The following is a 72,089-nucleotide window of genomic DNA, read 5'->3' on the forward strand; positions in this document are numbered from 1 at the left end:
GAATGATTAAAATCACCACCCTGGGGTCACTTAGCCCCTGTGAATCTCTGTTGGCCCATCTGTAGAATAGGATCAATAATACTAAACTTACAGGGTTGTGGTGAGGAAGGAATGAAGATGATGTATCCCAATGCTTAGCTAGTTTCTTTAGATTGGGGGGGGGGGGTGTCTCACTCTGTTGCCTAGGATGGCCTCAAACTCCTGGCCTCAAGTGATCCTCCCACTTCCACTTCCCAAACTGCAGAGATTACAGGTGTGCACCACCATGCCCAGCCCCCATTTTGTTATTTCAAATGGATCAGGTTCTCGTCACTGTCCTTTTTTACGTTTTTTACTTTTTTTTTTTTTTTTTGAGGCAGAGTCTTGCTCTGTCACCCAGGCTGGAGTGCAGTGGTGCGATCTTGGCTCACTGAAACCTCTGCCTCCTGGGTTCAAGTGATTCTCCTGTCTCAGCCTCCAGAGTGGCTGGGATTACAGGTGCACGCTGACACGCACAGCTAATTTTTTGTATTTTAGTGGAGACGGGGTTTCACTGTTTTGCCCAGGCTAGTCTCGAGCTCCTGAGCTCAGGCAATCCACCCGCCTCAGCCTTCCAAAGTGCTAGGATTACAGACGTGAACCACCGCTCCTGGCCTTATTTACTTTTTCAAAGTCTGTTTCCTCATCTCTCGGGAGACAGAAGACCTGACTTAGAAGATGGTTGTGTGGGCCGGGTGCGGTGGCTCACGCCTGTAATCCCAGCACTTTGGGAGGCCAAGGCGGGCAGATTGCCTGAGGTTGGGAGTTCGAGACTAGCCTGCCCTTCTCTACTAAAAATACAAAAATTAGCTGGGCGTGGTGGCAGGCGCCTGTAATCCCAGCTACTCAGGAAGCTGAGGCAGGAGAATCGGTTAAACCCAGGAGGTGGAGGTTGCAGTGAGCCGAGATTGCGCCATTGCACTCCAGCCTGGGCAACAGAGTGAGACTCCGTCTCAAAAAAAAAAAAAAAAAAAAGAAAGTGGTTGTGTGAATTAACTGTGATAAGGTGCATGAAGGCACCCTGAACAGAGCTTCACAGTTGCACTAGGCAAGTGAGGGTTCCTGCGCTCTCCTCAGCTTCATTGTGTATTATCTACTTACCCACCCAAGATCAGCTTTAGGAGCCTGCAGGAGCAGCCACCCACCTAGGAAGTTAGGGAGATACTCAGAGGACGCCCTTGGTTGGCTTGAATCCTTATGAAAGGAAGATTCCAGATGACCGGACTTCAGATAATTCAGTCAGGTTTTGGGACGGTGGGGGCAGATGTTTCTTGGCACAGAAAAGACACCTCTAAGCTTCCATGAGTGGGCCTTAGTAGAGCTGGATCTTAGAAAACCCCCTTAGCAAACACCCATAGCATGGTGTCTGGGCCAACCCATACCCAACTCAACAGCTGCCAAAGCTGTTAGGAGCACAGACTTAAGTGTACCTTACATGGGTGAAAATTTCCTTTATAAATTTCCTTTAATTCAGTTTTTTTAAATAAGTGAAAAAAAATTAACAACCAAAAAGGCATATAGAGGTCAGCCGAGGAGATGGCCTCCTTCAGCCTGTGGCTTATTTCCCGGTCATCCTGGCTGTTGGATGCCAGACTACGCAGAGTGTCGGTTACCCTGTGGCCTGGAGTTGCCCAAGGCTGTCTGTGGGGCTGCTGTTCCGGGTCTGCTTGGCAGGCTTTGCTGTCCCTTTCCCTTAGGACATCATTCCTCCCCTCCTTGAGGGTGACAATGAGAGCGCCCTGCCCTGCTTTGCACTCCCACCCCTCCAGGTCTAGCTCCCTTGACCCTGACCTTTTCCTTGCCTAAGCTCATGGCCATCAAGGCCATTCTAGAGATCTTTCAATTTTTATTTATTCCACATTTCCCATGGCAGAAACAATTATTACTAGAGTCTTCGGCCAAGATCAACTTGGAGGTCTGTGAGCCCTCCTTGGACCCATTGTGGAGCAAGAGTGCTTCCTCATGGATTTTTTACCCCCCGAGATGGAGTTATGCTCTTGTTCCCCAGGCTGGGGTGCAATGGCACGATGTTGGCTCACCGCAACCTCTGCCTCCCAGGTTCAACCAATTCTCCTGCCTCAGCTTCCGAGTAGCTGTTTGAGACGGAGTCTTGCTCTGTGGCCCAGGCTGCAGTGCAGTGGCACCATCTCGGCTCACTACAACCTCCACATCCCGGGTTCAAGCGATTCTCCTGCCTCAGCCTCCTGAGTAGCTGAGACCACAGGCGTGTGCCACCACACCCCGCTAATTTCTGTACTTTAGTAGAGATGGGGTTTTGCCATGTTGACCAGGCCGGCCTCGAGCCCCTGATCTCAGGTGATAAGCCCGCCTTGGCCTCCCAAAGTGCTGGGATTAGGCCAGGCACGGTGGCTCATGCCTGTAATCCCAGTACTTTGGGAGGCCGAGGCGGGCAGATCACCTAAGGTCAGGAGTTCGAGACCAGCCTGACCAACATGGCAAAACCCCGTCTCTACTAAAAATACAAAAAAATTAGCTGGGCGTGGTGGTGGGCGCCTGTAATTCCAAATACTCGGGAGACAAAGGCAGAAGAATCACTTGAACCCAGGAGGCGGAGGTTGCAGTGAGCCGAGATCGCGCCATTGCACTCCAGCCTGGGCGACAGAGCGAGGCTCTGTTTAAAAACAAAAACAAAAACAAAAAAAGGGCTGGGATTACGGGTATGAGCTACAGTGCCCGGCCACAGGACTAACTTTGAATCAAACTCTGCCATAAATCCCATGTCAGACTTTCTCCAGTTTGGGCTAAACAACTTCCCTAGAATTTATGGATCTTATTTTTTGCAGCTGATTGCACATTGAGTAAGTATATGGACTGGCAATTGGTTACATTCTTAACTCAGCTTGTTCTTCTTTAGAAACTTAAATTTATTGTGCTCCCACTGTGTACTAGACCCACATAAAGGTTCTCACACTAACACTGCAAACCTAGGAGTGTCTGCATTTTGGAAATAAGGAAACTGAGGTTTAGTGGTCCAATTCTTATCTAAGGCCCCAGCCAGCAGGTAGTGTAGCTGAGTGGGATCCCATCTGAGACCCATCTGACTCCAAAAGCCACGACCTTTCTGCCATGACTCGGTTGGATTCTTTGGTCCGTTTCCACCTCAGTCTTCAACGTGTACAGCCTACTCCCCTGCCGGTCGGTTTAGGGACGAAAAGTCCCCAAGGACTTAGGTTTCCTCACGTTCAAGTGACAATCTGGGGTTACTCCCCGCACCTGGGGAACCCAGAAGTTCCAGATGGCCGAGGAAGGGCGGAAGAAAAGGCCTGCGCTGGCTACTCCCATCTGCTAAAGGCCAGGCGGATCCCCCAACGACAGCTCCACGCCGAGTGGCCGCGGGCGAGCAGGGGGAGAAGGGCCCTGGTGCGGAAGGAGCCCCGGGGCGCCACAGCCCGGCAGCTCCGCCAGCGGGCGGGTGGCGCATGCGCGGCGTGGGCCGCGGAGTTGTGAATGGTGCGTCTTGTTTGCCGGAGTTGGAGGCGGGAGGGCGCGCGAGGAGGAGGGGTGGGGCCGGCGGGGGCGGGGTGGGCGGTGAGAGGAAGTGGCGGCGGCAGCGGCGGCCGGGGGCGGCGAGCGCTGGGGCTGCGCGGGCGGCAGGCAACGGCTGAGGGGGCGGCGGCGGCGAGGGTTGGGCTCGAGCGGGCGGCGGCGCCTCAGACTGCCCGGAACGGGAGCCCACACGGGCGGGCGCCTGAAACAAAGGGAAGCGGGCGTCCGGGAGCCGCGGGTGGGCGGTCAGTCGGTCAGCGCGGAGCCAGCCAGCGGGTGCCCGCGCAAGCCCCGAGCGCGGCCGGCCGGCGCGGCCTCAGGGCGGGAAGATGCCGCGCGTCGTGCCCGACCAGAGAAGCAAGTTCGAGAACGAGGAGTTTTTTAGGAAGCAGAGCCGCGAGTGTGAGGTGAGGCGGGCGGGCGGCTAGGAGGCCGCAGCGCGCCCCGAGTGGGCCCGGGCGGAGAAAAGTTTGGGCGGCGCGGTCCCGGGAGTCCCGGTCGGTGCGCCCGCGGAGAGGCAATCTCGCCGGGGCGGCCATCGCCCACAGCCTCTGCTTGCCCTTATCGGAGCCGCGCTGGGAGGGCGGGCGCGCGGGCGGCGCCGCGGATTTGGCTCCTAATTTCGGGCCGTCTTGCCTTGCAGATTAAGTACACGGGCTTCAGGGACCGGCCCCACGAAGAACCCCAGGCGCGCTTCCAGAACGCCTGCCGCGACGGCCGCTCGGAAATCGTTAAGTCGGCTGGCCCGGGGCACGCGTGGGTCACTTGTTGCGCGGGGCCACGGTGGCCCAGGCCGGTTCCGGACGGCGGCGCGGCTGCTGCGGCTCCCGGAACTGAGTGGGCGCCATCTCACTTCCTACTCGGGATTCAAAATGCGAAACCAGATGCCGCAGGCCGGTGCTCGCAGGGAGACGCTTTTCCTGGGGCTCGCCGCGGTGGCGCGTGTCGGCCAACGGAGCACCGCGAGTGGAGCTCGAACCCGAGCCAGACTAAACAAGCGAAGGGCATTGTTTAGGCGGCGACACCGAAGAAGGGTTCAGGGTATTTGTAGCAAGCAAACCCCCATTTGGAAAAAGAAGTGGAGCTTCATTCAAGGTCGGTGATAGTTTGTTTCTTAGAAGGTAGATCTGTCGGTAATTCTCTGTGTCAAGCGGTCTCACTACCAGATCACCGAGTGGAAATCTTTCCTCCAGTTATTTATTCTAATAGAGAGAGGAGTGGGGAAAAAGGCCCTAAAAATGTCATTTTCTTAGAATGTTAAGCTTCAGGAGAATCAGAAAGGAACCATTATCCCCATGTCCTGAGTAGGGCTGCCGTTCCTAAAAACTGCACAGATGGGCAAAACCCACGGTTGATCTCGAAGTCCTTGTTTTAGGAGGCAGATTTAGTGCGTCTTCACCAGACCTTGGGTTGAAAAAAAAAATCCAAGGGTCCTAGTTCCTCTCATCTTTTTGGTTTGCCTTGTTGGAGGTGCTGATGAAGAGGGAGTGGTAGGAAGAAGCCAAGGAAAGAGGTTGATTATTACTATTTTTTTGAGGTAGAGTCTTGCTCTGTTGCCCAGGCTGGAGTATAGTGGCTCAATCTCGGCTCACTGTAACCTTCGCCTCCTGGGTTCAAGCGATTTTTCTGCCTCAGCCTCCTTAGTAGCTAGGATTACAGGTGCCTGCCACCACGCCCGGCTAATTTTTGCATTTTTAGTAGAGACGGGGTTTCACGTTGTTGGCCAAGCTGGCCTCCTGACCTCAAGTGATCTGCCCTCCTCGACCTCCCAGAGTGCTTGGATTACAGGCGTGAGCCACTGCGTCTGGCCTGATTATTTTTTAAAAAGTTGAAGCACTGTCTAATGGAATGCTGTTACTCTCTGCTCGGTGACTTGGACTCACTGCATTGTTAGAGGCTTGAAGCTAGGTGCGATTTGAATTTGGGTTAACAGTAAGAAGACGTTGGAAATTTACTTCTCCCACCCCCTTTATAAAACCAGTTTATTTTTATTCAGATATAATTCATATGCCATAAAATTCTCCCTTTACATCACTGAACTCAAATTTATTTTTAAAGAATATTTTGATATTTTAAGTGAAGGCTTTTTAGAGTTGTAATAGTGAGAAGATATTGGTTAAATTTATCAGGAGCTCCTGAATATTTGGTCATTAGTGCATGTTATGAAAGAGAGTCTCAAGCTTTTAGCCCACTTGCAAATTTCTTGAGTAATTGTAGTATTTATATGATTGAAGTGCATAAGACATACTTTTAGGTTTTGGCAGTGAGTGGTATAAGAAAAGAATTCATTAGCTGGTGCGATGATCGTGTCATCCTTTGCCTGGGTTACCTTTTGCAAAGGGAAGGTGGTACACCTGACGATAGAATTTCCTGGAGGTGAAGGATGCAAGTATAAAAGATAAGTTACAAAGTACTTGTACTCTCACTGTTTGCTTTTTTGTTTTGAGATGGAGTCTCGCTCTGTTACCCAGGCTGGAAGCACAGCAGCATGATCTTGGCTCGCTGCAACCTTCGCCTCCCGGGTTAAAGCGATTCTCCTGCCTCAGCCTCCTGAGTAGCTGGGATTACAGGCACATACCACCACGCCCGGCTAATTTTTTTGTATTTTTAGTAGAGACAGGGTTTCACCATGTTGGCCAGGCTGGTTTTGAACTCCTGACCTTAAGTAATCCTCCCACCTCGGCCTTCCAAAATGCTGGGATTACAGGTGTGAGCCACCGCGTCTGGTCTTGTTTCGTTTTTTTTTTTTTTTTTTTTTAAGAGAGAGGTCTTGCTGTGTGGCCTAGGCTGGGGTGCAGTGGCTGTTCACAGGCACAATCATGAGGCACTACAGCCTCAAACTTCTGGGCTCAAGCGATCCTCCTGCCTCAGCCTCCCAATAGCTGGGACTACAAGCTCAGTGTCACCATACGCAGCCCCATGTGTTGTATTATCATCACTAACTTTGAAAGCTGAATTTTTTTGGAAATTTGGTGAATCATAGCTAGTAGGGTGTTTTCTGTCATCTCAGACTTTGCTGAATGGAATTATGAATTCAACCCATAGGATATCTGAAATGCTGTAATATTATAGTAGTATTATAGGTGGTTAGTGTTTGTCATGAATTTATTTCCAGGATGAATTAGACATTCTAGACCTTCCCCGCTTCCAAATAATCTGATCCTCACCTGAGCCCGGGAGGTCGAGGCTGCAGTTAGCTATGATCGTACCACTGCACTCCAGCCTGGGTGACAGAGTGAGACCCTGTCTCCAAAAATAAAACAAGTATCTGATCCGACACATTTTACAAGTTTTAAATTTCTGAGAAGTATTAAAGGTTAAAGAAGGTAGATTGAATGCTGTGTAAGGTTTGCACTTAAGACGGCTCATGTCTTATTTTGTTAAATAATGTAACTATTGGTATTTGGAGAGGAATTTCACATTTCCTAGTTTTCTCTCTTTCTAGTTTCCCTCCTTTAATTCAGTGTTAACCCACATTTAATTACAGGATCCTTAGCTCCTAGAGGGTAGAGACCTCATTAATTTTGTATAAACCCCTCTGGATACAGTTATTTTTCACAATACCTTTTATATCAGAGGTACTTGATTATTTGAATTTAGAGGCTGCTTAATTTAATGCCTGAAATTTGTCTTATGACTTATGAACAGGCTGGGTTTCTTCCTATTTGGCTGTGGAAAAAGGCATTATTTTGCCTGTTTTGACAGCAGCCATAAATGGCAAGGATATCCATAGTTCTCAAAACTATTCCCAACCTTTCTCCTGCCCCAGTTGTCCTCTTCTTATTTGGAACATCTCCTTGATGTATCAGTGAGGTTAATGAAGAATTCATTTTGCTGTTGCCCAGGCTGGAGTGCAGTGGCATGATCTTAGCTCAGTGCAACCTCCGCCCCCCAGGTTCAAGTGATTGTCTTGACCCAGCCTCCTGAGTAGCTGGGATTACAGGCGTATCCCACCACGCCCAGCTAATTTTTGTATTTTTAGTAGAGACGGAGTTTCACCACGTTTGCCAGGCTGGTCTCAAACTCCTGACCTCAGGTGATCCACCGATCTCGGCCTCCCAAAGTGCTGGGATTACAGGCGTGAGCCACCACTCCCAGCCTCATTTTGCATTTAGATGTGAAATAATTTAAAGGCTGTGTTGATCATCTCTCTTTAACTATAAAACTCAATCAGCCTCCTTATTTTATGCCAATTGAGTTTTTAACTGTAAAACCCAATCAGCATTAAATAAAAGCGAACACAGGTTGAAGAATCTGTAGTAGAATCTGATTTATTCTTTTTTGAGACTGGATCTTACTCTGTCAGTCTGGCTGGAGTGCAGTGGTGCCATCTCGGTTCACTGCAACCTCCACTTCCTGCTTCAGCCTCCTGACTTGCTGGGATTACAGGTGCCTGCCACCACGCCTGGCTGGTTTTTGTATTTTTAGTAGAGATGGGTTTCACCATGTTGGCCAGGCTGGTCTCCAACTCCTGGCCTCAAGTGATGTGCCCGCCTGAGTGAGACACTGCACCCGACCTTGATTTATTCTTATCAATTCTTTTTTTTTTTTTTTTGAGACGGAGTCTTGCTCTGTCGCCCAGGCTGGAGTGCAGTGGCACGATCTCGGCTCACTGCAAGCTCCGCCTCCTGAGTTCACGCCATTCTCCCGCCTCAGCCTCCCGAGTAACTGGGACTACAGTCACCTGCCACCACGCCCGGCTAATTTTGTTTTTGTATTTTTAGTAGAGACAGAGTTTCACCGTTTTTTTTTTTTTTTTTTTTTTTGAGACGGCATCTTCCACTGTTGGCTAGGCTAGAGTGCAATGGCATGATCTTGGCTCTCGGCTCACTGCAACCTCTGCCTCCTGGGTTCACATAATTCTCCTGCCTCAGCCTCCCATGTAGCTAGGATTACAGGCGCACGCCACCACACCCGGCTAATTTTTTGTATTTTTAGTAGAGATGGGGTTTCACTATATTGGCCAGACTGGTGTTAAACTTCTGACCTCGTGATCTGCCCGTGTTGGCCTCCCAAAGTGCTGGGATTACAGGCTTGAGCCACTGCACCCGGCCTATTCTTACCAGTTCTTCTGTAGTTAAGAATGTTGGAGACGTCTTCAACACTAATAATCAAATAAAGAAAAAATATTTATAAGAAGTATGGTTACTCTGTGGTGAGAAGAGTAAAAACTAATACATATTTCTAATTCTGAAGATTGAATGGTAAAAAGTATGTTGGATTGGCACAAGTTGTGCTATTTTATACTTTGTGAAACCTATAAAGCATAAGACAACCTGGAAATCTTAAATATACGCATCATACTAGTGTAGCATTTTAATGTTTTCATTTTGTTTATTTTTATCTTTATTTTCCTATGACGATGTTGACACCACATTAATATTTTGGAACAGACTTTTTCCAACTCTTACCTATATGTAGGTATTTCATTAAAAGAATTCCATGGTCACATAAGTTTGGAAAATGTTATTCTAGAATGATCTGTGTTTACCACTTCTGTCTCAGAGAGGGATCTTTATGAGATAATGGACATATAGTGATGAAGCAGGAAATCTCTTCTGAGGTTGGCATCAAGACAGGAGATGAGGTAATACGATCTGCAGAGTGTCTTAGCACAGAACTGATTTGGGGTACACTGGAGGTGGAAGGATTTGCTACTAGGTGAATACTGAAGAAACAAGCCACAGGGATTTTGACACGGGGCAGTCGTTCATGGGCTGTGTCTTTTCTGCCACCACTCTGCTCTGAGAATTTCATTATCTGAAGCTGAAAAAGTTGGCTTTCTTGTTGAGCTTAAAGTTATTTATCATATTATTCAGCAGACACTTTCATAGCATTTACTTGGTACTGTTTTAAGTACTTTACAAATAATTAGTGAGGAAACTGAGTTATGCTTCAGGTCATACAGCCTGGGCAGTTTCCCTCCCAGAAACTTTTTTTTTTTTAACTAGTGTTGGGGGGTTTTTTGTTAAGATTTATGCTCGTAGTACATGGGAAGTTTTTTTTGTTTTTTGTTTTTGTGATGGAGTCTCGCCTTGTTGTCCAGGCTGGAGCACAGTGGTGCAATCTCAGCTGACTGCATGCAACCTCTGCCTCCCAGGTTCAGGTGATTCTCCTGCCTCATCCTCCCAAGTAGCTGGGATTACAGGCGTCTGCCACCATGCCCAGCTAATTTTTTGTATTTTTAGTAGAGACAGGGTTTCACCATGTTGGCCAGGCTGGTCTTGTACTCCTGACCTCAGATGGTCCACCTGCCTCACCTCCCAAAGGGCTGGGATTACGAGTGTGAACCACTGCTCCTTGCCTGAAAGATTTTTTAAAATGATGTTGTAATATTGATGTTAGCTCAGTTTCTATGGATATAAAACATTTACCACATGAAAATGGTACCCCAGTTGATTAGGGAAATGCCATCAAAGAGGTTTAGAGATTTAGCATTTAGGTTGACAAGTGTACCAACAGTGCCAGTAATAGAAATAGGAAGTATAATTTTTACCTCTAAAGAATCTAAGCTGTTAACCGTCAGGGGAACTATTGGATAGCTAACTTGGTTGATGGCTTTAAACAAATTGCCCCAAATGTGAACCTCTTGATTTGAGATGAAGACTCTATGCATGGAAACCAGTTATGCTTCAGAACTTAATTAGTAGAATAAACCAAATAAAAAACTTTTTCTGGTTTCAGCAAACAAGAGTTTACATTTAGATGATGAAAAATGTATTTTTTCAAAAATGCTTTTACTTCTTTTTTTCTTAATTTCCTTTGGGAAAGGGGTAATGTCTTTGTTTTTTGCATGAGGGAAATATAGAGGTAACTTGCTCAAGGCCTACATAAAATGACACTTTATTGAAGTGGTTTTAGGTTGTTGCATCTGTTGAGCTCTAACATCCAAATCTTTTATAAATATTAGATGAATACTTTTCTCTTTGTTGTAGTCAGACCAAGTTATCCTAAAGTCAAATGTGAGAAAAGACATATTTTTAAAAATCATCTAGGGTTTTAGAGAGTACTGTCACATCCCATGCCGATGTATGGTTTATCAGAGGAGAGACAATTCCAAGTGCATTTTTTATGTACTGCCTGCTATGCAGTGTTTCAGCAAGGGAAATCAAGGAAAATTAAATTGTCTCATTTATACAATTTTAAATTGTGGTGTTCTTTAAAATTCAAAATCTTTAGATTTTCAGTGATTTTTACATTTAAAAATAGAAATTTTTACATTTAAAAATATAAGTTTTTAAATGCAAAGATGGATGGTGGCTTCTGGTTAGACATTAGCAGTGTGAGATCCTAACGTCAGCAAAAAATGACCTGAAAGAAAGTATTGATTCCATGTCTGATTTTATATTTAAGCAGCCAATGGCAAATGTCCTCAAAATGGAATCAGATGTTTGTAACTTAATACTTAAGAAAAATGATGAGTGCATTTTTTTTTCACTTTTAAGTATTCTCTGTGCTGCCTTGCTTAAGACATAAACTGATGTAAAAATAAATGACTGCTTGCATAATTTATGTAATGTCCTGCTCCTGATCCTGTTTGTATTGATTTTTCTAAAAGGCTTTTGTGGCCACAGGAACCAATCTGTCTCTCCAGTTTTTTCCGGCCAGCTGGCAGGGAGAACAGTGACAAACACCTAGCCGAGAGTATGTCGACTTAGAAAGAGAAGCAGGCAAGGTAAGAAACATTTCTTTGCAATTTAAAATACTGTGGGTTGTTTTGTTAGAGATTATCTGGTAATTTACATTTTAATAAAGATCACAGATCTGATTATACCAGCATATGCTCAGATTTGTTTTCATTCCATGTTATAAGGATGTAATATAATTTTTTTTTTTTGATGGCGTTTCGCTCTTGTTGCCCAAGCTGGAGTGCAGTGGCGTGATGTTGGTTCACTGCAATCTCCGCCTTCCAGTTTCAAGCGATTCTCCTGCCTCAGCCTCCTGAGTAGCTGGGATTACAGGTACCCGCCACCACATCTGGCTAATTTTTGTATTTTTAGTAGAGATGGGGTTTCACCATGTTGGCCAGGCTGGTCTTGTACTCCTGACCTTGTGATCCGCCCACCTCTTCCTCCCAAAGCGTTGGGATTACAGGCATGAGCCACTGTGCCCAGCCAATATAATTTTTTAAAACCACTGTTAAACTTTTGTATCACTCCATTCCTAATTTCATGTACATAATATTTGTCATAGAACATTCTAACCCTTAAGGAAAGTAACAGAACAATTTCTTTAAAAGTTTGAGGAGATATATTTTGTTTACAAAAATATATGTAAGTATAGTGCTATAAAAATAAAACTAAGAGGAAAACGGAAAAAAAAAAGATTGCAGCAATTCACTCACATCTTCAGGCTCCACTTGTAATTCTAGTTTTCTTGCTATCTTCACCACAACTGTGGTTACTTCCTCTGCTAAGGTCTTGAACCCCGCAAAGTCATTTATGAGGGTTGGAATCAACTTCTTCCAAACTCCTATTAATGCTATTTTTACCTCCTTTGGTGAATCATGAATGTTCTTAGTGGCATCTATCATAGTGAATCCTTTCCAGAAGGTTTTGAATTGTCTTTGCCCAGATCCATCAAAGGAATCATGACCTATGGCAGTAACAGCCTTATGAAATATATTTCTCAAGTAATAAGACTTGAAAGTCAAAATGATGCCTCAATCCATGGACTACAGAATAGATGTTGTGTTGGCAGGCATGAGACCAGCATGCGTTTCCCTGTGCATCTCCATTAGAGCTCTTTAGTCACCAGGTACATTGTCAAAAAGCTGAAGTATTTGAAATGAATCTTTTTTTCTGAGCTGTAGGTCTCAACAGTGGGATTAAAATACTCAGTAACCCATGCGGTAAACAGCTCTGATATCATCCAAGTGTTGTTGTTCCATTTATAGAGCACGGGTAGTGTAGATTTAGCATAATTCTTAAGAGGTGCCCTAGGATTTATGGAATAGCAAATGAGCATTGTCTTGTAACAAGAAAGTCAGTCTGTCCTTTAAATATTTTTCTTTTTCTTGATATAAGGTCTCACTCCATTACCCAGGCTGGATTGCAGTGGCATGATCTTGGCCCACTCCATACTTGACCTCCTTGGCCCCACAATCCTCCTGCCTCAGCCTCCTGAGTAGCTGGGACTAGTAGCATGCACCACCATACATGGCTTATTTTTATTTATTTATTTATTTTTTGTTAGAGACAGGATTTCACCATGTTGCCCAGGCTGGTCTGAAGCTCCTAAGCTTAAGCCATTCCCCCACTTCAGCCTCACAGAGTGCTGGGATTACAGGCGTGATCCACCCTGTCTGGCCTCTAAATTCCTGTTATGGAGACTCATTTTCATGGTTAAAATGTCCTGAATTGACTGTGGCCTGTTGGGAGGTGGGATGGAGGAAACTACTTATGGAAAATGAAGAAATGGAAGCACACCAGAAGCAAGAAAGTGTCATCGATTTTTACATCAAGGACTCCATGATAAAGAGAAAGAACAGGTGGCCTGTTATCAAGGCTGACCATTGGACTGTGGACTGCACCTGCATCTACCAGGTTCTTCTGGATAGGCCCAGTTTTAAATTTTTGACCTGACATTCACGAACACAGTGCTACTGGGCAGACCTTTGTCCGGGTTTAAGCTTCAGAACGTAATGTCTTCATGCAGTGGGAGGCCTGATTATGGTTATGATTCTGCCCTGGGGCATCTGCCCCTACTGACCTGGAGGTAAACTTGGCATCTACTACTTACCTGTACACTTGAACAGCCAAGGATGGACTGAGCACAGAGGCTCACATCTGTAACTCCAGCACTTTGGGAGGCCAAGGCAGGAGGATCGCCTAAGGCCAGGAGTTCAAGTCCAGCCTGGGCAATATAGTGAGACCTTGTCTCTGTAAAAACAAACAAACAAAACGGAGGATGTGTGGGTGACATGGAGCAGTTCAACATGGGAAACCATTAATCTGAGAGCTGGAAGACCCTTAGACCAACCCCCCATTAACAGATGAGACTCTGCCCTGAGATTATAGCCTAAGGTAATGCATTGAGCTTTTCTAGAGATTCGAAAATAATCAATCCTAAAACCCCCAAGCATATTGCTACTGTTTGCTATTGAATAATGTTTTCTAGTCTGGGTGTGGTGGCTCCTGCCTGTAATCCCAACGCTTTGGAAGGTTGAGGCAAGTGGATCACCTGAGGTCAGGAGTTCGAGACCAGCCTGGCCAACATGGTGAATCCCCGTCTCTACAAAAATACAAAAAATGAGCAGGCCATCGTGGTGCACGCCGGTAATCCCAGCTGCTTCGGAGGCTGAGGCAGGAGAATCCTTCGAACCTGGGAGGCAGAGGTTGCAGTGAGCCGAGATCACACCATTGCACTCCAGCCTGGGCTACAAGAGTCAAATTCCATCTCAAAAATAATGATGATAATAATGTTTTCTACAAGCAAGGAGTTACTTTGTACTGTGAACTGGTGTGAAGGTATCCACCATGTGTAAGCTTTTGGATTGATGACAGTTATTTCTAATTTTAAAAATAGCAACCCAACAGAAAATTGGGAAAACGCATTAATAGGGATTTCACAAAAGAGAAAGCCTGCAAAACATAAAAATCTTCTCAACCTCATTCGTAATCAGGGAAATGCACAAGATACTACACATCTATTCTCTCCACAAGTATTAAGAAGTTTGACAATACGAAATGTATTAGTCCGTATTCACACTGCTGATAAAGACATACCCGAGACAAGGAAGAAAAAGAGGCTTAATTGCATTAAGGGCTCCACATGGCTGAGGAGGCCTCAGAGTTATGGCCGTGGATGAACAGCACTTCTTACATGGCAGTGGCAAGAGAATACGAGAAGGAGGCAAAAGAAGCAAAAGACGAAACAACTGATAAACCCATCAGATCTTGTGAGACTTATTCACTATCACAAGAATAGCATGGGAAAGACCAGCCATAAAGATTCAACTACCTCCCCCTTGTTCCCTCCCCGAACACATGGGAATCCTAAGCAATACAATTCAAGTTGAGATGTGGGTAGGGACATAGTCAAACCATATTATTCTGCTCCTGGCCCCTCCAAATCTCATGTCCTCACACTTCAAAACTGATCATGCCTTCCCAACAGTCCCCCAAAGTCTTAACTCATTTCAGTATTAACCCAAATGTCCACTGTCCAAAGTCTCATCTGAGACAAGGCAAGTCTCTTCTGCCTATGACCCTGTAAAATCCAAATCAAGCTAGTTACCTCCTAGATACAATGGGGGTACAGGTAATTAAGTAAATACAGCTGTTCCAAATGGGAGAAATTTGCCAAAACAAAGGGGTTACAGGCCCCATGCAAGTCCAAAATCCAGCAAGGTAGTCAAATTTTAAAGCTCCAAAATGATCTCCTTTGACTCCATGTTTCACATCAAGGTCATGCTGATGCAAGAGGTGGGCTCCCACAGCCTTGGGTAGTTCTGCCCCTGTGGCTTCGCAGGGTATAGCCCACCTCCTGGCTGTTTTCATGGGCTGATGTTGAGTGTCCGCAGCTTTTCCAGGCTCATGGTGCAAGCTGTCAGTGAATCTACCATTCTGGGGTCTGGAGGAGAGTGGCCCTCTCCTCACAGCTCCACTAGGAAGTGCCCCAGTAGGGACTCTGTATAGGGGCTCTGACCCCACATTTCTCTTCTGCACAGCCCTAGCAGAGGTTCTCCATCAGAGCACCACCCCTGCAGCAAACTTCTGCTTGGACATCCAGGTGTTTTCAAACACCCTCTGAAATCTAGGTGGAGGTTTCCAAACCTCAATTCTTGACTTCTATGCATGTGCACGCTGAACACAACATGGAAGCTGCCAAGGCTTGGTGCTTGCACTCTCAGAGCCATGGCCTGAGTTCTATGTTGTCCCCTTTCAGCCATGGCTGGAGGAGCTGAAACGCAGAGAAACAAGGCCCTAGACTACACACAGCACAGTGAAACTGGCCCAGCACAGAAATCCATTTTGTCCTCCTAGGACCCTGGCTTGTGATGGGAGGGGCTGCTGTGATGACCTATGACATGTCATGTAGACATATTCCCCATTGTTTCTGGGATTAACATTCAGCTTCTTGTTACTTACACAAATTTCTGCAGACAGCTTGAATTTATCCTCAGAAAATGGGATTTTCTTCCCTATCACATTGTCAGGCTGCAAATTTTCCAAAACTGTATGCTCTGCTTCCTTTATAAAACCGAAGGCCTTTAGCATCACCCAAGTCACCTCTTGAATGCTTTACTGCTTAGAAATTTCTTCCAGCAGATACCCTAAATTATCACTCTCAAGTTCAAAGTTCTACAAATCTCTAGGACAGGGGCAAAATGCTGCCATTCTCTTTGCTAAAACATGAGGATTACCTTTGCTCCAATTCAGAACAAGTTCCTCATCTCCATCTGAGACCACCTCGGCCTGGACCTTATTGTTCAAAACACTATCAGCATTTTTGTCAAAGTCATTCAGCAAGTCTCTAGGAGGTTCCAAATTTTCCCACATTTTCCAGTGTTCTTCTGAGCCCTCCAAACTGTTCCAACCTCTGCCTGTTACCAAGTTTCAAAGTCGCTTGCACATTTTTGGGTGTCTTTTCAGGAGCACCCCTCTCCACTGGTATCAGTTTACTGTATTAGTCTGTTTTCACACTGCTGATAAAGACATACTCAAGTCTGAGAAGAAAAAGAGGTGTAAAGAAAAAGAACTGTAATTGGATTTACAGTCCCCCATGGTGGGGGAGGCCTCAGAGTCATGGCAGGAGGTAAAAGGCACTTCTTACATGGCAGCAGCAAGAGAAAATGAGGACGAAGCCAAAGCAGAAACTCCTGATAAACCCATCAGATCTCAAGAGACTTATTCACTATCATGAGAACAGCACAGGAAAGACTGGCCTCCGTGATTCAATTACCTCACCCTGGGTCCCTCCCACAACATGTGGGAATTGTAGGAGATAGAATTCAAGCTGGATTTGGGTGTGGACACAGCCAAACCATATCACCACATGTGGAGAGACTGTGGATCAACAAGATCATCTCAAACTAATACAGGAGGTGAGAGTTTAAATTAGAACAACCACTTTGGAAAGCAATTTGGATTATCTTATAAATTTGAGCATTCTCATATGTTATGGCAAAGCAATTCCTCTACCATAGGCCCTGGAGAAACTCTTGCCCATATGTACCAGAAGTAGTTTTAAAAAAATGCTCATGTAATGCCATTCATAATAACAAAAATCTGGAAATAAGCCAAATGTTCATTAATAGGAGAATGGGTAAATTAATAGGAGAATGGGTAAATAAATTATACCCTTAAAAACTAAATAACATGTCATTTAGGGTAATCATATGTATGCAATAAAATAATGTGTTTTTTTTAAAGGAAGAGAATCCTAAACATAAATTCAGGTTAGTAGTTACCCTCGGGCTGAAGGGTGAAAATCAGGAAAAAGGACAGAGGAGGAGCAGATGTTAGGGTCAGAACCCTAGTTCTTTGGTTGTGTTGTAAGTTCACAAGTGATTACCATATTGTTCAAATAGATTTACACAGAGGCCCAGGCACAGACAAGGGTGAAATAGGAGCCAAGGTGTGTGCTATGAGCCAAGGATTATGATTAATCCAATTTTGTGCACTTTTAGCCATTTGAAAAACAGAAAAGTGAAACAACAAAATAATTTTTAAGAAATTGAATATAGGGAGCTATGATCTGAATGTGTCCTGCTAAAATTAATCACCAATGTCATAGGATTAGGAAGTAGGGCTTTTAGGTAGTGATTCAGTCATGAAGGGAGAGTCTTCACAAATGGGTGTAGGATCCTTACACAAGGACTGGAGGGAGTGGGCTTCCCCTGTTTTGCCCTTCCGCCTTCTGCCATGTGAGGACACATTGCATCTCCTCCTGAAGACACAGTGCACAAGGTACCATCTTGAATGCAGAGACCAGGCCCTCACCAGACACCAATCCTTCTGGCACCTTGATATTGGACTTCTAGCCTATGGAACTGTGAGAAATACATTTCTGTTCTTCAGAAATTACCCAGCCTAGTGTATTTTCTTATATAGTAGCACAAACTCATTAAGGCACAATGCCTCTTATCATTTTCTTCTACACTTTTCTTTGTTGCCTCTTGAGCACTGGGTCATTTTATATTTGATACTTCATAATATCTCTTACTTTTGGTTTTTCACATTTCTGTTCCAAGTGTATTCTTAGATACATATTTTCCACTGTTAGCCTCAGGGGTTGTCTGGGAGTGTGTGTTTCTGTGCCACGGCTGTAGGACTGTGTGTGTGTGTGTGTCTCCCATTCTCTCTTCTCTCTCTGTCTCTCACCCTCTGTGTGTTTCTTTCCCTCTCTCTGTCAGTCTGTGTGTGTGTGTTTGTGTGTGTATGCCCGTGTGCATGTGTGTCTTTGGACGAATGTGCTCTGTTCGCCAAAATGGGATTTTTTGCATGTCGGCCAGTCTTTGGTGAGCCTCTTTCTGCGTCTCTGCCTGAGTCCTGTGGCTGGTTGTCCATCGTTTTCAGGGCGGTTCCACTTTGGGTTTGTGTAGTCCTCGATCACGTGAGGAGATGCGTCGGTCCCGGAGCAATCGAAGTCTCATCCCCATCCTGAGCGGCCTCTTTTCTAGGATCAAGAGGACCATACTCCAGCCCAGGACAAAACCCCACAGCAGCTCATTGTCCAGCAGGAGAGGAGCAGACCCACCTCCAAGAAGGTGGTTGTACCCCTGCACGGCTCTTCTCTGAGCAATGAAGCCACACCACGATACAGTTCTGAAGAGGAAGCCAGGAATGGGAGATGGCAACAATTCCTGTCCCTGGAATGCTGGCCTCTCTGGACAAGTCACGCGTTTCGCACCCCTCCCCTTATGCCCGTGGCGGTGGCAAGGTTCTGTAACTTACCTGGGCTCTGGCCTGTGCTCTGTCCTCCCTCTTGCTCTGTCTCCCCTGTTTCTGAGGGGCCTAGTTGCCTCTTGGTCTGGCTGAATAAATTCTACAAAGATCGCTTCCCAGTCCATCAGGGGGACACTTTCTGGAGATCCGCGACATGACTCTTTCTCTCTCCAAACCTGTTTCTGCTGGATTGGGCAGGTCTGATAAGCCTGGAACACTTGGCTTCCATGCGTGTCTCAGAGAAGTTTCTTTGGTCTCCTTGTTTCACCTCATCAGTGGGTGGATTGCGTAGAATGAGCGCTAGGTGATCATGACTGGCCTTGTCTTCTAGGACAGGTGGTGTCCCATTTCCTTTGCACGTCCTGTCTCACAAATGAGGGATATCCTCTCCTCTGCTCATAGGTGGACTGATTCCCTGAATCTTTTGGCTGTAATGAATGTCAGGAAACCAAAGTAACTGGGCTGGGCCTGGGGATGGGGTTGGGGCTGGGTGCAGGGAAGGTTGTGTCAGGGCTACCTGGGCAGTGGAGGCTTTGGGGTGGGGTGAATGTTGCAGAAACCTCTGTGCTCCTCTGGCAGGCATTTCAAAATGTGGCTTGGACTGAGGCACAGGCCCCGTCCAGGTTCCCAGGTCTTCTTTGGGTTTCCTTGGCACTCAGGGAAAGGCCACTTGTTCCCCCTTTCCACTGGGCACATGCCTGGACACCATTGTTGGTTTTGCCATCACCCCATATGCCTCCAGTGACACACATTCACCTCATCTTCTGTGGGATACGCCAGTGCCACGCGAGATTGCATTGTCTCCACCTCGGCTTCACACCGTCCCTGTTTGCACCTGTCCTGGAAAGTGGTGTCCGCTTGCAGGAGCCCCAGGGCTTTTAGAAGCGGGGCACACCCTGCTCTTTCAAGGGAGGAGGGAGGCAGAGGGCTCACGGATCAGTGAACTTTCAGCTGACACCACGCCTTGAGGGCCATGGGATCATTCTGTGCTGCAGCGAGGACCTGCCTGCCTCACCAGATGTGCTGAGCCCATCCTTTCTAACCCGGAGGAGTCCAAACTAGGATCTGAAGAGGAGTCCTGAGAACCCAGCAGGCGCCCTGAAGATTCCCCTCCATCGGTGGAAGTCGGCTCAAGGAGGTCCTGAAGACTGGACTTCTGAGGGTTTGGCCCGGGGACAGGATACTCAAGGACTCCTCTCCCACCCCACCCCAAACTGGACCTCAGCCCCCACGCCACAGCCCCCACTTTCTCCCCAGAGCTGAGGGATAGACCGAGAATTGCGACTAGAAATTCGATCGATTGGTATGAGGGATCACGTGGCCAGGGGCTGGCCAATGACCAGGCCGCCCGGGATGAGCTAATAATGGAAGCAATTTGTAACTTTCAGTAGCTCTCTAGGCCTGGGTACCAGAGGGAGGGAGGCGGGCAGAGGAGGGGAGATGGGCACCCCCAGTCTTTCCATCCTCCTCATTCGTCTAGGGGCACCCGAGTCCCCTATTCCTTATTTCTCCTATCACTCAGGCACTGGCAGGGTCCTTTGCCACTCCTGTTGGCCGCTGCGGCTCCAAAGCGAGGTAAGCTGGTCCTCTACCCCTCAAACTCTTCACCCCGTTTACTAGCACCTGCAAACCACAGCCTCCCTTCCTGTCCCATTAGTGAATTTAAATCGGATTTTGTTTTTCTTCTTAGTTGAAAGAAAAAAAATCTTGTTGTATTCTTTTGTGTAACCTATCTCGGATTTGGAGAAAATTTTAATTCAAATTCATACACTCATATTGGGGGGGGGGGGTGAGTGGTACTTTCCTCCTTTTCAATAAATTTCTATACTTGCTACTTTATGGAGAGTTTTCTTTGGGGGTGAGTTACACCTTATGTTTTCACATGTGTTACTTCTTTAATGATAAGTTCAACTCCTTTCTCCATTCCATCCTCCAATTTTGCTATTTATAAATATCACCTAATGGATTTAGAGTTTATTCATTTTTCTCCTCCCTCACTAGTTTTTCAGCTGTTACAGAATCACCACAATTTATTTTTCTCTGTATGTGGATGAGGTTTTGTGTTGATTCCTCTTTTTGTTTTGTAAATGAATTTATTGTTTGGGAAACACTTGGGGGGTGGTGTGTAAAAAGGTCTTTTGATTAATTCCAACCTCTCCTCTTCTGAAGAACAATTTGCTTGAAATGTTTTGTGTATTTTCCTCATTTTTATTATGTTTAAATTTGAGATATTTTACCTTCTTTAAAACCTGACCTCTTTTTAAAATTTAACCTTTTGCATGTTAAACCATTTTTAAGGTTTTTATTTTATAAACTGCAATGTTTAGTAGATTTACTTGCCTTTCCCTGACCTCCTTCACGCTCCTGCCTCCTCGATCTCAAAACTCCCATCCCCAGCTTCCACAATTCTCAGCTTCCAACGGACTCATCCTCCCCTCTCCTCCCAGCCAAGGAGGGATGCCTGGGAAGTAGACAGTGTCCTTCTTGGGTCAGAGCCTATGCTCTGGTTCTAGTTCAGGACACCTCCAGTCTGACCTCCAAGCCGGCAAAACGAGTGAGAGCAGAATTTCTGTTCAACTTTTTCATTTGGGACTAAGTTCTTTCCACTTGGCTGTATTCTGGAGAACTCTGATACATGAAATTGAATTTTAAGTTCTCATTTTTTCCCTAAATTCTCAGAAAAGTGAAGGCAGATTGTTTTTCTTCCTTAAATGTAAGCTGTTAGCTTAAGGGTCAGCCCTTTGGGTCTTTTACCTCCTGGGGGAGACTTCTCAGAGAGACACACAGTGTTGATTCTTCCCTTTAGTTTTGGGTAAGGTAGAAGGGGCAGGGATTGGGGAAGCCCATATTGATCTCTCGCTCTAGCTCTGAACAAAGAAGGGTAGAGAGCTGGCCCGGGGACTTGTCCCTTTGATCAGTAAGGTTTGGCTTAGGAGAGGGTTTGAAGTAAATCCCAGCTCTGAGGAAATTCTTCTTTTTAGCATTACTGTGAAAATAAACTCTTAAAATGGTGTGACATGGCTTCAAACTATTCAGATTCCTTGAAGTAACAAAAATAAACTTACAAAAGTAATTTGTGTTTCCCAAAGATCCGCCTCCAGTGACTATTTCTCTCAGGGAAACAGAACCCAACTGGGCAGAAGTAAAACTGCCGCCCCTCCCCTTTCAGTTCCCCAGTCACATTGACATTCTGGGCACATTTGGCCCAGCCCCTGTCCCTGCGTCTCCCAAGTATGAATCTAAATTACTATTAATAAGGGGCTGCTCCAAGTTAACTGGCATTCAAAGAATTCATTTCAATTTGTTAATATTAAATGAATGCTCTGCACTTTAGCTCCCTTCTTCACCCTGGATTCCCAGATGAGTGATGGGAAGAGGGGGCAGGGAAGTAGAATGAGGATTTTATTTCCGGCTCTCCAGCTTAGCCACTGTGGTGCCTCCCCTGGGGGTGTGCGATCAGGCACAGTGGGGCCTGCTTGGGGAAAGTCTGATGGTCTTTTTTTGGTGAAATTCATCTGTTTCAGCAGGAGTTGTGGGGGAGGGTGGGTGGGGAGCAGAGGGAGAGAGACAGAATGGTTTGGGGGACCTTGTGGGGAGCAGAGGGACTAGGGAGAAAGTGGGAAGGGAAAGGGACAGAGGTCAACAGGAGTTTTGGAGAACAAGGGTTGTTGTAGGCTGTGGGGGGTAAAGCCGATTTGTGAAGAACTGGTGATAGGAACTAAACAACCCACCTAGAAGGGGAGGGGCTTTGAGCAGGGATGGGGAGGTGGGATTTGAGGCAAAACAACTAGGAGTTCTGAAACTATTAATATCTAGCTGTGTGACTCAGGGCAAGTTGCTTAACTTTTCTCTCTGCCTTAGTTTCTTGACCTGTAAAACAGGGATACTAATAATAGAAGTTATCTCAGGGGGTTATTTGGAATTAGAAGAAATACATGCCATGTGTTTTCCACAGTGCTTGGCACATAGAAACTGCCAGTAAATGTTAGCTCTTTTTATGGCAGAGTGGTTAACAGGATGGATTCTGGAGCTAGACGGCCTGGTTTTGAATCTCGGTCATGCCTTATGTGAGTTGTATGACCTAGGCAAGTTACTTAACCCCTTGTGCTTTAGTTTCCTTGTCTGTAAAACGGGGTTAATAGTACCTAGCTCAAAGACTGGTGTCAGGATTAAACGAGTTATATGTACGAAGAGCCTGGAACAATGCCTATCCCATAGGAAACACTATGTAAGCATTAGTTGTCATTGATATTGTTGCTCTTCTGATCTAGGAAGGTTGAAAATAGAGGCACAGGTGAGCTACTACTTACAGGCTAAGATTGGAATCAGATCAACTCTTTCACTCCTATCCCTGAAGCTAGTCCTGCAACTGGGGCTGCATATGAGGGCTTGGGGAGAGATCCTATGACCCTGGAAGCTGGGATATCCAAGTCCTTCCTCTGCTCTAGATCTTGGGTTGGTGGTCCCTCCAAGACCCATAGACTCGAAGTCACTTCTTTTTGCCTGTGCAGGGTTGGAGTGGGGCTGGTAATGGGAGAATTACTTTCTTGGTCTAATAACTCCCTTTAGTAGAGAGTTAGTCCTGGAAGTGTGAGTTGGGGGAGGTTGGGTAGAGCAGAGGAGATTAAATATCGTTTATGTACCAGCCCACACACTTGACCTCACCAGAGGGTTGGGAAGACAGCGATTCAAAGAGGGGAAGTGATCTGACAAAGTCCTAAAGCTAGAACTTAGCAGAGTTGGCATCTGAACTCTGATCTGCTTGATGACAAACTTAAAGCCCTTCCATTGCTGCATGCTTTTTGAAGGGAGAGATGGGACACGTGTAAACTTGGGCCAGGACCATGGGGTAGATGGAAGATGGGCGAAGATAGAGTATTGGAGTGAGAAGGGGCCAAGCAGGAATTTTTCAATCATGGAAGATTTCCTGAGAAAAGAGATTCCAGATCAGGGTTCAGAAGGTAGGGGAATGAGGATAGGAAGTAAAGAAGAGGGAGGGAGCCATGCATTGACAAGGAAGGAGAAGAAAAAAGAATTTATGCAAAGGCTGGGTCAGAGTAATGGACATGAATTGAATTTGCCTTGGGTTTGCCTTACCATTTATTGAAGGCATACTATGTACTAGGTACATACATGATCACATTTGATGTTCACAACAGCCCTGACAAGTGGGTTTCTTATCCTTATTTCCAAAAGAGTTCATTGAAGTTCTGAGAGCTTAATCCCCACTTTAGGTTACACAGTAGTAGCTGGATTTCCTGGCATCAGAACCCTCACCTAGGCTGTCTCTGAGCATGGCTTCTGTGTCCCAGTCTCAATTTCCATGACTGTTTCAGGTCCTCCTGTTCCCCCGCATTTGTAGTCACTCTTGGTGACTGGGAACAAAGGGCTAGAGCGTGAGCTGAAACTGAGACAGGAAGTGGCAGGCAGGCAGTGGGGACAGAAACTTCTCACATCCACCCATGTGAAGAAGATGGACAGAAGGGTGGTCTTTCTGGAGGGAGGCTTCCAAGCCACTTTCCCAAGACAGCTGATCTTGGGATGAATGGCAGGGACCTGATTGGGTAGGGGATGGGTGGTCACATTGTTTTCTGGGCTGTAGACTTTATTTCCCTTCCTTTAGGAAGAGAAGAGGAAGAGGACAGCTCAGGTGTGGGTTTGAGCCCTGGATTAAGACTGCCCATTGTCCACTAAAATCTCTTCTTTCCTTGCTGCATGAGGGTGGAGGGACACCCAGCTGGACACTCCATTTCCCAGCTGCTCTTGTTGCCAGGTGTAGACACAGGGGAATGTGAGGTGAGCATGTCCTCAAAGCCTGACGGCATTGAGTAAATTCTCCTTTGTTTTCTCTCTTTCATGAGCTGGGCAGATGTGCCTGAGACAGCTTTGACAAGGCAACTGAAAAGATATCCCTAAGAGAAGACAAAGCAAAGGTATGAAAGGAACACACATCCCTGACTGACTAGGAGGAAGAGAGCTGCCTGCTGTCTGGAACCGCTTCCTCCCAGACTAAGTGAGAAATAAACTTCTGTTTTCTATATGCTACTGTGTTTTGGGGCCTTTGTGTTATAGCAGTTTTGCCGTCATCCTTTCTAATTCACCTTCTCACACCAGATATTTCAAATTAAAAAGATTATATCAGGCTAGGTGCGATGGCTCGCGCCTGTAATCCCAGCACTGTGTGGGGCTGAGGCAGGCAGATCACTTGAGGCCAGGAGTTTGAAACCAGTCTGGCCAACATGGTAAAATCCCATCTCTACTAAAAAATACAAAAATTAGCTGGACACAGTGGCACACTCCTGTAATCCCAGCTACTTGGGAGGCTGAGACAGGAGAATTGCTTGAACCCCGGAGGTGGAGGTTGCAGTGAACTGAGATCATGCCACGGTGCACCGGTCTGGGCTACAAAATGAGATTCTGTCTCAAAAAACTGATTACATCAGATCACGGAATAACTATAATGATATTTATTGGGCCAGATAGTATGCGAAGGACTCTACGCACATTATTTAGTGTAATCTATGTGACAATCCTCTGAGATATGTGTTACTATTATTCCAGTTTGCACACGAGGAAACAGGTTCAAGGAAGGTAAGTTATGTGCTGAGGGACACACAGGAGGGGGTGGAACTGGATTTCAAGCCCACTGGGTGTGCAGAACTGAGCCTCTTCACCATGGGGGCAAATCCCTCCTGAGGACAGGGCTGGAAAAGCCATGGAGATCATCTTGTGCTTGGACAAGCCTCTCGCCATTCACCACAGGGCCCTGAGACTCCCATTCCTACCTTCCAGAAGCTCAGCAGGCTCGTGTTCATGTTGGGTCACTACATACAGTTTTATTTGAAGGAACGACCCCAGAGTTTAACTCATTTGAAAACCCCTGATAAATTCAGTCCCCTCTCTCTTTTTACAAGTGAGGCCCGGAGAGAAGACATGACTTGCTTAAGGTCACACACTTACTTTCTCTATCAATCTTTGTAAATCTAGGACGAGTTCTTTTCCCACTGTATCAGGCTGCCTCAACAAACAGGGAAGTACAAAAATAGCCAAATCCAGGAAGGAGGGCAGTGGTCTGTGTCTCCTCCAATAATTTCATGGGACAGCCAAGCCTATTTCCTTGATTTCCCTTGTGCCCCTCCTGTCGGATATCTGCTTTGGGACCCACCTCTTTTGGGCTTGCAGAGAGAACGGGCTGCACCAGTTCTGTACCCTCCGCATCACCCAGATGGTCAAACATGCAAAGGGAAAGGAGAGCTGGGGCCAGAGCCAAGGCAGGCAAAGAGAATCCTCGACCCCCTCCAGTCTTTCCACATTTATATTTTTGGAATTTCAGGCTCCCTCCTCCCCCTGGACCTTTCCTAGTAGCCCACCAGGGAGAAGAAGAGGGAAAACTGCCATAAATTTCTCCTATTTATACAAGATGACAGAGTTTATTGTGCCAGAAAAAACACAGAAAGGGAGCTGTCAGGGGAGAAGGGACCCAGCCCTATACCTTCTGGTGTCAATTTATCTTTCCAAATCATGGCTTGGGTGCTACCCTAACATTGCCTGTATGAAATGCAGGCTTTGACTTGGGGCAGCCAGGCCAGACAGCCCCTGAGCTTTGTTTCTGATCACAGTTTTCCTGCTTCATCTCAACTTCCCCCTACCCCTTACGCTGTCTTTTTAAAAAACAACTTTCTTGAGGTATAATTCATGTGTCATACAATTCACCATTTGAAATGTACAATTCAGTGGTTTTAGTATATTCACAGGTATGTCAAACCATCACCATAGTTAATTTTACAATATTTTCATCACCTCAAAAATAAATCTTGTAACCTTTAGCTATCACCTCCCTATCCCCCCATATTCCTTCTTGCCCTTAACATCCCTAATGTACTTTCAGTCTCTGTAGATTTCCCTATTCCAGACTTTCATATGAATGGCATCATATAATAAGAGACCTATTGTGACTAGCTTCTTTCATTGAGCATAGTGTTTTCAAGGTTCATCTGTGATGTAGCATTTATCAGTACTTCATTCCTTTTCAAGGCTGACTAATATTCCATTGTATGGATATGTCACACTTTGTTTATCCGTTCATCCATTGGTGAACATTGGGGTTGTTTCCACCTTTTAGATATTATGATTCTCTCTTTCTTCTTATTCTCTAGACATCTTGGATAGTATCCAGTGAGGCCTGTGGGCAAGAATGGGTGTTTCTTATATTTGGGAACACCTAATATCCATGAAAGAAGGGTCTTGGCACATGTCTGCTTTCATATTAAGTACATGTACTAGCTGGAATTTTCCTCCCTCTGTTGTTACTGAGGTGGGGCTGCTCCCTCCTTTATTAATTCTCCCTTTTTATCACGATTGCTATGTTGGAAACTTGCGGACTCTTCAGACTAGGGGATTCAGATCCTTCTCTTGGGGCTTCAGAGACATGGAGTGGATGAATGAATGTCTTCCCATCAGGGAAGAGTTCCCTGAGTCTGGTCTCAAGTGATTCTCCAGTGCCTCACAGCAGAAGGAAGGTCTGTGAAGACTCCAGAGTTGAGAGAAAGTTATGTTCCTGGAGGTATGACTGAGCCCAGAATCCAGGCCTCCAGTGTCCATCTCCTTGCCTGGCCCATTTCAGTCTTCAGACATGCTTTGAGGTCAATCCAGTCACTCGCCCAGCAACAGACACTGCCTCTGCCCTCATGGACCTTGCAGTTCTAGTGGTGAGAGTAAGATGAATACAAGTGAACAAAATGATGGCAAGTTGTTCAAGCTTGTTCAAACTTCTAAACACTGTTCAATGAACGAATGAACCAACAAGAACTTACTATGTGCTCTGGAAAGAAAATGAGAAAAAAGTCAGAGTTGTAAATCACTTCCTGCTACCACTATCTTTCCTAGTCTGGAAGTCAGCATTACTTCTCCATCCCTTGGAGGAGATAGTGGGCAGATATTACAAAATGTTAGCTAATAAGAGCTACCATTTATTGGACCAGACATACACCAAGGGGTTTCTGTAGTTCATTAATTTTCACCCTTTGAATTAGGCATCAATATTTCCATTTTGAAGATGAGAAAAACCGAAACTCAGGGTTTAAGTAGCTATCTGAAATCACACCCATACCAGTAAGTGGCAGAACATTTGCTCTGGACACTGGGATAAGTATGTGTGTATGGGTATTTTTTGTTTTTTTTTGTTTGTTTTGTTTTCTGTTTTTTTGTTGTTTGTTTGTTTTTGGGATGGAGTTTTGCTCTTGTTGCCGAGGCTGGAGTGCAATGGCATGATTTCAGCTCAATGCAACCTCCACCTCCTGAGTCCAAGTGATTCTCCTGCCTCAGCCTCCTGAGTAGCTGGGATTACAGGTGCCCGCCACTACGCCTGGCTAATTTTTGTATTTTCAGTAGAGACGGGGTTTTGCCATGTTGGCCAGGCTGGTCCCAAACTCTTGACCTTGTGATCCACCCGCCCCGAACTCCCAAAGTGCTGGGATTACAGGCGTGAGCCACTGCACCCGGCCATGTATGTGTTTTTATTCCTAGCACTTCATAACAAATGCCAACATCTCTTCCTGCGGCCCTACCACAGAGGGAGCTGATCAGTTTCCCCTCCTGCCCAAAGGCAAAGCAGCCACAGTGGAAGTGCCAGAGTCCTCCCTCACAGCCTTCTGTCTAGCGGTTATTCCCGCTTCAAGGCTAAGGAAGGAAAGGACCCGTTTTGCTTTCAAAGGCTTTTTCCTTCCAGCCCTTGCTGTGCGGCCCGTTGTGTGTGGGAGGGACCATGACAGGCCTGGATATTGTCAACAAAAGACTTGAACAAGCCAAAGAACTGATGATGTTGACAAGAAGGGGACCTTAACAAGGCAGATAATCAAAAGTTGATGACTGACAGCCCCTTTCGCATCCCTTCACCCTCTGCTAAATCAGGTCTCTTACATGATCTTGATGACAAATAATAAAAATTATAAACACATTACAGTTTCCACATGCATTTGTTCACTTCTCACAGCAAATATGAGAGGTATCTAAGGCTGAGCAGCTTACTACAGAAAAAAGTTTATGGGACTAGAACCTTAATTTTATGTAACAAAATTTATATAGAGCTTACCATGTACTCTCCTAAATAGTTCAAAACTTTCATTTTTAGAGAGATGGGTGTCTTGCAGCCAGGCGCATTGGCTCACACCTGTAATCCCAGCACTTTGGGAGGCCGAGGTGGACAGATCACCTGAGGTCAGGAGTTCGAGACCAGCCTGATCAACATGGTGAAACCCCATCTCTACTAAAAATGCAAAACAAAAATTAGCTGGGTGTGGTGGTTCATCCCTGGAATCCGGAGACTGAGGCAAGAGAATCACTTGAACCCAGGAGGTGGAGGTTGCAGTGAGCCGAGATCATGCCATTGCACTCCAGCCTGGGCAACAAGAGTGAAACTCCATCTCAAAAAAAAAAAGAGGGGGAGCAGTCTTGCTATGTTACCCAGGCTGGTCTTGAACTCCTGGGTTCAAGCAATCCTTCCACCTCAGCCTTCTGAGTAGCTAGGACTATGGGCCCATGCCACCAGGCCTGGCTGTATCTCATAACTATTAACTCACCTACTTTTTCACCACCATGTGAAGTAGGCATTACTGTTATTCACATTTTTTAAGATGTGGAAACTGAGGCATGGTAATCAAGTATCTTGCCCAAGGTTGTACAGCCAGCAGGTGGTAGAACAGGGATCTTGAGCCCAGCCCCAGCATCTGTGTCTAACCACTTTGCCAGGTGTGCTTCGCATGGGGACTAGAAACTCTAGTTTGTTAGTCTGGTGCCCCTGCTTCCGCCTGCCTCCCTCAGTCTTTATGGCCCATTGGAAAAAGCAAGCCAGAACTGTGGCTCCCAGGGTGATGATCTTTCAGCTGCCTCCTTGGCACTGTCATTCCCTCCTCCCATCTCCCGCCAAGGGCTACAGCCAAGAATACCACAGACGGTTTGCCATGGATCAAGATTTCTCTCAAGAAAGAGCTCACAGAAAGGCTGCTGTGAGAAAGGAAGTCACTTGCTACTCCCCTTATTCGTCCATCAGGAGGAGCTAGATGAGGTCACTGCACATTTGAGTGGGTGCCATCAAAGCACAGCCTCTGGCCAGCGTGGGGACAAACGTGGGCTGTGTGGCCCGTGACTGAGTGGCTGAAAGGAAACATGAGGTGGTAGATGATGGAAGTGATTGAAATAAAACTTCTGTAGGAATGCTGCATGTCATTCATTCAACAGTGCTCCCTGACCAGGGCCCAGGGCAGTGCATATGAGCTGCAAATGGGTTTGTTCATTCGTTTATATATCTATTTGCTTATTTATTCAATAAATTCTGATTATTGCCCCTAAGAGGCACTGTGCTAGATGTCAAGGATGAACAAGACAAAATCCCTTCCCCACAGGGGCTCCCGGTCTAGAGAGGGGAGGAGGAAGGAAGATCCACAGTGATTTGCATCATATGCTGAGGAAAGAGAGTCATTTACTATCACCGTTTGACATCCTCACCCCCAGTGCGGTCCTTCTCTTTGTCTCTCCATGCTGGGAGTGGGCAGTCCCTGCCCTGCTGCCCTTCAGACACAGCCCTCTTCCCTCAAGCTGCCTTCTGCCTGGATCCCACCTTCCTTGTGAGCTGGAGTATTTGCCTTGAAGGAGTCTTGACTCTCCTTCCCTGTCAGTCACTGTTTGGCTGCAGGCAGTGACAGTGGTGGCAATAAAGCAGCAGAGAGAAGGCTTTGGTATCAGAGCAGGGACTCGCGGGTGGGATGGGATGGGGATGGTTTTCTGTTTGACCCACTGTGTTCTCTGTGCTGCTCTGCCCAGGGAGGCTGACCTCTGCAGACTGTGTCACCTGGGCCCCCGATCTCTCGGCCAATAGAGGTCCCGGCTGAGAAGGGGGAGAGAGGAGTCAGGGTATTTGTTTCCCCCATTCCCTGTCAGCCCCATTTTTTGCCTGCCTGAAGCTCTGGTGGTTGTTGTGTTTCCTCCATGGCCACAGCTTTGCTGAGTGGCCTCTCTCCTGTGTCCCGTGACCAGAGTTGGCATCGGGCTTTGGTAGAGATATTTCTATCCTGGTGCCACACTAGCCCTTATTAGTTTTCTTCATCTGGTCTATGCCTTTAGAAACTGTCACATCACTAAACCCTTCAGTGAAACCCTTTCGAATGTGTCATTTATTTTCTGTTGCCGCCCTGACTGGCTCACCTGGGTGCAGGGGAGGTGGGGACAGAGCAGGTTGGGGATCCAGTTCAGCTTTATTATCCCTCTTTTTCAGGGTTTCCCAGAGGAAGAGAGAGAATTTGGACAAATGAATGAGGAACAACGCTCTCCTGAGGGTTTTCTTTAAGGGGCGAGGATCACTGCCGCTAGCTCCTTTGAAAGCAGAGTTAAGAGGCAGTGCAGGAAGGCACAGCAGGAAGGCTCATGGTTAGACTACAGAGAAGAAGCAGCCACTGCTGGGGACCTACCCTGTGCTGGTCACTGACAAGTTGTTTCATTAAACCTTCCCAGACCCTCAACCCCTCCTAGTATCTTATCCTCATTTTACAGATGAGAAGACTGTGGCCCAAAGAGGTAAAGGTCTGGGGAGCAGGATTGGAGCTTCACTTTGTCTCAGTTTCTCTGGCAAAGAGAAGCATCACCTTGTGATCAAGGGATTGGGAGGGTGACAGATAAATCTTGGCTTAAGTGTCAGCATAGCACTGGGAATCTGGAGCTAGACGGCACTGGCTTGACTCCTTGGATCTGCCTCTTACTAGCTGTGTGATACTGGGCATGCCTCTATTTCCCCATCTATAAAAATGGGGCTAATGATAATAATACCTGCCTTACAGGTTGCGTAGAAGGTTGAATTTGTAGTTATGAGGTGCCCAGGAACAGTGCTGGCACACAATAAGCGCCATACACAAGTGTTACAGAATGGAGCCTCCTTCTCTCTCCTTATTTTCCACCCCCTGCCCTCTTCTCATTGCCCACCTCCCCTGCCTTCTCCTCATCATCCTGAAAAAGGGTGAACAGCCACCCAGGAGCCCCTGAACAGGCATGTTGGTCCCAGGCCCTTTGTGAGCATGCTTTTCCCTGCCCTGCCCCCTGTCATCACCATTCTGGATGGAGCAGCAAGGATGGAGACACTTAGTTGGGCTGTCCACTCCAGGTCCAATGCCAGTGGGATCAGCTTCGATGGGATGCACACAGACTGACCTCTTCTCCCCAGCCCCTTCAACTTCCCAGAGCTGCAGGGGGCCTGGGAGTTCTTGGTAACAGCACATTAAACCTCTGTTTGTGGGAACTTTAATTTAAACACAAATTAGAGATGACAAATGACTCTGGCAGCCAGATAAGCCATCCCGGGAGAACAAGGAGAAAGCCAAGAGAATCAGCCCAGATAAGGCCTGACTTTAAACTACTGGTGATACCCAGAAGCCTGGGACAGATGAAATCTAGGGGTCCTGAATGAAGAACCCCAGAAGCTCCACACCCCAGTTGTCCTTGCTCTGGGCTCTATGCAAGCTCCCTCTCCTGTGTTTTCTATATTTCTATCTTTTTGCAAAATTCTAACCTGATTCTTTGGTTCCATCCCTCCCACCCCCACCCCACTGTTTTAGAGAATGCACTTTCTTTACTTTGCTTCTCATCTTCTTCTGTGACCTACCATTCTGAGAAAGTTCTACTTGTTATCCAACCTCCATCTATGCTACTACCTTTAGAGTCTAATACATCCTGCTTAGTGGTAGCTCTGGGAGTTTCTGTTCATGTGGCAAAAGTGGTGTGGTAAAAACAACCTGAAAAAGACCTGGGTGAACTTCTCTGCATCTCAGTTTCCTCATCTGTATGATGAGTGTGTGAGAAAGAATCTCTAAGGACTTGTAAACTCTGACTTCTCACAGAGAATCTGAGGACAAGGACATCCCAGGAAATCTCTATTGTTCTGGAACCCATGAATTTTCTACTGTACTACTGTTTGGGAGTGAGCATGGGGAGATTTTAAACGGGAATATCTTCATATAAAATCTAGACAGAAGCATTCTCAGAAAGTTCTTTGTGATGTGTGTCCTCAACTAACAGAGTTCAACCTTTCTTTTGATAGAGCAGTTTGGAAACACACTTTTTGTAGAATCTGCAAGTGGATATGTGGATAACTGTGAAGATTTCGTTGGAAATGGGAATATCTTCATATAAAATCCAGACAGAAGGATTCTCAGAAACATTTTGTGATGTGTGTCCTCAACTAACAGAGTTCAACCTTTCTTTTGATAGAACAGTTTGCAAACACTCTTTTTGTAGAATCTCTAAGCGGATATTTGGATAGCTCTAACGATTTCGTTGGAAAAGGGAATATCTTCATATAAAATCTAGACAGAAGCACTCTCAAAAACAACTTTGTGATATCTGCATTCAAGTCACTGAGCTTAACATTCCCTTTCATAGAGCAGGATTGAAACACTCTTTCTGTACTATCTGCAAGTGGACATTTCAAGCGCTTTCAGGCCTATGGTGAAAAAGGAAATATCTTACGATAAAATCTAGACAGAAGCATTCTCAGAAACAAATTTGGGAAATGTGTCCTCAACTTACAGAGTTGAACTTTTCTTTTGATGCAGCAGTTTGGAAACACTCTTTTTGTAGAATCTGCAAGTGGATATTTGGATAACTGTGAAGATTTCGTTGGAAACGGGAATATCTTCATATAAAATCTAGACAGAAGCATTCGCGGAAACCTCTTTGTGATGTGCGTCCTCAAGTAACATAGCTCAACCTTTTTTTTGATACAGCAATTTGGAAACACTCTTTTTGTAGAATCTGCAAGTGGATATTTGGATAGCTCTAACGATTTCGTTGGAAACGGGAAGATGTTCGTATAAAATCTAGAGAGAAGAATTCTCAGAAACTAATTTATGATGTGTGTCCTCAACTAAGAGAGTTCAATGTTTCTTTTCATAGAGCAGTTTGGAAACACTCTTTTTATAGAATCTCTAAGTGGATATTTGATAGCTCTAACGATTTCGTTGGAAACGGGAATATCTTCACCTAAAATCTAGACAGAAGCACTCTCAGAAACAACTTTGTGATATCTGCATTCAAGTCACAGAGCTGAACATTCACCTTCGTAGTGCAGGTTTGAAACACTCTTTCTGTACTATGTGCAAGTGGACATTTCAAGCGCTTTCAACCCTATGGAGAAAAAGGAAATATCTTCCAATAAAATCTAGAAATAAGCATTCTCAGAAACAAATTTGGGATGTGTGTCCTCAACAAACAGAATTGAACCTTTCTTTTGACACAGCAGTTTGGAAACACTCTTTTTGTAGAATCTGCAAGTGGATATTTGGATAACTGTGAAGATTTCATTGGAAACGGGAATATCTTCATATAAAATCCAGACAGAAGGATTCTCAGAAACTTTTTGTGATGTGTGTCCTCAACGAACAGAGTTCAACCTTTCTTTTGATAGAACACTATGGAAACACTCTTTTTGTAGAATGTCTAAGTGGATATTTGGATAGCTCTAACGATTTCGTTGGAAACGGGAATATATTCATCTAAAATCTAGACAGAAGCACTCTCAGAAACAACTTTGTGATATCTGCATTGATGTCACTGAGCTGAACATTCCCTTTCATAGAGCAGGTTTGAAACACTCTTTCTGTACTCTCTGCAAGTGGACATTGCAAGCGCATTCAGGCCTATGGTGAAAAAGGAAATATCTTCCCAAAAAACCTAGACAGAATCATTCTCAGAAACAAATTTGGGATGTGTGTCCTCAACTAACAGAGTTGAACCTCTCTTTTGATACAGCAGTTCGGAAACAGTCTTTTTGTAGAATCTGCAAGTGGATATTTGGATAACTGTGAAGATTTCATTGGAAACGGGAATATCTTCATATAAAATCTAGACAGAAGCAATCTCAAAACTTCTTTGTGATGTGTGTCTTCCACTAACAGAGTTCAACCATTCTTTTGATACAGCAGTTTGGAAACACTCGTTTTGTAGAATCTGCAAGTGGATATTTGGATAACTGTGAAGATTTCGTTGGAAACGGGAATATCATCATATAAAATCTAGACAGAAGCATTCTCAGAAACTTCTTTGTGATGTGTGTCCTCAACTAACAGAGTTCAACCTTTCTTTTGATACAGCAATTTGGAAACACTCTTTTTGTAGAATCTGCAAGTGGATATTTGGATAACTGTGAAGATTTCTTGGGAAATGGGAATATCTTCATATAAAATGTAGACAGAAGCATTCTCAGAAAGTTCTTTGTGATGTTTGTCCTCAACTAACCGAGTTCAACCTTTCTTTTGATAGAACAGTTTGGAGACACTCTTTTTGTAGAATCTGTAAATGGATATTTGGTTAGCTCTAACGATTTCATTGGAAACGGGAATATCTTCATCTAAAATCTAGACAGAAGCACTCTCAGAAACAAATTTGTGATATCTGCATTCAAGTCACAGAGGTGAACATTCCCTTTCATAGAGCAGGTTTGAAACACTCTTTCTGTACTATCTGCAAGTGGACATTTCCAGCGCTTTCAGGCCTATGGTGAAAAATTAAGTATCTTCCCATAAAATCTGGACAGAAGCATTCTCAGAAAGAAATTTGGGATGTGTGTCCTCAACTAACAGAGTTGAATCTTTCTCTTGATACAGCAACTTGGAAACACTCTTTTTGTAGAATCTGCAAGTGGATATTGGATAACTGTGAACATTTCGTTGGAAACGGGAATATCTTCATATAAAATCGAGAGAGAAGGATTCTCAGAAACTTTTTGTGATGTGTGTCCTCAACTAACAGAGTTCAACCTTTCTTTTCATAGAGCAGTTTGGAAACACTCTTTTTGTAGAATCTGTAATTGGATATTTGGTTAACTCTAACGATTTCATTGGAAACGGGAGTATCTTCATCTAAAATCTAGACAGAAGCACTCTCAGAAACAAATTTGTGATATCTGCATTGAAGTCTCAGAGCTGAACATTCCCTTTCATAGAGCAGGTTTGAAACACTCTTTCTGTACTATCTGCAAGTGGATATTTCAAGCGCTTTCAGGCCTATGGTGAAAAAGGAAATATCCTCCCATAAAATCTACACAGAAGCATTCTCAGAAACAAATTTGGGATGTGTGTCTTCAACTAACAGAGTTGAACTTTTCTTTTGATACAGGAATTTGGAAACAATCTTTTTGTAGAATCTGCAAGTGGATATTTGGATAACTGTTAAGATTTCATTGGAAACGGGAATATCTTCATATAAAATCTAGACAGAAGAATTCTCAGAAACTTCTTTGTGATGTGTGTCCTCAACTAACAGAGTTCAACCTTTCTTTTGATACAGCAATTTGGAAACACTCTTTTTGTAGAATCTGCAAGTGGATATTTGGATAACTGTTAAGATCTCATTGGAAACGGGAATATCTTCATATAAACTCCAGACAGGAGGATTGTCAGAAACTTTTTGTGATGTGTGTCCTAAACTGACAGAGTTCAATCTTTCTTTTGATACAGCAGTTTGGAAACACTCTTTTTGTAGATTCTGCAAGTGGATATTTGGATAACTGTGAAGATTTCGTTGGAAACGGGAATATCTTGATATATAATCGAGAGAGAAGGATTCTCAGAAACTTTTTGTGACGTGTGTCTTCAACTAACAGAGTTCAACCTTTCTTTTGATAGAGCAATTTGGAAACACTCTTTTTGTAGAATCTGCTAGTGGATATTTGGATAACTGTGAAGATTTTGTTGGAAACGGGAATATCTTCATATAAAATCCAGACGGAAGCACTCCCAGAAACTTCTTTGTGATGTGTGTCCTCTACTAACAGAGTTCAACCTTTCTTTTGACAGAGCAGTTTGGAAACACTCTTTTTGTAGAATCTGTAAGTGGAGATTTGGATAGCTCTAACGATTTATTTGGAAACGGGAATATGTTCATATAAAATCTAGAGAGAAGAATTCTCAGAAACTACTTTATGATGTGTGTCCTCAAATAAGAGAGTTCAACGTTTCTTTTCAAAGAGCTGTTTGGAATCACTCTTTTTGTAGAATCTCTATGTGGATATTTGATAGGTCTGATGATTTCGTTGGAAACGGGAGTATCTTCATCTAAAATCTAGACAGAAGCACTCTCAGAAACAACTTTGTGATATCTGCATTCAACTCACAGAGCTGAACATTCACTTTCATAGTGCAGGTTTGAAACCCTCTTTCTGTACTATCTACATGTGGACATTTCAAGCACTTTCAGGCCTATGGTGAAAAAGGAAATAACTTCCCATAAAATCTAGAAAGATGCATTCTCAGAAGCAAATTTGGGATGTGTGTCCTCAACTAACAGAGTTGAACCTTTCTTTGGTTACAGCAGTTTGGAAACATGCTTTATGTATAATCTGTAAGTGGATATTTGGATAACTGAAGATTTCATTGGAAACGGGAATATCTTCATATAAAATCTAGACAGAAGCATTCTCAGAAAGTTCTTTGTGATGTGTTTCCTCAAGTAACAGAGTTCAACCTTTCTTTTCATAGAGCAGTTTGGAAACACTCTTTTTGTAGAATCTGCAAGTGGATATGTGGATAACTGAGAAGATTTCGTTGGAAACGGGAATATCTTCATATAAAACCCAGACAGAAGGATTCTCAGAAACATTTTGGGATGTGTGTCCTCAACTAACAGAGTTCAACCTTTCTTTTGATAGAACAGTTTGGAAAAACTCTTTTTGTAGAATCTCTAAGAGGATATTTGGATAGCTCTAACGATTTCGTTGGAAACGTGAATATCGTCATCTAAAATCTAGACAGAAGCACTCTCAGAAACAACTTTGTGATATCTGCATTCATGTCACTGAACTGAACATTCCCTTTCATAGAGCAGGTTTGAAACACTCTTTCTGTACCATCTGCAAGTGGACATTTCAAGCGCATTCAGGCCTATGGTGAAAAAGGAAATATCTTCCCAAAAAACCTAGACAGAATCATTCTCAAACAAATTTGGGATGTGTGTCCTCAACTAACAGAGTTGAACCTTTCTTGTGATACAGCAGTTTGGAAACAGTCTTTTTGTAGAATCTGCAAGTGGATATTTGGATAACTGTGAAGATTTCGTTGGAAACGGGAATAACTTCATATAAAATCTAGACAGAAGCATTCTCAAAACTTCTTTGTGATTTTTGTCTTCAACTAACAGAGTTCAACCATTCTTTTGACACAGCAATTTGGAAACACTCTTTTTGTAGAACCTGCAAGTGGATATTTGGATAACTGTGAAGATTTCGTTGGAAACAGGAATATCATCATATAAAATCTAGACAGAAGCATTCTCAGAAACTTCTTTGTGATGTGTGTCCTCAACTAACAGAGTTCAACGTTTCTTTTCATAGATCAGTTTGGAAACACTCTTTTTGAAGAATCTGTAAGTGGATATTTGGTTAGCTCTAACAATTTCATTGGAAACGGGAATATCTTCATCTAAAATCTAGACAGAAGCACTCTCAGAAACAACTTTGTGATATCTGCATTCAAGTCACAGAGGTGAACATTCCCTTTCATAGAGCAGGTTTGAAACACTCTTTCTGTACTATCTGCAAGTGGACATTTCAAGCACTTTCAGGCCTATGGTGAAAAATTAAATATCTTCCCATAAAATCTAGACAGAAGCATTCTCAGAAAAAAATTTGGGATGTGTGTCCTCCACTAACAGAGTTGAATCTTTCTTTTGATACAGCAATTTGGAAACACTCTTTTTCTAGAATCTGCAAGTGGATATTTGGATAACTGAAGATTTCATTGGAAACGGGAATATCTTCATATGAAATCTAGACAGAAGCATTCTCAGAAACTTCTTTGGGATGTGTGTCCTCAACTAACAGACTTCAACCTTTCTTTTGATACAGCAATTTGGAAACACACTTTTTGTAGAATCTGCAAGTGGATATTTGGATAACTGATAAGATTTCGTTGGAAACTGGAATATCTTCATATAAAATATAGACAAAAGCATTCTCAGAAACTTTTTTGTGATGTGTTTCCTCAACTAACAGAGTTCAACCTTTCTTTTGATACAGCAATTTGGAAACACTCTTTTTGTAGAATCTGCAAGTGGATATTTGGATAACTGTGAAGATTTCGTTGGAAACGGGAATATCTTCATATAAAATCTAGGCGCATCACTTCTTTGTGATGTGTGTCCTAACTGACAGAGTTCAACCTTTCTTTTGATAGAGCAGTTTGGAAACACCTTTTTGGTTGAATCTGTAAGTGGATATTGGGATAGCTCTAAAGATTTCGTTATAAACGGGAACGTCTTCATATAAAATCTAGACAAAAGCATTCTCAGAAACTTCTTTGTGATGTTTGTCCTCAACTAACTGAGCTCAACTTTTCTTTTGAAACAGCAGTTTGGAAACACTCTTTCTGTAGAATCTGCAAGTGGATATTTGGATAACTGTGAAGATTTTGTTGGAAACGGGAATATCTTCGTATAAAATCTGGAAAGAAGCATTCTCAGAATCTTCTTTGTGATGTGTGTCCTCAACTAACAGAGTTCAACCTTTCTTTCGATAGAGCAGTTTGGAAACACTCTTTTTGTAGAATCTCTAAGTGGATATTTGGTAGCTCTAACGATTTCGTTGGAAACGGGAATATTTTTATGTAAAATCTAGACAGAAGCATTATGAGAAACTTCTTTGTGATGTGTGTCCTCAATTAACAGAGTTCAACCTTGCTTTTGATATAGCAGTTTGGAAACACTCTTTTTGTAGAATGTGAAAGTGGATATTTGGATAACTGTGAAGATTTCGTTGGAAACGGGAATATCTTCATATAAAATCTAGACAGAAGCATTCTCAGAAACTTCTTTGTGATGTGTGACCTCAACTAACACAGCTCAACATTTCTTTTGATAGAGCAGTTGGGAAACACTCTTTTTGTAGAATCTGTAAGTGGATATTTGGATAGCTCTAACGATTTCGTTGGAAACGAGAATATCTTCAACTAAAATCTAGACAGAAGGACTCTCAGAAACTTCTTTGTGAAATCTGCATTCAACTCATAGAGCTGAAGATTCCCTTTCCTAAAGCAGGTTTGGAACACTCTTTCTGTACTATCTGCAAGTGGACATTTCGAGTGCTTTCAGGCTTATGGTGAAAAGGGAAATATCTTCCCATGAAAACGACAGAGAAGCATTCTCAGAAACTTATTTGGGATGTGCGTCCTTAACTGACCGAGTTGAACTTTTCTTTTGATACAGCAGTTTGGAAACACTCTTTTTGTAGAATCTGCAAGTGAATATTTGGATAACAGTGAAGATTTCGTTGCAAACGGGAATATCTTCATATAAAATCTGAATAGAAGAATTCTCAGAAACTTCTTTGTGATGTGTGTCCTCAACTAACAGATTTCATCCTTTCTTTTTATACAGCAGTTTAGAAACAGTCTTTTTGTAGAATCTGCAAGTGGATATTAGGATAACTGGAGATTTCCGTTTAAACTGGAATATCTTCATATAAAATCTGGACAGAAGCATTCTCAGAAACATGTTTGTGATGTGTGTCCTCAACTAACAGAGTTCAACCTTTCTTTTGATACAGCAGTTTGGAAATACTCTTTTTGTAGAATCTGCAAGTGGATATTTGGATAACTGTGAAGATTTCGCTGGAAACGGGAATGTCTTCATCTAAAATCTAGACAGAAGCACGCTCAGAAACCTCTTTGTGATATCTGCATTCAACTCATAGAGCTGAACATTCCCTTTCTTAGGGCTGGTTTAAAACACTCTTTCTGTAGTATCTGCAAGAGGACATCTCGAGCGCCTTCAGGCTTATGGTGAAAAGGGAAATATCTTCCCATAAAAACAAGACAGAAGCATTCTCAGAAACTTATTTGGGATGTGTGTCCTCAACTAACAGATATGAACCATTCTTTTGATAAAGCAGTTTGGAAACACTCTTTCTGTAGAATCTATAAGTGGATATTTGGATAGCTCCAACGATTTCGTTGGAAACGGGAATATCTTCATATAAAATCTAGACAGAAGCATTTTCAGAGACTTCTTTGTGATGTGTGTCCTCAACTAACAGAGTTGAACCTTTGTTTTGATACAGCAGTTTGGAAAAACTCTTTTTGTAGAATCTGCAAGTGGATATTGTGATAGCGCTAACAATTTTGTTGGAAACGGGAATATCTTCATCTAAAATCTAGACAGAAGCACTCACAGAAACTACTTTGTGATATCTGCATTGAAGTCCCGGAGCTCAACACTCACTTTCTTAGGGCAGGTTTGGAACACTGTTTCTGTACTATCTGTAAGTGGACATTTCGAGCGTTTTCAGGCCTATGGTCATAATAGAAATATTTTCCCATAAAAAAGAGACAGAAGTATTCTCATAAACTTATTTGGGATGTGTGTCCTCAGCTAACAGAGTTGAACCTTTGTTTTGATACAGCAGTTTGGAAACACTCTTTTTGTAGAATCTGCAAGTGGATATTTGGATAACTGTGAAGATTTCGTTGGAAACGGGAATATCTTCATATAAAATCTAGATAGAAGCATTCTCAGAAACTTCTTTGTAATGTGTGTCCTCAACTAACGGAGTTCAACCTTGCTTTTGTTACAGCAGTTTGGAAACACACTTTTTGTAGAATCTGCAAGTGGATATTTGGATAACTGTGAAGATTTCGTAGGAAACGAGAATATCTTCATATAAAATGTAGACAGAAGCATTCTCAGAAACTTCTTTGTGATGTGTGTCCTCAACTAACAGAGTTCAACCTTTCTTTTGAAAGAGCAGTTTGGAAACACTCTTTTTTTAGAACCTGCAAGTGGATATTTGGATAACTGTGAAGATTTCGTTGGAAAAGAGAATATCTTCATTTAAATCTAGACAGAAGCATTCTCAGAAACTTCTTTACGATGTGTGTCCTCAAGTAACAGAGTTCAACCTTTTTTTTGATAGACCAGTTTGGAAACAATCTTTTCGAAGGATCTGTAAGTGGATATTTGGATAGCTCTAACGATTTCGTTGGAAAAGGGAATAACTTCATCTGAAATCTAGACAGAAGCACTCTCTGAAACTACTTTGTGATATCTGCATTCACGTCACAGAGCTGAACATTCCCTTTCATAGAGCAGGTTTGGAACACTCTTTCTGTAGTATCTGGAAGTGGACATTTCGAGCGCTTTCAGGCCTATGGTAAAAAGGGAAATATCTCCCCATAAAAACGAGACAGAAGCATTCTCAGAAACTTATTTGGGATGTGTGTCCTCAACTAACAGATTTGAACTTTTCTTTTGATACAGCAGTTTGGAAACACTGTTTTCGTAGAATCTGCAAGTGGATATTTGGATAACTGTGAAGACTTCAATGGAAACGGGAATATCTTCATATCAAACCTAGACAGAAGAATTCTCAGAAACATCTTTTTAATGTGTGTCCTCAACTAACAGAATTCAACCTTCCTTTTGTTACAGCTGTTTGGAAACACACTTTTTGAAGAATCTGCATGTGGATATTGGATAACTGTGAAGATTTCATTGGAAACGGGAATATCTTCATATAAAATCTAGACAGAAGCATTCTCAGAAACTTCTTTGTGATGTGTGTCCTCAACTAACAGAGTTCAACCATTCTTTAGATAGAGCAGTTTGGAAACACTCTTTTTGTAGAATCTGCAAGTGGATATTAGGACATCTCTAACAATTTCGTTGGAAACAGGAATTTCCTCATCTAAAATCTAGACAGAAGCATTCTCAGAAACTTCTTTGTGATGAGTGTCCTCAACTAACAGAGATCAACCTTTCTTTTGATACAGCCGTTTGGAAACACACTTTTTGCAGAATCTGCAAGTGGATATTTGGATAGCTGTGAAGATTTCGTTGGAAACGGGAATATCTTCTTATAAAATCTAGACAGAAGCATTCTCAGAAACTTCTTTGTGATGTGTGTCCTCAACTAACAGAGTTCAACCTTTCTTTTGATAGAGCAGTTTGTAAACAATCTTTTTGTAGAATCTGTAAGTGTATATTTGGAAAGCTCTAACGATTTCGTTGGAAACGGGAATATCTTCATATGAAATCTAGACAGAAGCACTGTCAAAAACTACCTTGCGATATCTGCATTCATGTCACAGAGCTGAACATTTCCTTTCATAGAGCAGGTTTGAAACACTCTTTCTGTAGTATGCGGAAGTGGACATTTCGAGCGCTTTCAGTCCTATGGTGAAAAAGGAAATATCTTCACATAAAAACGAGACAGAAGCATTCTAAGAAACTGGTTTGGGATGTGTGTCCTCAACTAACATAGTTGAACCTTTCTTTTGATACAGCAGTTTGCAAACACTCTTTTTGTAGAATCTGTAAGTGGATATTTGGATAACTGTGAAGATTTCTTTGGAAACGGGAATATCTTCATAAAAAATCTAGACAGAATCATTCTCAGAAACTTCTTTGTGATGTGTGTGCTCAACTAACAGAGTTCAACAATTCTTTTGATAGAGCAGTTTGGAAACACACTTTTTGTAGAATCTGTAAGTGGATATTGGGATAGCTCTAACGAATTCATTGGAAACGGGAATATCTTTACCTAAAATCTAGACAGAAGCACTCTCTGAAACTACTTTGTGATATCTGCATTCAAGTCACAGAGCTGAAAATTCGCTTTCATAGAGCAGGTTTGAAACACTCTTTCTGTAGTATCTGGAAGTGGACATTTCGAGCGGTTTCAGGCCTATGTTGAAAAAGGAAATATCTTCCCATAAAATCTTGACAGAAGCATTCTCAGAAACTTATTTGGGATGTGTTTCCTCAACTAACAGAGTTCAACCTTTCTTTTGATATAGCAGTTTGGAAACACTGTTTTTGTAGAATCTGCAAGTGGATATTTGGAGAGGTCTAACAATTTCTTTGGAAATGGGAATATCTTCCTCTAAAATCTAGACAGAAGCATTCTCAGAAACTTCTTTGTGATGTGTGTCCTCAAGTAACAGAATTCAAACTTTCCTTTGATACCGCAATTTGGAAACACACTTTTTGTGGAATCTACAAGTGGATATTTGGGGAAATGTGAAGATTTCATTGGAAACGGGAATATCTTCATATAACATCTAGACAGAAGCATTCTCAGAAACTTCTTTGTGATGTGTGTCCTCAACTAACAGAGTTCATCCTTTCTTTTGATACAGCAGTTTGGAAACACACTTTTCGTAGAATCTGCAAGTGGATATTTGGATAAATGAGAAGATTTCATTGGAAACGGGAATATCATCTTATAAAATGTAGACAGAAGCATTCTCAGAAACTCCTTTGTGCTGTGTGTCCTCACCCAGCAGAGTTCAACCTTTCTTTTGATAGAGCAGTTTGGAAACACTCTTTTTGTAGAATCTGTAAGTCGATATTGGGATAGCTCTATCGATTTCATTGGAAAGGGGAATATCTTCATCTAAAATCTAGACAGAAGCACTCTCAGAAACTAATTAGTGATATCTGCATGCAACTCACAGAGCTGAACCTTCCCTTTCTTAGAGCTGGTTTGGAACAGTCTTTCTGTACTGTCTGCAAGTGGACATTTTGAGCGCTTTCAGACCTATGGTGAATAGGGAAATATCTTCACATTAAAACAAGACAGAAGCATTCTCAGAAACTTATTTGGGATGTGTGTCCTCAACTAACACAGTTGAACCTTTCCTGTGATACAGCAGTTTGGAAACACTCTTGCTGTAGGACCTGCAAGTGGATATTTGGGTAACTGTGAAGATTTCTTTGGAAACGGGAATATCTTCATATAAAATCTAGACAAAAGCATTCTCAGAAACTTCTTTGTGATGTTTGTCCTCGACTAACAGAGTTCAACCTTTCTTTTGATACAGCAGTTTGGAAACACTCTTTTTGGAGAATCTGTAAGTGGATATTTGGACAGCTATATCGATTTCGTTGGAAACGGGAATATCTTCATCTAACATCTAGACAGAAGCACTCTCAGAAACTACTTCGTGATATCTGCATTCAAGTCACAGAGCTGAATATTCCCTTTCATAGAGCAGGTTTGAAACACTCTTTCTGTAGTATCTGGAAGTGGACATTTCGAGCGCTTGCAGGCCTGTGATGAAAAAGAAAATATCTTCCCATAAAAACGAGACAGAAGCATTCTCAGAAACTTATTTGGGATGTGTGTCCTCAACTAACAGATTTGAACCTTTCTTTTGGTATGGCAGTTTGGAAACACTCTTTTTGTTGAATCTGCAATTGGATATTTGGATAACTGTGAAGATTTCGTCGGAAACGTGAATATCTTCATATAAAATCTAGACAGAAGCATTCTCAGAAACTTCTTTGTGATGTGTGTCCTCAACTAACGGATTTCAACCGTTCTTTTGACAGAGCAGTTTGGAAACACTCTTTTTGTAGAATCTGTAAGTGGATATTTGGATAGGTCTAACAATTTTGTTGGAAACGGGAATATCTTTATCTAAAATCTAGACAGAAGCATTCTCAGAAACTTCTTTGTGATGTGTGTCGTCAACTAACAGAGTTCAAAGTTTCCTTTGATACAGAAATTTGGAAACACACTTTTTGTAGTATCTGCAAGTGGATATGTGGATAAATGTGAAGATTTCATTGGAAACTGGAATATCTTCATATAAAATCTAGACAGAAGCACTCTCAGAAGCTACTTTGTGATATCTGCATTCAAGTCACAGGGCTGAACACTCCCTTTCATACAACAGGTTTGAGACACTCTTTCTGTAGTATCTGGAAGTGGACATTTCGAGCCCTTTCAAGCCTATGGTGAAAAAGGAAACATCTTCCTATAAAAACGAGACAGAAGCATTCTCAAAAACCTATTTGAGACGTGGGTCCTCAACTAACAGGGTTGAACCTTTCTTTTGATACAGCAGTTAGGAAACACTCTTTTAGTAGAATCTGCAAGTGGATATTTGAATAACTGAGAAGATTTCGTTGGAGACAGGAATATCTTCATCTAAATTCTAGACACAAGCATTCTCAGAAACTTCTTTGTGATGTGTGTCCTCAACTAACAGAGTTCAACCTTTCTTTTGATAGAGCAGTTTGGAAACACTTTTGTAGAATCTATAACTGGATATTAGGATGGCGCTAACAATTTCATTGGAAAAGGGTATATCTTCATATAAAATCTAGACAGAAGAATTCTCACAAACTTCTTTCTGATGTGTTTCCTCAACTCACAGAGTTCAACATTTCTTTTGATAGTGCAGTTTGGAAATACTCTTTTTGTAGAATCTGTTAGTGGATATTTGGATAGCTCTATCGATTTCATTGGAAACGGTAATATCTTCATGTAAAATCTAGACTGAAGCATTCTCAGAAACTTCTTTGTGATGTGTCCTCAGCTAACAGAGTTCAACCTTTCTTTTGATAGAGCAGTTTGGAAACACTCTTTTTGTAGAATCTGTAAGTGGATATTTGGATAGCTCTATCGATTTCGTTGGAAAAGGGGAATATCTTCATCTGAAATCTAGACAGAAGCACTCTCAGAAACTACTTTGTGATATCTGCATTGAAGTCACAGAGCTGAACATTCCCTTTCATAGAGCAGGTTTGAAACACTCTTTCTGTAGTATCTGGAAGTGGACATTTCGAGCGCTTTCAGGCCTATGGTGAAAAAGGAAATATCTTCCCATAAAAACGAGACAGAAGCATTCTCAGAAACTTATTTGGGATGTGTGTCCTCAACTAACAGATTTGAACCTTTCTTTTGGTATGGAAGTTTGGAAACACTCTTTTTGTTGAATCTGCAATTGGATATTTGGATAACTGTGTAGATTTCGTTGGAAACGTGAATATCTTCATATAAAATCTAGACAGAAGCATTCTCAGAAACTTCTTTGTGATGTGTGTCCTCAACTGACGGATTTCAACCGTTCTTTTGACAGAGCAGTTTGGAAACACTCTTTTTGTAGAATCTGTAAGTGGATATTTGGATAGGTCTAACAATTTTGTTGGAAACGGGAATATCTTTATCTAAAATCTAGACAGAAGCATTCTCAGAAACTTCTTTGTGATGTGTGTCGTCAACTAACAGAGTTCAAAGTTTCCTTTGATACAGAAATTTGGAAACACACTTTTTGTAGTATCTGCAAGTGGATATGTGGATAAATGTGAAGATTTCATTGGAAACTGGAATATCTTCATATAAAATCTAGACAGAAGCACTCTCAGAAGCTACTTTGTGATATCTGCATTCAAGTCACAGGGCTGAACACTCCCTTTCATACAACAGGTTTGAATCACTCTTTCTGTAGTATCTGGAAGTGGACATTTCGAGCCCTTTCAAGCCTATGGTGAAAAAGGAAACATCTTCCTATAAAAACGAGACAGAAGCATTCTCAAAAACCTATTTGAGACGTGGGTCCTCAACTAACAGGGTTGAACCTTTCTTTTGATACAGCAGTTAGGAAACACTCTTTTAGTAGAATCTGCAAGTGGATATTTGAATAACTGAGAAGATTTCGTTGGAGACAGGAATATCTTCATCTAAATTCTAGACACAAGCATTCTCAGAAACTTCTTTGTGATGTGTGTCCTCAACTAACAGAGTTCAACCTTTCTTTTGATAGAGCAGTTTGGAAACACTTTTGTAGAATCTATAACTGGATATTAGGATGGCGCTAACAATTTCATTGGAAAAGGGTATATCTTCATATAAAATCTAGACAGAAGAATTCTCACAAACTTCTTTCTGATGTGTTTCCTCAACTCACAGAGTTCAACATTTCTTTTGATAGTGCAGTTTGGAAATACTCTTTTTGTAGAATCTGTTAGTGGATATTTGGATAGCTCTATCGATTTCATTGGAAACGGTAATATCTTCATGTAAAATCTAGACTGAAGCATTCTCAGAAACTTCTTTGTGATGTGTCCTCAGCTAACAGAGTTCAACCTTTCTTTTGATAGAGCAGTTTGGAAACACTCTTTTTGTAGAATCTGTAAGTGGATATTTGGATAGCTCTATCGATTTCGTTGGAAAAGGGGAATATCTTCATCTGAAATCTAGACAGAAGCACTCTCAGAAACTACTTTGTGATATCTGCATTGAAGTCACAGAGCTGAACATTCCCTTTCATAGAGCAGGTTTGAAACACTCTTTCTGTAGTATCTGGAAGTGGACATTTCGAGCGCTTTCAGGCCTATGGTGAAAAAGGAAATATCTTCCCATAAAAACGAGACAGAAGCATTCTCAGAAACTTATTTGGGTTGTGTGTCCTCAACTAACAGATTTGAACCTTTCTTTTGGTATGGAAGTTTGGAAACACTCTTTTTGTTGAATCTGCAATTGGATATTTGGATAACTGTGTAGATTTTGTTGGAAACGTGAATATCTTCATATAAAATCTAGACAGAAGCATTCTCAGAAACTTCTTTGTGATGTGTGTCCTCAACTAACGGATTTCAACCGTTCTTTTGACAGAGCAGTTTGGAAACACTCTTTTTGTAGAATCTGTAAGTGGATATTTGGATAGGTCTAACAATTTTGTTGGAAGCGGGAATATCTTTATCTAAAATCTAGACAGAAGCATTCTCAGAAACTTCTTTGTGATGTGTGTCGTCAACTAACAGAGTTCAAAGTTTCCTTTGATACAGAAATTTGGAAACACACTTTTTGTAGTATCTGCAAGTGGATATGTGGATAAATGTGAAGATTTCATTGGAAACGGGAATATCTTCATATAAAATCTAGACAGAAGCACTCTCAGAAGCTACTTTGTGATATCTGCATTCAAGTCACAGGGCTGAACACTCCCTTTCATACAACAGGTTTGAATCACTCTTTCTGTAGTATCTGGAAGTGGACATTTCGAGCCCTTTCAAGCCTATGGTGAAAAAGGAAACATCTTCCTATAAAAACGAGACAGAAGCATTCTCAAAAACCTATTTGAGATGTGGGTCCTCAACTAACAGGGTTGAACCTTTCTTTTGATACAGCAGTTAGGAAACACTCTTTTAGTAGAATCTGCAAGTGGATATTTGAATAACTGAGAAGATTTCGTTGGAGACAGGAATATCTTCATCTAAATTCTAGACACAAGCATTCTCAGAAACTTCTTTGTGATGTGTGTCCTCAACTAACAGAGTTCAACCTTTCTTTTGATAGAGCAGTTTGGAAACACTTTTGTAGAATCTATAACTGGATATTAGGATGGCGCTAACAATTTCATTGGAAAAGGGTATATCTTCATATAAAATCTAGACAGAAGAATTCTCACAACCTTCTTTCTGATGTGTTTCCTCAACTCACAGAGTTCAACATTTCTTTTGATAGTGCAGTTTGGAAATACTCTTTTTGTAGAATCTGTTAGTGGATATTTGGATAGCTCTGTCGATTTCATTGGAAACGGTAATATCTTCATGTAAAATCTAGACTGAAGCATTCTCAGAAACTTCTTTGTGATGTGTGTCCTCAGCTAACAGAGTTCAACCTTTCTTTTGATAGAGCAGTTTGGAAACACTCTTTTTGTAGAATCTGTAAGTGGATATTTGGATAGCTCTATCGATTTCGTTGGAAAAGGGGAATATCTTCATCTGAAATCTAGACAGAAGCACTCTCAGAAACTACTTTGTGATATCTGCATTGAAGTCACAGAGCTGAATATTCCCTTTCATAGAGCAGGTTTGAAACACTCTTTCTGTAGTATCTGGAAGTGGACATTTCGAGAGCTTTCAGGCCTATGGTGAAAAAGGAAATATCTTCCCATAAAAACGAGACAGAAGCATTCTCAGAAACTTATTTGGGATGTGTGTCCTCAACTAACAGATTTGAACTTTTCTTTTGATACAGCAGTTTGGAAACACACTTTTTGTAGAATCTGCAAGTGGATATTTGGATAAATGAGAAGATTTTGTTGGAAACGGGAATATCATCTTATAAAATGTAGACAGAAGCATTCTCAGAAACTCCTTTGTGCTGTGTGTCCTCACCCAGCAGAGTTCAACCTTTCTTTTGATAGAGCAGTTTGGAAACACTCTTTTTGTAGAATCTGTTAGTCGATATTGGGATAGCTCTAACGATTTCGTTGGACATGGGAGTATCTTCATCTAAAATCTAGACAGAAGCACTCTCAGAAACTAATTAGTGATATCTGCATGCAACTCACAGAGCTGAACCTTCCCTTTCTTAGAGCTGGTTTGGAACAGTCTTTCTGTACTGTCTGCAAGTGGACATTTTGAGCGCTTTCAGGCCTATGGTGAATAGGGAAATATCTTCACATTAAAACTAGACAGAAGCATTCTCAGAAACTTATTTGGGATGTGTGTCCTCAACTAACACAGTTGAACCTTTCCTGTGATACAGCAGTTTGGAAACACTCTTGCTGTAGGACCTGCAAGTGGATATTTGGGTAACTGTGAAGATTTCTTTGGAAACGGGAATATCTTCATATAAAATCTAGACAAAAGCATTCTCAGAAACTTCTTTGTGATGTGTGTCCTCAACTAACAGAGTTCAACCTTTCTTTTGATACAGAAGTTTTTAAACACTCTTTTTGGAGAATCTGTAAGTGGATATTTGGACAGCTATATCGATTTCGTTGGAAACGGGAATATCTTCATCTAACATCTAGACAGAAGCACTCTCAGAAACTACTTCGTGATATCTGCATTCAAGTCACAGAGCTGAATATTCCCTTTCATAGAGCAGGTTTGAAACACTCTTTCTGTAGTATCTGGAAGTGGACATTTCGAGCGCTTGCAGGCCTGTGATGAAAAAGAAAATATCTTCCCATAAAAACGAGACAGAAGCATTCTCAGAAACTTATTTGGGATGTGTGTCCTCAACTAACAGAGTTGAACCTTTCTTTTGGTATAGCAGTTTGGAAACACTCTTTTTGTTGAATCTGCAATTGGATATTTGGATAACTGTGTAGATTTCGTTGGAAACGGGAATATCTTCATATAAAATCTAGACAGAAGCATTCTCAGAAATTTCTTTGTGATGTGTGTCCTCAACTAACAGATTTCAACCGTTCTTTTCACAGAGCAGTTTGGAAACACTCTTTTTGTAGAATCTGTAAGTGGATATTTGGATAGGTCTAACAATTTTGTTGGAAACGGGAATATCTTTATCTAAAATCTAGACAGAAGCATTCTCAGAAACTTCTTTGTGATGTGTGTCATCAACTAACCGAGTTCAAAGTTTCCTTTGATACAGAAATTTGGAAACACACTTTTTGTAGTATCTGCAAGTGGATATGTGGATAAATGTGAAGATTTCATTGGAAACGGGAATATCTTCATATAAAATCTAGACAGAAGCACTCTCAGAAGCTACTTTGTGATATCTGCATTCAAGTCACAGAGCTGAACACTCCCTTTCATACAACAGGTTTGAAACACTCTTTCTGTAGTATCTGCAAGTGGACATTTCGAGCCCTTTCAAGCCTATGGTGAAAAAGGAAACATCTTCCTATAAAAACGAGACAGAAGCATTCTCAAAAACCTATTTGAGTTGCGGGTCCTCATCTAACAGGGTTGAACCTTTCTTTTGATACAGCAGTTAGGAAACACTCTTTGAGTAGAATCTGCAGGTGGATATTTGAATAACTGAGAAGATTTCGTTGGAGACAGGAATATCTTCATCTAAAATCTAGACACAAGCATTCTCAGAAACTTCTTTGTGATGTGTGTCCCCAACTAACAGAGTTCAACCTTTCTTTTGACAGAGCAGTTTGGAAACACTTTTGTAGAATCTATAACTGGATATTAGTATGGCGCTAACAATTTCATTGGAAAAGGGTATATCTTCATATAAAATCTAGACAGAAGAATTCTCACAAACTTCTTTCTGATGTGTTTCCTCAACTAACAGAGTTCAACATTTCTTTTGATAGTGCAGTTTGGAAATACTCTTTTTGTAGAATCTGTAAGTGGATATTTGGATAGCTCTATCGATTTCATTGGAAACGGGAATATCTTCACCTAAAATCTAGACTGAAGCATTCTCAGAATCTTCTTTGTGATGTGTGTCCTCAGCTAACAGAGTTCAACCTTTCTTTTGATAGAGCAGTTTGGAAACACTCTTTTTGTAGAATCTGTAAGTGGATATTTGGATAGCTCTATCGATTTCGTTGGAAAAGGGGAATATCTTCATCTGAAATCTAGACAGAAGCACTCTCAGAAACTACTTTGTGATATCTGCATTGAAGTCACAGAGCTGAACATTCCCTTTCATAGAGCAGGTTTGAAACACTCTTTCTGTAGTATCTGGAAGTGGACATTTCGAGCGCTTTCAGGCCTGTGGTGAAAAGGGAAATATCTTCCCCTTAAAAACGAGACAGAAGCATTCACAGAAACTTATTTGGGATGAGTGTCCTCAACTAACAGAGTTGAACCTTTCTTTTGATACAGCAGTTTGGAAAAACTCTTTTTGTAGAATCTGCAAGTGGATATTTGGATAACTGTGAAGATTTCCTTGGAAACGGGAATATCTTCACATAAAATGTGGACAGAAGCATTCTCAGAAATTTCTTTGTGATGTGTGTCCTCAACTAGCAGAGTTCAAATTTTCTTTTGATAGAGCACTTTGGACACACTGTTTTTGTAGAATCTGTAAGTGGATATTTTGATAGCTCTAACGATTTCGTTGGAAACGCGAATATCTTCATATAAAATCTAGACAAAAGCATTCTCAGTAACTTCTTTGTGATGTGTGTCCTCAACTAACAGAGTTCAACCTTTCTTTTGATAGAGCACTTTGGAAACACACTTTTTTAGAATCTGTAAGTGAATATTTGCTGAGCTCTATCGATTTCATTGGAAAGGGAAATATCTTCATCTAAAATCTAGACAGAAGCATTCTCAGAAACTACTTTTTGATATCTGCATTCAAGTCACAGAGCTGAACATTCCCTTTCATAGAGCAGGTTTGAAACACTCTTTCTGTAGTATCTGGAAATGGACATTTTGAGCACTTTCAGGACTACGCTGAAAAAGGAAATATCTTCCCATAAAAATGAGACAGAAGCATTCTCAGAAACTTATTTGGGATGTGTGTCCTCAACTCACAGTGTTGAACGTTTCTTTTGATACAGCAGCTTGGAAATACTCTTCTTGTAAAATCTGCAAGTGGATATTTGGATAACTGTGAAGATTTCGTTGGAAACGGGAATATCTTCATATAAAATCTAGACAGAAGCATTCTCAGAAAGTTGTTTGTGATGTGTGTCCTCAACTAACAGAGTTCAACCTTTCTTTTGACAGAGCAGTTTGGAAACACTCTTTCTGTGGAATCTGTAGGTTTATATTTGGATAGCTTTAACGATTTCCTTCGAAACGGGAATATCTTCATCTAAAATCTAGACAGAAGCAATCTCAGAAACTACTTTGTGATATCTACATTCAAGTCACAGAGCTGAACATTCCCCTTCATAGAGCAGGTTTGAAACACTCTTTCTGTAGTATCTGTAAGTGGACATTTCGAGCGCTTTCAGGCCTACGGTGAAAAAGGAAATTATCTTCCCATAAAAAGGAGACAGAAGCATTCTCAGAAACTTCTTTGTGATGTGTGTCCTCAACTAACAGAGTTCAACTTTTCTTTTTGAAAGAGCATTTTGGAAACACTCTTTTTTTAGAATCTGTAAGTGGATATTTGGATAGCTCTAAAGATTTCATTGGAAACGGGAATATCTTCATCTAAAATCTAGACAGAAGCACTGTCAGAAACTGCTTTGTGATATCTGCATTCAAGTCACAGTGCTGAACATTCCCTTTCTTAGTGCAGGTTTGAAACACTCTTTCTGTATTATCTGGAAGTGGACATTTTGAGCGCTTTCCCGCCTACGGTGAAAAAGGAAATATCTTCCCATAAAAACGGGACAGAAGAATTCTCAGAAACTTCTTTGTGATGTGTGTCCTCAACTAACAGAGTTCAACGTTTCTTTTGATAGAGCAGTTTGGAAACACTCTTTTTGTAAAATCTCTAAGTGGATACTGGGATAGCTCTAATGATTTCGTTGGAAACGGGAATATCTTCATATAAAATCCAGACAGAAGCATTCTCAGAAACTTCTTTGTGATGTGTGTCCTCAGCTAACAGAGTTCAACTTTTCTTTTGATACAGCAGTTTGGAAACACACTTTTTGTAGAATCTGCAAGTGGATATTTGGATAACTGTGAGGATTTCATAGGAAACGGGAATATCTTCATCTATAATCTAGACAGAAGCATTCTTGGAAACTTCTTTGTGATGTGTGTCCTCAACTAACAGAATTCAACCTTTCTTTTGTTAGAGCAGTTTGGAAACACTCTATTTGTAGAATCTCTAAGTGGATATTTGGATAGCTCTAACGATTTCATTGGAAAGAGGAATATCTTTTTCCAAAATCTGGACAGAAGCACTGTCAGAAACTCCTTTGTGATATCTGCATTCAAGTCACAGAGCTGAACATTCCCTTTCATAGAGCGTGCTTGAAACACTCTTTCTGTAGTATCTGGAAGAGGACATTTCGAGAGCTTCCAGGCCTATGGTGAAAAAGGAAATATCTTCCCTTGAAAATGAGACAGACACATTCTCAGAAACTTATTTGGGATGTGTGTCCTCAACTAACAGAGTTCAACCTTTGTTTTTATAGAGCAGTTTGGAAACAGTCTTTTTGTACAATCTGTAAGGGGATATTTGGATAGCTATAACGATTTCGTTGGAAACGGAAATATCTTCATCTAAAATCTAAACAGAAGCACTGGCAGAAACTACTTTGTGATATCTGTATTCAACTCACAGAGCTGAACATTCCCTTTCATAGAGCAGGTTTGAAACACTCTTTCTGTAGTATCTGGAAGTGGACATTTCGAGCGCTTGCAGGCCTGTGATGAAAAAGAAAATATCTTCCCATAAAAACGAGACAGAAGCATTCTCAGAAACTTATTTGGGATGTGTGTCCTCAACTGACAGAGTTGAAACTTTCTTTTGATACAGCAGTTTGGAAACACTCTTTTTGCAGAATCTGCAAGTGGATATTTGGATAACTGTGAAGATTTCGTTGGAAACGGGAATATCTTCATATAAAATCTAGACAGAAGCATTCTCAGAAATTTCTTTGTGACGTGTCTCCTCAACTAGCAGAGTTCAACTTTTATTTTGATAGAGCAGTTTGGACACACTCAATTTGTAGAATCTGTAAGTGGATATTTTGATAGGTCTAACGATTTCACTGGAAACGCGAATATCTTCATATAAAATCTAGACAGAAGCACTCTCAGAAACTTCTTTGTGATGTGTGTCCTAAACTAACCGAGTTCATCCTTTCTTTTCATACAGCAGTTTGGAAACACACTTTTTGTAGGATCTGTAATTGGAGATTTGGATAGCTCTATCGATTTCATTGGAAACGGCAATATCTTCATCTAAAATCTAGACAGAAGCATTCTCAGAAACTTATTTCTGATGTGTGTCCTCAACTATCAGAGTTCAACATTTCCTTTGATAGAGCAATTTGGAAACAAACTTTTTGTAGAATCTGGAAGTGGATATTTGGATAACTGTGAAGATTTCGTTGGAAACGGAAATATCTTCATATAAAATCCGGACAGAAGGATTCTCAGAAACTTCTTTGTGAGGTGTGTCCTAAACTAAGAGAGTTCAACCTTTATTTTGACAGAGCAGTGTGGAAACACTCCTTTTGTAGAATCTGTAAGTGGATATTTGTATAGCTCTATCAATTTCGTTGGAAATGGGAATATCTTCATCTAAAATCTAGACAGAAGCACTCTCAGAATCTACTTTGTGATATCTGCATTGAAGACACAGAGCTGAACATTCCCTTTCATAGAGCAGGTTTGAAACACTATTTCTGTAGTATCTGGAAATGGACATTTCGAGCGCTTTCAGGACAAAGCTGAAAAAGGAAATATCTTCCCATAAAAATGAGACAGAAGCATTCTCAGAAACTTATTTAGGATGAGTGTCCTCAACTAACAGTGTTGAACCTTTCTTTTGATACAGCAGTTTGGAAATAATCTTTTTGTAAAATCTGCAAGTGGATATTTGGATAACTGTGAAGATTTCGTTGGAAACGGGAATATCTTCATGTAAAATGCGGACAGAAACATTCTCAGAAACTTCTTTGTGATGTGTGTCCTCAACTAACAGAGTTCAACCATTCCTTTGACCGAGCAGTTTGGAAACACTCTTTTTGTACAGTCTGTAAGTGGATATTTGGATAGCTCTAACGATTTCGTTGGAAACCGGAATATCTTCATTTAAATCTAGACTGAAGCACTGTCAGAAACTCCTTTGTGATATCTGCATTCAAGTCACAGAGCTGAACATTCCCTTTCAAAGGGCAGGTTTGAAACACTCTTTCTATAGTATCTGGAAGTGCACATTTCGAGGGCTTTCAGGCCTATGGTGAAAAAGATAATATCTTCCCATGAAAAGGAGACAGAAGCATTCTCAGAAACTTGTTTGGGATGTGTGTCCTCAACTAACGGAGTTGAACCTTTCTTTTGATACAGCACTTTGGAAACACTCTTTTTGTAGAATCTGCAAGTGGATATTTGGATAACTGTGAAGATTTTGCTGGAAACGGGAATATATTCATCTAAAATCTAGACAGAAGCATTCTCAGAAACTTCTTTGAGATGTGTGTCCTCAACTAAAAGAGTTCAACCATTCTTTTGATAGAGCAGTTTAGAAACAATCTTTTTGTAGAATCTGTAAGTGGATATTAGGATAGCTCTAACGATTTCGTTGGAAACGGGTATATCCTCATCTAAAATCTAGACAGAAGCATTCTCAGAAACTTCTTTGTGATGTGTGTCCTCAACTAAGAGAGTTCAACCTTTGTTTTGATAGAGCAGTTTGGAAACAGTCTTTTTGTACAATCTGTAAGTGGATATTTGGATAGCTATAACGATTTCGTTGGAAACGGGAATATCTTCATCTAAAATCTAAACAGAAGCACTGGCAGAAACTACTTTGTGCTATCTGTATTCAACTCACAGAGCTGAACATTCCCTTCCATAGAGCAGGTTTGAAACACTCTTTCTGTAGTATCTGGAAGTGGACATTTCGAGCGCTTGCAGGCCTGTGATGAAAAAGAAAATATCTTCCCATAAAAACGAAACAGAAGCATTCTCAGAAAATTATTTGGGATGTGTGTCCTCAACTAACAGAGTTGAACCTTTCTTTTCATGCAGCAGTTTGGAAACACTCTTTTTGTAGAATCTGCAAGTGGATATTTGGATAACTGTGAAGATTTCGTTGGGAAATGGAATATCTTCATATAAAATATAGACAGAAGCATTCTCAGAAACTTTCTGATGTTTGTCCTCAGCCAACAGAGGGCAACCTTTCTTTTGATAGAGCAGTTTGGAAACATTCTTTTTGTAGAATCTGTAAGTGGATATTTGGATAGCTCTATCGATTTCATTGGAAACGGGAATATCTTCATCTAAAATCTAGACAGAAGCAGTCTTAGAAACTACTTTGTGATATCTGCATTCAAGTCACTGAGCCGAACATTCCCTTTCATAGAGCGGGTTTGAAACACTCTTTCTGTAGAATCTGCAAGCGGACATTTCGAGCGCTTTCAGGCCTATGGTGAAAAGGGAAATATCTTCCCATAAAAACGAGACAGAAGCATTCACAGAAACTTATTTGGGATGAGTGTCCTCAACTGACAGAGTTGAAACTTTCTTTCGATACTGCAGTTTGGAAACACTCTTTTTGTAGAATCTGCAAGTGGATATTTGGATAACTGTGAAGATTTCGTTGGAAACGGGAATATCTTCATATAAAATCTAGACAGAAGCATTCTCAGAAATTTCTTTGTGATGTGTCTCCTCAACTAGCAGAGTTCAACTTTTGTTTTGATAGAGCAGTTTGGACACACTCAATTTGTAGAATCTGCAAGTGGATATTTTGATAGCTCTAACGATTTCATTGGAAACGCGAATATCTTCATATAAAATCTAGACAGAAGCACTCTCAGAAACTTCTTTGTGATGTGTGTCCTCCACTAACCGAGTTCGTCCTTTCTTTTGTTAGAGCAGTTTGGAAACACACTTTTTGTAGGATCTGTAAGTGGATATTTGGATAGTTCTATCGATTTCTTTGTAAACGGCAATATCTTCATCTAAAATCTAGACAGAAGCATTCTCAGAAACTTCTTTCTGATGTGTGTCCTCAACTATCAGAGTTCAACATTTCCTTTGATAGAGCAATTTGGAAACAATCTTTTTGTAGAATCTGGAAGTGGATATTTGGATATCTGTGAAGATTTCGTTGGAAACGGAAATATCTTCATGTAAAATGCGGACAGAAATATTCTCAGAAACTTCTTTGTGATGTGTGTCCTAAACTAACAGAGTTCAACCTTTCTTTTGATAGAACAGTTTGGAATCACCGTTTTTGAGGAATCTGTAAGTGGATATTTGGATAGCTCTATCGATTTTGTTGGAAACGGCAATATCTTCATCTAAAATCTAGAGAGAAGCACTCTCAGAAACTTCTTTGTGATATCTGCATTCAAGTCACAGAGCTGAACATTCCCTTTCATAGAGCAGGTTTCAAACTCTCTTTCTGTAGTATCTGGAAGTGGACATTTCGAGCGCTTTCAGACCTATGGTGAAAAAGGAAATATCTTCCCATAAAAAAGAGACAGAAGCATTCTCAGAAAATTATTTGCGATGTGTATCCTCAACTAACAGAGTTGAACCTTTCTTTTGATACAGCAATTTGGAAACACTCTTTTTGAAGAATCTGCAAGTGGATATTTGGATAACTTTGAAGATTTCGTTGGAAACGGGAATATCTTCACATAAAATCTAGACAGAAGCATTCTCAGAAACTTCTTTGTGATGTGTGTCCTCAACTACCAGAGTTCAACCTTTCTTTAGATAGAGCAGTTTGGAAACACACTTTTTGTGGAATATGTAAGAGGATATTTGGATAGCTGTAACGATTTCGTTGGAAACGGGAATATCTTCATCTAAAATCTAGGCAGAAGCAGTGTCAGAAAATACTTTGTGATATCTGCATTCAAGTCACAGTGCTGAACATTCCCTTTGAAGGAGCAGGTTTGTAACAATCTTTCTTTACTATCTGAGAGTGGACATTTCGAGTGCTTTCAGGCCTATGGTGAAAAAGGAAATATCTTTCCATAAAAACGAGACAGAAGCATTCTCAGAAACTTGTTTGGGATGAGTGCCAACAACCAACAGAGTTGAACCTTTCTTTTGATACGGCAGTCTGGAAATACTCTTTTTGTAGAACCTGCAAGTGGATATTTGGATAACTGTGAAGATTTCGTTGGAAACGGGAATATCTTCATATAAAATCTAGACAGAAACATTCTCAGAAACTTCTTTGTGATGTGTGTCCTCAACGAACAGATTTCAACCTTTCTTTCGATAGAGCAGTTTGGAAACACTCTTTTTGTGGAATATGTAAGTGGATATTTGGATAGCTCTAACAATTTCGCTGGAAACGGCAATATCTTCATCTAAAATCTAGACAGAAGCACTCCCAGAAACTACTTTGTGACATCTGCACTCAAGTCAGAAAGCTGAACATTCCCTTTCACAGAGCAGGTTTGAAACACTCTTTCTGTAGTATCTGGAATTGGACATTTCGAGCGCTTCCTGGCCCATGGTGAAAAAGGAAATATCTTCCCATAAAAACGAGACAGAAACATTCTCAGAAACTTATTTGGGATGTGTGTCCTCAACTAACGGAGTTGAAACTTTCTTTTGATACAGCAGTTTTGAAACACGCTTTCTGTTGAATCTGCAACTGAATATTTGGATAGCTCTAATGATTTCTTTGGAAACGGGAGTATCTTCATATAAAATCTAGACAGAAGCATTCTCAGAAACTTCTTTCTGATGTGTGTCCTCAACTACCAGAGTTCAACTTTACTTTTGATAGAGCAGTTTGGAAACACTCTTTTTGTAGAATCTGTAAGTGGATATTGGGATAGCTCTAACGATATCATTGGAAACGGGAATATCTTCTTTAAATCTGGACAGAAGCACTTTCAGAAACTACTTTGTGATATCTGCATTCGAGTCACGGAGCTGAACTTTCCCTTTCATAGAGCAGCTTTGAAAAACTCTTTCTATAGTATCTGGAAGTGAACATTTCGAGCCCTTTCATGCCTATGGTGAAAAAGGTAACATCTTCCCATAAAAAGGAGACAGAAGCACTCTCAGAATCTTCTCTGCGACGTGTGTCCTCTACTAACAGAGTTCAAACTTTCTTTTGATACAGCAGTTTAGAAACACACTTTTGTAGAATCTGCAAGTGGATATTTGGATAAGTGTGAAGATTTCGTAGGAAACGGGAATATCTTCCTATAAAACCTAGACAGAAGCATTCTCAGAAACTTCTTCATGATGTGTGTCCTCAACTACCAGAGTTCAACCTTTCTTTAGATAGAGCAGTTTGGAAACACACTTTTTGTGGAATATGTAAGTGGATATTTGGATAGCTGTAACGATTTCATTGGAAACGGGAATATATTCATCTAAAATCTAGGCAGAAGCAGTGTCAGAAACTACATTGTGATACCTGCATTCAAGTCACAGAGCTGAACATTCCCTTTTAAGGAGCAGGTTTGTAACAATCTTTCTTTACTATCTGAGAGTGGACATTTCGAGTGCTTTCAGGCCTATGGTGAAAAAGGAAATATCTTTCCATTAAAACGAGACAGAAGCATTCTCAGAAACTTATTTGGGATGAGTGCCCACAACTAACAGAGTTGAACCTTTCTTTTGATACGGCAGTCTGGAAATACTCTTTTTGTAGAACCTGCAAGAGGATATTTGGATAAATGTGAAGATTTTGTTGGAAACGGGAATATCTTCATATAAAATCTAGACAGAAACATTCTCAGAAACTTCTTTGTGATGTGTGTCCTCCACTAACAGAGTTCAAACTTTCTATTGAATGAGCAGTTTGGAAACACCCTTTTCGTAGAATCTGTAAGTGGATGATTGGATAGCTCTAATGATTTCGTTGGAAACGGGAATATCTTCGTCTAAAATGTAGACAGAAGCACTGTCAGAAAGTACTTCGTGATGTCTGCATTCAAGTCACAGAGCTGAACATTCCCTTTCATAGAGCAGGTTTGTAACACTCTTTCTGTATTATCTGCAAGTGGACATTTCGAGCGCCTTCAGGCCTATGGTGAAAAACGAAATATCTTCCCATAAAAACGAGACAGAAGGATTCTGAGAAACACATTTCGGATGAGTGTGCACAAGTAACAGAGTTGAACCTTTCTTTTGATACAGCAGTTTGGAAATACACTTTTTGTAGAATCTGCAAGTGGATATTTGGATAACTGTGAAGATTTCATTGGAAACGGGATTATCTTCATATAAAATCTAGACAGAAGCATTCTCAGAAACTTCTCTGGGATGTGCGTCCTCAACTAACATAGTTCAAAATTTCTTTTGATAGAGCAGTTTGGAAGCACTCTTTTTGTAGAATCTGTAAGTGGATATTTGGATAGCTCTATCGATTTTGTTGGAAACGGCAATATCTTCATCTAAAATCTAGACAGAAGCACTCTCAGAAACTACTTTGTGATATCTACATACAAGTCACAAAGCTGAAAATTCCCTTTCATAGAGCAGGTTTGAAACACTCTTTCTGTGTATCTGGAAGGGGACATTACTAGCCCTTTCAGGCCTATCGTGAAAAAGGGAATATCTTCCCATAAAAACGAGACAGAAACATTCTCAGAAACTTATTTGGGATGTGTGTCCTCAACTAACGGAGTTGAAACTTTCTTTTGATACAGCAGTTTTGAAACACGCTTTCTGTTGAATCTGCAACTGAATATTTGGATAGCTCTAATGATTTCTTTGGAAACGGGAATATCTTCATATAAAATCTAGACAGAAGCATTCTCAGAAACTTCTTTCTGATGTGTGTCCTCAACTAACAGATATGAACCATTCTTTTGATACAGCAGTTTGGAAACACTCTTTTGCAGAATTTGCAAGTGGATATTTGGATAACTGTGAAGATTTCATTGGAAACGGGAATATCTTCCTATAAAATCTAGACAGAAGCATTCTCAGAAACTTCTATGTGATGTGTGTCCTCAACTAATAGAGTTCAACCTTTCTTTTGATACAGCAGTTTGGAAAGACTCTTTTTGTAGAATCTGCAAGTGGATATTTGGATAACTTTGAAGATTTCGTTGGAAACGGGAATATCTTCATATAAAATCTAGACAGAAGCATTCTCAGAAACTTCTTTGTGATGTGTGTCCTCAACTACCAGAGTTCAACTTTACTTTTGATAGAGCAGTTTGGAAACACTCTTTTTGTAGAATCTGTAAGTGGATATTGGGATAGCTCTAACGATATCGTTGGAAACGGGAATATCTTCTTTTAAATCTGGACAGAAGCACTCTCAGAAACTACTTTGTGATACCTGCATTCGAGTCACGGAGCTGAACTTTCCCTTTCATAGAGCAGCTTTGAAAAACTCTTTCTATAGTATCTGGAAGTGAACATTTCGAGCCCTTTCATGCCTATGGTGAAAAAGGTAACATCTTCCCATAAAAAGGAGACAGAAGCACTCTCAGAAACTTCTCTGCGATGTGTGTCCTCTACTAACAGAGTTCAAACTTTCTTTTGATACAGCAGTTTAGAAACACACTTTTGTAGAATCTGCAAGTGGATATTTGGATAAGTGTGAGGATTTCGTAGGAAACGGGAATATCTTCCTATAAAACCTAGACAGAAGCATTCTCAGAAACTTCTTCATGATGTGTGTCCTCAACTAACAGAGTTCAACCTTTCTTTAGATAGAGCAGTTTGGAAACACACTTTTTGTGGAATATGTAAGTGGATATTTGGATAGCTGTAACGATTTCGTTGGAAACGGGAATATCTTCATCTAAAATCTAGGCAGAAGCAGTGTCAGAAACTACTTTGTGATATCTGCATTCAAGTCACAGAGCTGAACATTCCCTTTCAAGGAGCAGGTTTGTAACAATCTTTCTTTACTATCTGAGAGTGGACATTTCGAGTGCTTTCAGGCCTATGGTGAAAAAGGAAATATCTTTCCATAAAAACGAGACAGAAGCATTCTCAGAAACTTATTTGTGATGAGTGCCCACAACTAACAGAGTTGAACCTTTCTTTTGATACGCCAGTCTGGAAATACTCTTTTTGTAGAACCTGCAAGAGGATATTTGGATAACTGTGAAGATTTCGTTGGAAACGGGAATATCTTCATATAAAATCTAGACAGAAACATTCTCAGAAACTTCTTTGTGATGTGTGTCCTCAACTAACAGAGTTCAACCTTTCTTTCGATAGAGCAGTTTGGAAACACTCTTTTTGTGGAATATGTAAGTGGATATTTGGATAGCTCTAACGATTTCGCTGGAAACGGCAATATCTTCATCTAAAATCTAGACAGAAGCACTCCCAGAAACTACTTTGTGACATCTGCATTCAAGTCACAGAGCTGAACATTCCCTTTCACAGAGCAGGTTTGAAACACTCTTTCTGTAGTATCTGGAAGTGGACATTTCGAGCGCTTTCTGGCCCATGGTGAAAAAGGAAATATCTTCCCATAAAAACGAGACAGAAACATTCTCAGAAACTTATTTGGGATGTGTGTCCTCAACTAACGGAGTTGAACCTTTCTTTTGATACAGCCGTTTGGAAACACGCTTTCTGTTGAATCTGCAATGGAATATTTGGATAGCTCTAATGATTTCTTTGGAAACGGGAATATCTTCATATAAAATCTAGACAGAAGCATTCTCAGAAACTTCTTTCTGATGTGTGTCCTCAACTAACAGAGTTCAACCTTTCTTTAGATAGAGCAGTTTGGAAACACTCTTTTTGTAGAATCTGTAAGTGGATATCTGGATCGCTCTATCGATTTTGTTGGAAACGGCAATATCTTCAACTAACATCTAGACAGAAGTACTGTCAGAAACTCCTTTGTGATATCTGCATTCAAGTCACAAAGCTGAACATTCAATTTCACAGAACAGGTTTGAAACACTCTTTCTGTAGTATCTGGAATTGGACATTTCGAGCGCTTTCAGGCCTATGGTGAAAAAGAAAATATCTTCCCATAAAAACGAGACAGAAGCATTCTCAGAAACTTATTTGAGATGTGTGTCCTCAACTAACAGATATGAACCATTCTTTTGATACAGCAGTTTGGAAACACTCTTTTGCAGAATTTGCAAGTGGATATTTGGATAACTGTGAAGATTTCATTGGAAACGGGAATATCTTCCTATAAAATCTAGACAGAAGCATTCTCAGAAACTTCTATGTGATGTGTGTCCTCAACTAATAGAGTTCAACCTTTCTTTTGATACAGCAGTTTGGAAAGACACTTTTTGTAGAATCTGCAAGTGGATATTTGGATAACTTTGAAGATTTCGTTGGAAACGGGAATACCTTCACATAAAATCTAGACAGAAGCATTCTCAGAAACTTCTTTGTGATGTGTGTCCTCAACTACCAGAGTTCAACTTTACTTTTGATAGAGCAGTTTGGAAACACTCTTTTTGTAGAATCTGTAAGTGGATATTGGGATAGCTCTAACGATATCATTGGAAACGGGAATATCTTCTTTAAATCTGGACAGAAGCACTCTCAGAAACTACTTTGTGATATCTGCATTCGAGTCACGGAGCTGAACTTTCCCTTTCATAGAGCAGCTTTGAAAAACTCTTTCTATAGTATCTGGAAGTGAACATTTCGAGCCCTTTCATGCCTATGGTGAAAAAGGTAACATCTTCCCATAAAAAGGAGACAGAAGCACTCTCAGAATCTTCTCTGTGATGTGTGTCCTCTACTAACAGAGTTCAAACTTTCTTTTGATACAGCAGTTTAGAAACACACTTTTGTAGAATCTGCAAGTGGATATTTGGATAAGTGTGAAGATTTCATAGGAAACGGGAATATCTTCCTATAAAACCTAGACAGAAGCATTCTCAGAAACTTCTTCGTGATGTGTGTCCTCAACTACCAGAATTCAACCTTTCTTTAGATAGAGCAGTTTGGAAACACACTTTTTGTGGAATATGTAAGTGGATATTTGGATAGCTGTAACGATTTCATTGGAAACGGGAATATCTTCATCTAAAATCTAGGCAGAAGCAGTGTCAGAAACTACATTGTGATACCTGCATTCAAGTCACAGAGCTGAACATTCTCTTTCAAGGAGCAGGTTTGTAACAATCTTTCTTTACTATCTGAGAGTGGACATTTCGAGTGCTTTCAGGCCTATGGTGAAAAAGGAAATATCTTTCCATAAAAACGAGACAGAAGCATTCTCAGAAACTTATTTGGGATGAGTGCCCACAACTAACAGAGTTGAACCTTTCTTTTGATACGGCAGTCTGGAAATACTCTTTTTGTAGAACCTGCAAGAGGATATTTGGATAAATGTGAAGATTTTGTTGGAAACGGGAATATCTTCATATGAAATCTAGACAGAAACATTCTCAGAAACTTCTTTGTGATGTGTGTCCTCCACTAACAGAGTTCAAACTTTCTATTGAATGAGCAGTTTGGAAACACCCTTTTCGTAGAATCTGTAAGTGGATGATTGGATAGCTCTAATGATTTCGTTGGAAAAGGGAATATCTTCGTCTAAAATGTAGACAGAAGCACTGTCAGAAAGTACTTCGTGATGTCTGCATTCAAGTCACAGAGCTGAACATTCCCTTTCATAGAGCAGGTTTGTAACACTCTTTCTGTACTATCTGCAAGTGGACATTTCGAGCGCCTTCAGGCCTATGGTGAAAAACGAAATATCTTCCCATAAAAACGAGACAGAAGGATTCTGAGAAGCACATTTCGGATGAGTGTGCACAAGTAACAGAGTTGAACCTTTCTTTTGATACAGCAGTTTGGAAATACACTTTTTGTAGAATCTGCAAGTGGATATTTGGATAACTGTGAAGATTTCGTTGGAAACGGGATTATCTTCATATAAAATCTAGACAGAAGCATTCTCAGAAACTTCTCTGGGATGTGCGTCCTCAACTAACATAGTTCAAAATTTCTTTTGATAGAGCAGTTTGGAAGCACTCTTTTTGTAGAATCTGTAAGTGGATATTTGGATAGCTCTATCGATTTTGTTGGAAACGGCAATATCTTCATCTAAAATCTAGACAGAAGCACTCTCAGAAACTACTTTGTGATATCTACATACAAGTCACAAAGCTGAAAATTCCCTTTCATAGAGCAGGTTTGAAACACTCTTTCTGTGTATCTGGAAGGGGACATTACTAGCCCTTTAAGGCCTATCGTGAAAAAGGGAATATCTTCCCATAAAAACGAGACAGAAACATTCTCAGAAACTTATTTGGGATGTGTGTCCTCAACTAACGGAGTTGAAACTTTCTTTTGATACAGCAGTTTTGAAACACGCTTTCTGTTGAATCTGCAACTGAATATTTGGATAGCTCTAATGATTTCTTTGGAAACGGGAATATCTTCATATAAAATCTAGACAGAAGCATTCTCAGAAACTTCTTTCTGATGTGTGTCCTCAACTAACAGATATGAACCATTCTTTTGATACAGCAGTTTGGAAACACTCTTTTGCAGAATTTGCAAGTGGATATTTGGATAACTGTGAAGATTTCATTGGAAACGGGAATATCTTCCTATAAAATCTAGACAGAAGCATTCTCAGAAACTTCTATGTGATGTGTGTCCTCAACTAATAGAGTTCAACCTTTCTTTTGATACAGCAGTTTGGAAAGACTCTTTTTGTAGAATCTGCAAGTGGATATTTGGATAACTTTGAAGATTTCGTTGGAAACGGGAATATCTTCATATAAAATCTAGACAGAAGCATTCTCAGAAACTTCTTTGTGATGTGTGTCCTCAACTACCAGAGTTCAACTTTACTTTTGATAGAGCAGTTTGGAAACACTCTTTTTGTAGAATCTGTAAGTGGATATTGGGATAGCTCTAACGATATCGTTGGAAACGGGAATATCTTCTTTTAAATCTGGACAGAAGCACTCTCAGAAACTACTTTGTGATACCTGCATTCGAGTCACGGAGCTGAACTTTCCCTTTCATAGAGCAGCTTTGAAAAACTCTTTCTATAGTATCTGGAAGTGAACATTTCGAGCCCTTTCATGCCTATGGTGAAAAAGGTAACATCTTCCCATAAAAAGGAGACAGAAGCACTCTCAGAAACTTCTCTGCGATGTGTGTCCTCTACTAACAGAGTTCAAACTTTCTTTTGATACAGCAGTTTAGAAACACACTTTTGTAGAATCTGCAAGTGGATATTTGGATAAGTGTGAGGATTTCGTAGGAAACGGGAATATCTTCCTATAAAACCTAGACAGAAGCATTCTCAGAAACTTCTTCATGATGTGTGTCCTCAACTAACAGAGTTCAACCTTTCTTTAGATAGAGCAGTTTGGAAACACACTTTTTGTGGAATATGTAAGTGGATATTTGGATAGCTGTAACGATTTCGTTGGAAACGGGAATATCTTCATCTAAAATCTAGGCAGAAGCAGTGTCAGAAACTACTTTGTGATATCTGCATTCAAGTCACAGAGCTGAACATTCCCTTTCAAGGAGCAGGTTTGTAACAATCTTTCTTTACTATCTGAGAGTGGACATTTCGAGTGCTTTCAGGCCTATGGTGAAAAAGGAAATATCTTTCCATAAAAACGAGACAGAAGCATTCTCAGAAACTTATTTGTGATGAGTGCCCACAACTAACAGAGTTGAACCTTTCTTTTGATACGCCAGTCTGGAAATACTCTTTTTGTAGAACCTGCAAGAGGATATTTGGATAACTGTGAAGATTTCGTTGGAAACGGGAATATCTTCATATAAAATCTAGAGAGAAACATTCTCAGAAACTTCTTTGTGATGTGTGTCCTCAACTAACAGAGTTCAACCTTTCTTTCGATAGAGCAGTTTGGAAACACTCTTTTTGTGGAATATGTAAGTGGATATTTGGATAGCTCTAACGATTTCGCTGGAAACGGCAATATCTTCATCTAAAATCTAGACAGAAGCACTCCCAGAAACTACTTTGTGACATCTGCATTCAAGTCACAGAGCTGAACATTCCCTTTCACAGAGCAGGTTTGAAACACTCTTTCTGTAGTATCTGGAAGTGGACATTTCGAGCGCTTTCTGGCCCATGGTGAAAAAGGAAATATCTTCCCATAAAAACGAGACAGAAACATTCTCAGAAACTTATTTGGGATGTGTGTCCTCAACTAACGGAGTTGAACCTTTCTTTTGATACAGCAGTTTGGAAACACGCTTTCTGTTGAATCTGCAATGGAATATTTGGATAGCTCTAATGATTTCTTTGGAAACGGGAATATCTTCATATAAAATCTAGACAGAAGCATTCTCAGAAACTTCTTTCTGATGTGTGTCCTCAACTAACAGAGTTCAACCTTTCTTTAGATAGAGCAGTTTGGAAACACTCTTTTTGTAGAATCTGTAAGTGGATATCTGGATCGCTCTATCGATTTTGTTGGAAACGGCAATATCTTCAACTAACATCTAGACAGAAGTACTGTCAGAAACTCCTTTGTGATATCTGCATTCAAGTCACAAAGCTGAACATTCAATTTCACAGAACAGGTTTGAAACACTCTTTCTGTAGTATCTGGAATTGGACATTTCGAGCGCTTTCAGGCCTATGGTGAAAAAGAAAATATCTTCCCATAAAAACGAGACAGAAGCATTCTCAGAAACTTATTTGAGATGTGTGTCCTCAACTAACAGATATGAACCATTCTTTTGATACAGCAGTTTGGAAACACTCTTTTGCAGAATTTGCAAGTGGATATTTGGATAACTGTGAAGATTTCATTGGAAACGGGAATATCTTCCTATAAAATCTAGACAGAAGCATTCTCAGAAACTTCTATGTGATGTGTGTCCTCAACTAATAGAGTTCAACCTTTCTTTTGATACAGCAGTTTGGAAAGACACTTTTTGTAGAATCTGCAAGTGGATATTTGGATAACTTTGAAGATTTCGTTGGAAACGGGAATACCTTCACATAAAATCTAGACAGAAGCATTCTCAGAAACTTCTTTGTGATGTGTGTCCTCAACTACCAGAGTTCAACTTTACTTTTGATAGAGCAGTTTGGAAACACTCTTTTTGTAGAATCTGTAAGTGGATATTGGGATAGCTCTAACGATATCATTGGAAACGGGAATATCTTCTTTAAATCTGGACAGAAGCACTCTCAGAAACTACTTTGTGATATCTGCATTCGAGTCACGGAGCTGAACTTTCCCTTTCATAGAGCAGCTTTGAAAAACTCTTTCTATAGTATCTGGAAGTGAACATTTCGAGCCCTTTCATGCCTATGGTGAAAAAGGTAACATCTTCCCATAAAAAGGAGACAGAAGCACTCTCAGAATCTTCTCTGTGATGTGTGTCCTCTACTAACAGAGTTCAAACTTTCTTTTGATACAGCAGTTTAGAAACACACTTTTGTAGAATCTGCAAGTGGATATTTGGATAAGTGTGAAGATTTCATAGGAAACGGGAATATCTTCCTATAAAACCTAGACAGAAGCATTCTCAGAAACTTCTTCGTGATGTGTGTCCTCAACTACCAGAATTCAACCTTTCTTTAGATAGAGCAGTTTGGAAACACACTTTTTGTGGAATATGTAAGTGGATATTTGGATAGCTGTAACGATTTCATTGGAAACGGGAATATCTTCATCTAAAATCTAGGCAGAAGCAGTGTCAGAAACTACATTGTGATACCTGCATTCAAGTCACAGAGCTGAACATTCTCTTTCAAGGAGCAGGTTTGTAACAATCTTTCTTTACTATCTGAGAGTGGACATTTCGAGTGCTTTCAGGCCTATGGTGAAAAAGGAAATATCTTTCCATAAAAACGAGACAGAAGCATTCTCAGAAACTTATTTGGGATGAGTGCCCACAACTAACAGAGTTGAACCTTTCTTTTGATACGGCAGTCTGGAAATACTCTTTTTGTAGAACCTGCAAGAGGATATTTGGATAAATGTGAAGATTTTGTTGGAAACGGGAATATCTTCATATGAAATCTAGACAGAAACATTCTCAGAAACTACTTTGTGATGTGTGTCCTCCACTAACAGAGTTCAAACTTTCTATTGAATGAGCAGTTTGGAAACACCCTTTTCGTAGAATCTGTAAGTGGATGATTGGATAGCTCTAATGATTTCGTTGGAAAAGGGAATATCTTCGTCTAAAATGTAGACAGAAGCACTGTCAGAAAGTACTTCGTGATGTCTGCATTCAAGTCACAGAGCTGAACATTCCCTTTCATAGAGCAGGTTTGTAACACTCTTTCTGTACTATCTGCAAGTGGACATTTCGAGCGCCTTCAGGCCTATGGTGAAAAACGAAATATCTTCCCATAAAAACGAGACAGAAGGATTCTGAGAAGCACATTTCGGATGAGTGTGCACAAGTAACAGAGTTGAACCTTTCTTTTGATACAGCAGTTTGGAAATACACTTTTTGTAGAATCTGCAAGTGGATATTTGGATAACTGTGAAGATTTCGTTGGAAACGGGATTATCTTCATATAAAATCTAGACAGAAGCATTCTCAGAAACTTCTCTGGGATGTGCGTCCTCAACTAACATAGTTCAAAATTTCTTTTGATAGAGCAGTTTGGAAACACTCTTTTTGTAGAATCTGTAAGTGGATATTTGGATAGCTCTATCGATTTTGTTGGAAACGGCAATATCTTCATCTAAAATCTAGACAGAAGCACTCTCAGAAACTACTTTGTGATATCTACATACAAGTCACAAAGCTGAAAATTCCCTTTCATAGAGCAGGTTTGAAACACTCTTTCTGTGTATCTGGAAGGGGACATTACTAGCCCTTTCAGGCCTATCGTGAAAAAGGGAATATCTTCCCATAAAAACGAGACAGAAACATTCTCAGAAACTTATTTGGGATGTGTGTCCTCAACTAACGGAGTTGAAACTTTCTTTTGATACAGCAGTTTTGAAATACGCTTTCTGTTGAATCTGCAACTGAATATTTGGATAGCTCTAATGATTTCTTTGGAAACGGGAATATCTTCATATAAAATCTAGACAGAAGCATTCTCAGAAACTTCTTTCTGATGTGTGTCCTCAACTAACCGATATGAACCATTCTTTTGATACAGCAGTTTGGAAACACTGTTTTGCAGAATTTGCAAGTGGATATTTGGATAACTGTGAAGATTTCATTGGAAACGGGAATATCTTCCTATAAAATCTAGACAGAAGCATTCTCAGAAACTTCTATGTGATGTGTGTCCTCAACTAATAGAGTTCAACCTTTCTTTTGATACAGCAGTTTGGAAAGACTCTTTTTGTAGAATCTGCAAGTGGATATTTGGATAACTTTGAAGATTTCGTTGGAAACGGGAATATCTTCATATAAAATCTAGACAGAAGCATTCTCAGAAACTTCTTTGTGATGTGTGTCCTCAACTACCAGAGTTCAACTTTACTTTTGATAGAGCAGTTTGGAAACACTCTTTTTGTAGAATCTGTAAGTGGATATTGGGATAGCTCTAACGATATCGTTGGAAACGGGAATATCTTCTTTTAAATCTGGACAGAAGCACTCTCAGAAACTACTTTGTGATACCTGCATTCGAGTCACGGAGCTGAACTTTCCCTTTCATAGAGCAGCTTTGAAAAACTCTTTCTATAGTATCTGGAAGTGAACATTTCGAGCCCTTTCATGCCTATGGTGAAAAAGGTAACATCTTCCCATAAAAAGGAGACAGAAGCACTCTCAGAAACTTCTCTGCGATGTGTGTCCTCTACTAACAGAGTTCAAACTTTCTTTTGATACAGCAGTTTAGAAACACACTTTTGTAGAATCTGCAAGTGGATATTTGGATAAGTGTGAGGATTTCGTAGGAAACGGGAATATCTTCCTATAAAACCTAGACAGAAGCATTCTCAGAAACTTCTTCATGATGTGTGTCCTCAACTAACAGAGTTCAACCTTTCTTTAGATAGAGCAGTTTGGAAACACACTTTTTGTGGAATATGTAAGTGGATATTTGGATAGCTGTAACGATTTCGTTGGAAACGGGAATATCTTCATCTAAAATCTAGGCAGAAGCAGTGTCAGAAACTACTTTGTGATATCTGCATTCAAGTCACAGAGCTGAACATTCCCTTTCAAGGAGCAGGTTTGTAACAATCTTTCTTTACTATCTGAGAGTGGACATTTCGAGTGCTTTCAGGCCTATGGTGAAAAAGGAAATATCTTTCCATAAAAACGAGACAGAAGCATTCTCAGAAACTTATTTGTGATGAGTGCCCACAACTAACAGAGTTGAACCTTTCTTTTGATACGCCAGTCTGGAAATACTCTTTTTGTAGAACCTGCAAGAGGATATTTGGATAACTGTGAAGATTTCGTTGGAAACGGGAATATCTTCATATAAAATCTAGAGAGAAACATTCTCAGAAACTTCTTTGTGATGTGTGTCCTCAACTAACAGAGTTCAACCTTTCTTTCGATAGAGCAGTTTGGAAACACTCTTTTTGTGGAATATGTAAGTGGATATTTGGATAGCTCTAACGATTTCGCTGGAAACGGCAATATCTTCATCTAAAATCTAGACAGAAGCACTCCCAGAAACTCCTTTGTGACATCTGCATTCAAGTCACAGAGCTGAACATTCCC

General features: G+C 41.2%; 1 protein-coding gene across 3 annotated transcripts; it reads left to right on the forward strand.

Moving 5' to 3' along the window:
- Window positions 1-3,609: 3,609 nt before the first annotated feature.
- Window positions 3,610-24,459, forward strand: LOC115931076 (core-binding factor subunit beta-like). Of its 3 annotated transcripts, none has more exons than XM_055359803.2 (4): window positions 3,610-3,932; window positions 4,169-4,255; window positions 11,084-11,200; window positions 24,278-24,459. In XM_055359803.2, exons 1-3 carry the CDS (start codon window positions 3,855-3,857, stop codon window positions 11,150-11,152), a joined length of 234 nt encoding a protein of 77 aa, XP_055215778.1. In that variant the 5' UTR covers window positions 3,610-3,854; the 3' UTR covers window positions 11,153-11,200; window positions 24,278-24,459. The 3 variants fall into 3 exon arrangements, with proteins under 3 accessions (XP_055215778.1, XP_055215779.1, XP_063553199.1); XM_055359804.2 differs by having other exon boundaries at window positions 24,286-24,459; XM_063697129.1 differs by lacking the exon at window positions 24,278-24,459 and adding an exon at window positions 18,048-21,937.
- Window positions 24,460-72,089: the final 47,630 nt, after the last annotated feature.

This window comes from Gorilla gorilla, chromosome 14, assembly GCF_029281585.2.
Source record: "Gorilla gorilla gorilla isolate KB3781 chromosome 14, NHGRI_mGorGor1-v2.1_pri, whole genome shotgun sequence".
In the NCBI taxonomy this organism is placed as follows: domain Eukaryota; kingdom Metazoa; phylum Chordata; class Mammalia; order Primates; family Hominidae; genus Gorilla; species Gorilla gorilla.

Bases quoted from the DNA above. Each gene is read 5' to 3' on its own strand.
- LOC115931076 (XM_055359803.2), top strand. From the start codon at position 3,855: ATGCCGCGCGTCGTGCCCGACCAGAGAAGCAAGTTCGAGAACGAGGAG. The intron at 3,933-4,168 runs GTGAGGCGGGCG...CTTGCCTTGCAG, and splicing joins AGCAGAGCCGCGAGTGTGAG to ATTAAGTACACGGGCTTCAG. The intron at 4,256-11,083 runs GTTAAGTCGGCT...TTTTTCTAAAAG, and splicing joins GCGACGGCCGCTCGGAAATC to GCTTTTGTGGCCACAGGAAC.